This window comes from Scleropages formosus, chromosome 22 (assembly GCF_900964775.1).
Source record: "Scleropages formosus chromosome 22, fSclFor1.1, whole genome shotgun sequence".
Lineage (NCBI taxonomy): Eukaryota > Metazoa > Chordata > Actinopteri > Osteoglossiformes > Osteoglossidae > Scleropages > Scleropages formosus.
The window spans coordinates 13,730,242-13,798,132 of NC_041827.1; the positions used below are offsets into that span (position 1 = coordinate 13,730,242).

Below are 67,891 nucleotides of genomic sequence, written 5' to 3' on the forward strand. Positions count from 1 at the left end.
GTGGTCAAAATGAGATGAATTCGGTTCTAGAGCCTGTACCTACCTACGCATGATATCCGAAAAATTATAAGTGGTAGTGAAGACAGGTCACCTGTAAAGAATCTTGGTCAAACACTTAAACATTAACCCTGGTAGCCAAAATTACCAGAAAAAAATGAGTTTATGGAGTATTTATGTGACTTGCTGTAAATGACACTAAGGTGATTTGGTTATTTTTTCATCATCTGAACACCCGTATGGCTCATTTGCCTCCCTCAGGTATGATATCGCTCTGCTCCGTCTGTCCTTCGATGCCACCCTCAACTCCTACGTGCAGCTGGCTTCTCTGCCCTCATTCGGTCAGATCCTGCCCAACAACAACCCCTGCTACGTCACAGGCTGGGGCTACACCCAGAGTGAGTATAACACTTTACCTGGGTGATTACAGCCTTATTTTTTATTGTCATGTTACCTGTTTACTGCATTCTGTGTGTTTTCGTGTGCTATATGCATGTTTGAAACGAAATTTGTTCTTACTGTGTGACACCTTAGCCATCCCTGACTGTGTCGGCCTTGGTCTCTGCAGGTGGGGGTCAGCTGTCTGCCTCTTTGAAGCAGGCGTACCTGCCTCTGGTGGACTACAGCACCTGCTCCAGGAGTGACTGGTGGGGCAGCACTGTTAAGACCACTATGGTCTGTGCAGGGGGCGGCAGTGACTCTGCCTGCCAGGTGACTCAGCCTTTATTACTACAGTATGAACAAAAGTATAAAACACAACTTTTCTGTTAAATTGAGGGAAATTGTAATGTGTGTAAATATTTCAGAGGTATTTGAATTCTAGTGATACATCTCAAATGGTTTGATTTAGGTTCTGAGGATCAAGACGACGTATCCGAAACTTGCCTTTCGTTAACTTAAGGTCTGTTACTCTTCAGGGTGACGGCGGCGGTCCACTGAACTGTCAGGTCAATGGACGCTACTACGTCCATGGCGTGACCAGCTTTGTGTCCTCCCTCGGCTGCAACACACTGAGGAAACCCACCGTTTTCACCCGAGTCTCGGCGTACACCACCTGGATGGAAGGAGTGAGTACCCGTAGGCTCCTACTAGCCAATCACAGAGGGTCACTGCTCGCGAGAATCAATGAGAACTGTTTTGTCTCAGAACAAGTGCAGTTTTAGAATTGTGGCAGTTGGTGGCACCGTGTTTTTAGTCAGCCTCTACCAAGCTGAAGGTCTCTGGTGTGATTCACCCTCCTCTCCTACCACCTTGATCAAAGTACTAACCCGAAACGGACAAGGCACACAACTGCAAGTGATTTGTTACAGAAAGCTGAATGATCTAAAATAACTTCTATAGTCAATTTTACCATATCTAATTGATACGATCATATCTAACTGATGCAATCTAATTTTTAAAATGTAGTTGGAAGGGAAATATTTTAATTTTATTGAGGTTTTTCGTAGCGCAATATAATGTTCTGAGTTTTAACAAGCGGCCTTTTTCTGTTACAGATTATGAATCAGTAAAAGCAGAAATTTAAGCGGTGTGAAGGACAGTCTACTGGATAGGATCTCAGCATTCCAGATATGAGCCTTCCTTCTTAAATTCCACTCCACTGCAGACACGACGAATCAACTAAAAGAAAATAAAGTCTCTTGATCACTCTGAATACTGTGTCCGTCTGATTTTTAATTCTGGTCTCAAAGTACAGCAAAAGCACATTGTGAAGTAACCCCCGTAAGGGTGTACTGTAATTTCCATGACTGTAGTGAAAAGTACTGAAAACGTTTCAGTCTGGTATTGTTCACTAGCTGAAGGTCAGATTTTTAAGAAGAGTTCCTGTATATTAGAAGAAGCGGCAGAACTGAATAAAAGTAGTCGTGTTACACCTGTTACTGTCACGATTGTAACAAATCAGACTTGAAGACTGTCTCACTTTGAAACATAACCCTGTGTTTGCAATGGGGAGAAAAAGGCCTCGGTGCCTCTACATCGTCAGTCATGGTTTCCAAGCTTTAATGTGCACTACTTGACACAATTTGAGTCTATTTTCTATAGTGATAACTTTAAGAAAGGTTTTTTCTGTGAAAAGTAAATGTTATATTACATTTCAACGGATGTGCGGAAAACAAAAGCTTTAATTCCCATTTAAATTGTAACTCATTTGAGTTGCATAAAAAATCATGTTGCTCATATCATGGATCTGGTTCAGAAACATCGAAAGGAATACTGTGATTTGTATAAATAAAACGCTGTAAGGCACCTTGAACAAAGGCTTCAGCCCAGTAACAGTTTATTGTAATGACTAAATTTCATATTTATATTCATTAGAAACGGTGTACGTGTGTATCACTAACATAGACTGTACACCCTAACAATCTTTGTTTTCTGTACCATACTGCTCTGAAGTGAGTACCTGTAGGCTCCAACTGACACAATAAAGTTGCACTGGGGATAGCTGTTATCTTAGTTAGAGCTACTGCTTTTGGACACAAAGGTCACATGTTCAATTCCACTTTCAGCAATCATACCCTTGAGCAAGGTTTTTGGCCTACAAATTGCTCCAGTAAAGTGACCCGGCTCTATAAATGGTTAAATAATAAGTAGCTCAACACTGTGAGTTGCTTTAGAGAAAGCATCCGCTAAATGAATAATTCTCCATTGGCAGGTAATTGCAAGTGGATTGCTGGTAATGTTTTTCATTGCATATTATAATGTATATGTATGTTAATTAGTGTCCTGTTTCTGTTACAGATCATGGGTATTAAAAGCATGAATTCAAGCGTCACAATGACACTCAACTGGATACGGCCTCAACATTGCAGATACGATCCGTGTTGTTGAAGTGCAACAAAAATACACTCCAGACTAGATCCAGTTAGGGTTACAATGCAATTATCAACACTGCAACTGAAAGTATGAAATATCCATCATCGGGTCTTATTCACCAGGCAAAGGTCGCTGAAAAGATATTTTCAATTACCAGTTTATTAGCACTGATTCAACAAGGGGGCCACACAGCAGTGTGCATCTCCAAAAGCCTCTCATTTCCAAGAATAACATCCACTGATACTTTTTATTTAGAAAATGTGGTCATTACTTTAATGAATCACAGGTAGAAGCCAATTAAGTCCAGTTAAGAGACAACTTGCAGTTACAACTTCAAGAGACAATTTGGATGCACCACGTTTCAGTTTTTCTTTACTACAAGCGTTCTGCTTTATTTTTTTCCAACAATTTTTCCCATGTCATACACATCACATGGATGGCATGAAAACTGCACGGTATTTAAATATTTCGGAAAAGCACATTCTAATGTGGACCACACAAGTGTTGTTAATGTCATGAATATAGAATGCACAAAAACATGCAAACACACACACACACACACACACACACACAACTGGTTCACGGAAAAACTGCATTATTGCTGCTTCTGTAGCTCTCCTGTTTGTATATGTTGTTCAGTACTCTACATCATTCCAGTGAAATGAACGCTCTTCACAATAAAGTGAAACTGAAATTACTCTTGAAAAATATGGTGCTACATAAACAAGAACATACTTGTAGCTTGCCATCATAAAAAACTGAAAATGTAAGAATTCTCAAAGTCTTAGCATACATTTATGTACCATTTTGCGAAACACAACAAGCAAAACTCTGTCATTTGTATGGGGTGGACGAACAAGACTCTTTTCAATTGAACAAGAGCATGCCATTGTTGACATGGTGGGCCCAGAACAACATCATCTGCCTCAAAGATATTCAGCAAAGAATAATACAGGACAACCAAGTATTCCAGAATTTTCAGCAATGCAGTCTTGCTACAACTGATCGTGTTGTAAGGAGAAATGCCGTCCGGATGAAGCAGGTATACAAAGTGCCCTTTGAGAGAAACTCAATTACTGCACTTTTACTCTAAATATAAAGATATTGTTTTCCTGGATCTTATGTGTCTATATACTATTCCACTCTAAGTGGAAAAATTCCGGTGTCTCTGGGCATAGTGCTGTGTCAAAGTGGGAACCCAGACTGTTCCGCAACAGATACAGTATAAACTTTGCAATCAATGCCATTACTTTAAAAAAAAACACTAACTTATTGTACCTTGTGTTCTTTTTACTCTAGAGGATTTTGGAGTTGGATAGCAGTGCTACTCATTTTGAGTACCTTTGTATTGATGAAGCTGGCTTCAATCTCAACAAAAAAAAGGAGAAGAGAGAGGAATGTGATTGGCCATCGTGCCACAGTCAATGTCCTTGGACAACGGGGAGGCAACATCACCATGTCTGCCGCAATTTCAACTACTGGTGGGTGTTGTGGCACACAGTGCTGTCTTGGGGCCATACAACGCCGAAAGGATACAAATTTTTTTGAACTCCCTCAATGAAATCCTCTTCCCGCAGGTTGACCGGAAGCAAATGGATCGAGATTTTGTAGTTGTTTGGGACAATGTGCCATTCCATCGTTCGGTGCTGGTGCGTGAGTGGTTTGAGCATCATCCACATTTCAGGGTGGTGTTCCTTCCGCCATATTCTCCTTTCCTGAATCCAATTGAGGAGTTCTTCTCCTGTTGGAGATGGAAAGTGTATGATCACAACCCTTACAGAATCAGAATCAGCTTTATTGGCCAAGTATACATGAGCATACAAGGAATTTGCTTCCGGTTTAGAGCAAAACTACAGTGCACATTCACACATACAGACTACATAAGCACATACTGAACTAGACATAGACTAATACAAACATGATTACCGATAACGCAGCAGACAAGAACATAGCATAATGCAGACAGAACATAAAACCATGCAGACATCCATCCATCTTCCTCCGCTTATCCGGGACCGGGTCGCGGGGGCAGTAGTCTAAGCAGAGCCCCCCAGACTTCCCTCTCCCCACAAACCTCCTCCAGCTCCTCTGGGGGAACCCCAAGGCGTTCCCAGGCCAGCCGGGAGACGTAGTCTCTCCAACGTGTCCTGGGTCTGCCCCAAGGCCTCCTCCCAGTGGGACATGCCCGGAACACCTCCCCAGGGAGGCGTCCAGGAGGCATCCGGAACAGATGCCCGAGCCATCTCAACTGGCTCCTCTCGATGCGGAGGAGCAGCGGCTCTACTCCGAGCTCCTCCCGGGTGACTGAGCTCCTCGCCCTATCCCTAAGGGTGCGCCCAGCCACCCTGCGGAGGAAACTCATTTCTGCCCCTTGTATCCGCGATCTCATTCTTTCGCTCATGATCCAGAGTTCATGACCATAGGTGAGGGTAGGAAACGTAGATCGACCGGTAAATTGAGAGCTTCGCCTTACGACTCGGCTCCTTCTTCACCACAACAGACCGGTACAATGATCGCATTACTGCGGACGCCGCACCGATCCGTCTGTCAACCTGCCGCTCCATTTTTCCCTCACTCGTGAACAAGTCCCCGAGATACTTAAACTCCTCCACTTGAGGGAGGAGCTCTCCCCTAACCCGGAGGGGGCAATCCACCTTTTTCCGACTGAGGACCACGGCCTCGGATTTGGAGGTGCTGATTCTCATCCCCGCCGCTTCGAACTCGGCTGCAAACCTCTCCAGTGCACGCTGTAAGTCTTGATTCGATGAAGCCAACAGGACCACATCGTCCGCAAAAGCAGAGACGAGATCCTGCGGCCACCAAAACAGACACCCTCCGTTCCCTGGCTGCGCCTAGAAATTCTGTCCATAAAGATAATGAACAGAATGGGTGACAAAGGGCAACCCTGGCGGAGTCCAACATGCACCGGGAAAAGGTCTGAATTACTGCCGGCAATGCGAACCAAGCTCCTGCTCCGGTCATACAGGGAACGAACAGCCCGTAGCAACGAGCCCCGAACCCCATAATCCCGAAGTACCCCCCACAGGATGCCACGAGGGACACGGTCGAATGCCTTCTCCAGGTCCACAAAACACAGATGGACTGGTTGGGCAAACTCCCATGAACCCTCCAACACCCTAGTGAGGGTATAGAGCTGGTCCAGTGTTCCACGGCCAGGGCGAAAACCGCATTGCTCCTCCTGGATCCGAGGTTCGACTATCGGTCGGATTCTCCTCTCCAGTACCCCGGCATAGACTTTCCCAGGGAGGCTAAGGAGTGTGATCCCCCTATAGTTGGAACACAATCTCCGGTCCCCCTTCTTAAAAAGAGGGACCACCACCCCGGTCTGCCAGTCCAGAGGCACCGTCCCCGAACTCCACGCGATGCTGCAGAGGCGTGTCAGCCAAGACAGCCCCACAACATCCAGAGACTTGAGAAACTCGGGGCGGATCTCATCCACCCCCGGAGCCTTGCCACCGAGGAGTTTTTTGACTACCTCAGCAACTTCAGCCAGGGTAATGGACGAGTCCCCCTCCGAGCCCCCGGCCTCAGCTTCCTCTACGGAAGGCGTGTCGGAGGGATTGAGGAGATCCTCAAAGTACTCCTTCCACCGCCCGAGGACATCATCAGTTGAGGTCAGCAGCGCACCACTTCCACTGTAAACAGTGTTGGCGGAACACTGCTTCCCCCCTCTGAGTCGCCGGACGGTTTTGCCAGAATCTCTTTGAGGCTGACCGAAAGTCTTCCTCCATGGCCTCGCCAAACTCCTCCCAGGCCCGAATTTTTGCCGTGGCGACTGCCAGAGCCGCGCTCCGTCTGGCCCGCCGGTACCCGTCAGCTGCTTCAGGAGTCCTATGAGCCAGCCAGGCCCGATAGAACTCCTTCTTCAGCTTGACGGCAGTCCATAGGCCTCTTCAAGCGATGGAAGAGGCCTGTAGAGATGTTGAGGCAGTAGCTTCTTTTATACAACAGAACTCCTCAGTAGAGAACTTCACGATAAACGTGTATTTGCATTCATGTATTTGAGTGTGTACATCAGACTATGATATACAATCAATAGGCGACACCATTGTACGTTTGATGTTAGTATTTAATTTTAGTAAATGCATTAGTAGAAGAAAAGGCAGTACTTCATTATGCAGTGGAACTGAACTGTTTGATCAAGCTAAGAGTATGTTCAGTTGGCTGTGTTAATTGTTTTGAGAGCAATTACATTAATTTGGAGAAATGTGACAAAACGATTGAGAAAAACTATAACACTTGTCCCTGAGGTTATACAATATTCAAAACACAACACCTTACAGCCAAGTAAGTCTTCTTCAAGAAATGGAAGAGCCCTGTGGAGATGTTGAGGCCGAAGCTTGTCAAGCATGGATTCAGTATTCGTGGCGTTTTGCCCAAGATGCATGGCTCGCGAAGGGGGTTGCGGTGGTGCAGTGGGTTGGACCAGGTCCTGCTCTCTAGTGGGTCTGGGGTTCGAGTCCCACTTGGGGTGCCTTGCGATGGACTGGCGTCCCGTCCTGGGTGTGTCCCCTCCCCCTCCGGCCTTACGCCCTGTGTTGCCGGGTTAGGCTCCGGTTCCCCGCGACCCCGTATGGGACAAGCGGTTCAGAAAATGTGTGTGTGTGTGTGTGTGTGCATGGCTTGTGAGAATATATGCTGTGATGTAGATGAAATTCTCTGGCCAGATGTGAATGAGAGGCATAATCAATGAAGTTCAGTGATTGCAGTGCATATATATATGTATATATGTTTTTTTCTTTTGGACAACTCATTGTTACACAGCAGAACTCCTCAGTAAAGAACTTCACGTGTATTTGCATTCCTGTATTTGTACATCAGGCTATATTATACTGTACAATCAACAGAGCACACACTTCTACTGCTGATGGCAGTACTTCAGTATCCAGTGGAATTGAACTGTTTGGTCAAAGTAAGACTGTGCTTAGTTGGCTCTGTTAATTGTTTTGAGAGCAATTACGTTCGCTTGGAGAAATGTGTCAAAACTGAGAAAAACTGCAATATGGATTTTACATGCGCGCGCACACACACACAAAAAAAATACTGTGTTTTGTGCAAATAAAACCATGCTATAGTATGTATGTAAGAAATGTGAGTCCTCTAACATACTTGCACATGGGCAGTAGTTGATTTGACCAGTCGAACCAGTTGCCTTTGAAAAGAGCTAAAAACTAGAACACACATGACAAACATTCCACAGATATTACAAGCTACCCATGTATAGAGTTCCCAGAATCAAACAGATCAGTCAATGAGGAAACCACACCTTGCTGGGTTTGGACTGGCAAAGAGCACACAGGCAGCATTCATCAAAAACATTCATCGGAACACTGGTGCACAGGGAAATGATGCTGTGAGTCAAAAGACACGTCCACAAGAACGTGCAGCTGCAACTAACCCTCCCAGCCTGAAACGAAACAGAAACAAAACATCGTTCCTCCGGGACCACAGTGCTACGTAAAAGAATAATATCTTATAATACACACACACATTTTCTGAACCGCTTGTCCCATACGGGGTCAAGGGGAACCGGAGCCCAACCCAGCAACTCAGGGAATAAGGCTGGAGGGGGAGGGGACACACCCAGGACAGGGCACCAGTCTGTTGCAAAGCACCCCAAGTGGGACTCGAACCCCAGACACTCCAGAGAGCAAGACCCAGTTCAACCCATTGCGCCACCGCGCCCCCCCATCTTATAATACATGCGATAAAAAAAGCATTATTTTACTATATGATAATAAATGCTGTAAAAATGTAAACATGAATGTAAAACAAAAAAATTGCAAAGGGAATGGAATGGTGTTCAGTTGAGTTTGGGTGTGCATGTGTGTGTGCGTGTGTATGTGTGGTTGGGTGGTTGTTTTCTGGTCCAGCAGCCTTCCATGGGTTGACTCTGCATAGCGTTTTCCTCACATCAGCCGTGGCAAGACATAGCATCTGGTTGTTGGGAGGAAGGGTGGTCTTCCTCGCCGCCACGTCATTCTGCGCCTCAGACCGAGCGTAGAAGTTGTTCAGTGCGTCTGGAAGGGAGGCATCACTGTCACAGGCAGGTGAAGTTGTCCTGCGGTTGGTGATGGCCTGGATGCCCTTTTAAACGCGTTGCGTGTCGCCGCCGTTCTTGAAGTAGCTGTGGATTCTCTGGCCGTGTGCGCGCTTTGCCTCTCTGATGGCCCGGGACAGTTTGGCCCTCGCTGTTCTTACGGCCACCTTGTCCCCTGCTTTGAAGGCAGAGCCTCGGGTCCTCGGCAATGCACGCACCTTGGCAGTCATCCACGGCTTCTGGTTGGAGCGTGTAGTGATGGTCTTGGAGGCGGTGACGTGGTCGTTGCACTTGCTGATGTAGCTGGTCACTGATGCCATGCATTCCTCCAAGTTGGTGGAGTCATCATTGGTTGCAGCATCCCTGGACATGTGCCAGTCAGTGCGATCAAAGGAATCCTGAGGAGCAGAGATGGTTCCTGCTGGGCAGGTTTTCATCTGTTTCAGAACCGGTTTGGCGCGTCTGACGAGCGGAGCGGTCCGTATGCTGGGAACAGCATAATAGAGATGTTGTCCGAGTACCCGAGGTGAGGGCGGGGCTCTGCCCGGAAAGCGCCGGGGATGTTTCTATAAAAAACATCCATCTCCTTTGCCGCTCTTGTTGAAAAGTCCACATGTTTATGGAATTTAGTGCGCACCGACTTGAGATTGGCTTGTGCGCATTCTGCAGTTTGCTAATAGCCCCACACAGCTCACACTGCATCTCCTTAACATTTGCACTGGGGGAATGTATACTCTGACTATACGGACAGTGGTGAATTCCTGCAGTAGATAAAATGGTCTGCATGTAACAGTCACAAACTCCAACAGCGATGAGCAGTAACTAGAGACAAGCACCGAGTTCTTGCACCAATTCGTGTTGATGTAAACACACAAGCCACCACCGCGAGCCTTACCGCACAGAGACAGAGCTGCATTTCTGTCGGCACGGAACGAGGCGAGCCCGTCTAGGTGAATGACGGCGTCTGGAACTCTGTCTCTGAGAAATGTCTCCATGAAAAGGAAGATGCGGCAGTCTCTAAACTCACGGCACGTAGTGTGTGGCGGGAGTTAATAATTAGTGTCACAGACTGAGCTGTGACAGGCAAGTTGTTCCAAGGAATCAGCAAGATGCCGGCAAAGTACCATCAATGTAACGCTGAACCTTGTTGCTGTTGCCTGTCACATGCATTTTATCTTGTATTGTTAAAAATTGTTTGTTCTGGTTTTGTATTTCATTTAACACTGTTTGTTTGAACTAGATTGGGTGCCGGGAAAGGCCTACCGGTATCTGTCTGGTTGTCATTAACTAATATTTCTTTTATAAAGATATATGTACTGTTGTGGAGTGAATGTATTTATTGTTTTTAGAAGAACATTTCTGTAGACTTTTCCTTACCCTGTAGCTGTCTGGTGTTCTGCTGTGTTTGGTGCCTTGTGTTGGAAACCCGATGGAGTCAACTATTTGGGGTATATCTAGGGGGGAGTCCTTGGGCACAACCAACTAGGCAGGGGTGTTTTACTGTGTAGTGTGAAATGTTTTTATAAGATGTATGTAGGGATTTTTTATAGTAAAAAGTGTTAGTATTGTTTGTATGTTTTAGTATTTAAGTATTTATTTTAGATGTAATTTTTGGGGGAAATGTATTTTGAAATAAATTGAGGCTGTTACGGTATAATCAGAGGGCGGAGCTATTGCTATATAGGTTTGTATTAGGGCACTAGTGAGGGAGATTGATACAAACTTATGTAGTTACTCTCATGCAGTGAATAGGAGAGTGATGCATTAATGTTGATATAAGGGCTAAGCCCATGGCTCATAGGCCTCATGTTCTTTATAACTTTATGTTTGTTTTGTACTTGGTTGAGGGTTTATGTGTTTGAAGAATACTTTTTAGTAAAGGGAAATAAACCTTTTGGTCCACTACTTCAATTCTCCACTGCTGCTTCCATCCGTCGTCCATACCTTCACAATTAGGATGATAATTAAAAAATAATATTCCTTAATAATAATAAGTAATAAATAGTAAGCTGGGGGATGCGGTGGCGCAGTGGGTTTGGCTGGGTCCTGCTCTCTGGCATGCCTGGGCTTCGAGTCCTGCTTGGGGTGCCTTGTGATAGACTGGCGTCCTGTCCAGGATGCGTACCCTCCCCCTCTGGCCCTGCGCGCTGCCGGGCTAGGCCCCGGAATGCCGTGACCCCGCTTGGGAGAAGCAGCTGTAGACATTGGTTGGTATACTTGTGATTTATTAAAAAAAAATGCCAGATCCCTTGGAGAAAAGCCTCAGCCAAGTAATAAATAATAATAATTCAAGTTCCTAGGTTTATTGGGGGACTACATGTCTGTGCACACAGACCAGTCTGTAAACTGGTGTATTGCTACAAACGCACATTTTAATTTCTGTGCACCACGAAAACGTTTTCAATATGGATTTTGCACACAAACACATACACACACAGAGACAGGAATACTGCGTTTTGTGCAAATTAAGCCATACGATAGTATCTAGTATATATGCAATAAATATGATTGAGTCCTCTAACACACCTGCACATGGGCAATAGTTGACTTGACTGGTTGAACCAGTTGGCTTTGAATTCACTAAAACTATAGCCAAGAACACACATGACATACATTCCACAAATATTACAAGCCACCTGTACATATAGAGCTCCCGGGATCAAATACATCAGTGAGCCAGAAAATCCCAGCTCATCACAGAGTCCAGAAGGTTTGCAGACATGCTGAGGTTTCTACTGCTGAGTGCGCTCATGGCACTGGGTAAGGACCTTCTTTTCTACAGCAAAGATTTTCACTCAATCACATTACCAGTATGCCTTGTTACATACATTGTTACATTGACTGATCTTAGTCAATTTCTTGCAAGGTTCACGATAGTTTTCACATTGTTCTAATGTTGGCTGTCTTTTGGTTTTCCCCAGTGCCTGCTGAGCAAAATGTAAAGCCCCAGTACATGGAAGCATTGCAAGACAGGGTTGTGGGGGGGAGTGTCGCCAAACCTCATGCTTGGCCCTGGCAGGTAAAATACATACCGGTGTTGAATGTTTTTGTCAGTTTCAGAATTCTTTCCTTCTGTTTACCCCCTGTCAGTTTTTTTTTTTGGTCATCACTGGAAATTAATACTTTTGCTCTACTGGCCTCTATAAGTGAGAGTGAGGTTTATGCCCCTTTAAGTGATGGTCATTTAAGTGAATCATTATGGAGATATAATGTACCTGAAGTCTTGTTCTCTCCCAGATCTCCCTTCAGTACCTGTCACGTGGTTCGTACTACCACAACTGTGGAGGTTCTCTGGTCAGGAGAGGCTGGGTGATGACAGCTGCCCACTGTGTGTCTATGTGAGTTCAGTTCCTGTGATTTATTGTTATTTATTTACAAGCTGGGGGGTGTGGTGGTGCAGTGGGTTGAACCAGGTCCTGCTCTCCGGTGGGTCTGGGGTTCGAGTCCTGCTTGGGGTGCCTTGTGACGGACTGGCGTCCCGTCCTGGGTGTGTCCCCTCTCTGGCCTTATGCCCTGTGTTAGTGGGTAGGCTCCGGTTCCCCGTGACAAGCGGTTCAGAAAATGTGTGTGTGTGTGTGTGTCTATTTGCAAACTCAAGCTCTCTACTTTAAACCCCCATTCTGCTGTGGTACTACACACACACACACACACACACACACACACACACACACACATTTTCAGAACCGCTTGTCCCATACGGGGTCACAAGGAACCAGAGCCAACCCGGTAACACAGGGCGTAAGGCCGGAGGGGGAGGAGACACACCCAGGACAGGACGCCAGTCCGTCACAAGGCATCCCAAGCAGGACTCGAACCCCAGACCCACCGGAGAGCAGGACTGTGGTCCAACCCACTGCGCCACCACACAACACTTTGTAAGACACCTTGTACAAAATCTGTATCCAATAATATGTGAAGTTCATTGATTAATTTATTAGAAATTACATACGTTTATGGAAAACAGACTGTAACACATGCCCTAATACCTTCAGTTTTGCATATTGTACTACTTTATAGTTTCGGGGTGTGGCGAGTGGTTCTTGGAGCTCAAAAGATCACTGCCAATGAGCCAACACAGCAGGTGGTCAGGGTGACCAACATCTACATACACCCTAACTGGGACCCCAACAATGCTTCCAGTGGGTGAGTGGACGAGTCAGAACAGTTTTTCTCACTTTATATATGGGAAGTGCTATAGAGCCTCTTTTTTTTTGCCTAATAGTTGTTACTGTATATGCCATCAAGCTCATCATGACTCACCACAACCACTGATGCTGTTTGTGTGGTAAGGGAGGAACAGAATTGGTTTGCAGGTGTCTTCTTTTGTGTGTGTGGGGGGTGCAAACACGGGGAGAAACATGTCAACTGCAGTCTCCCTGAGCAGCTAAAGAGCTTTGACATGCCAATGTCACCCGGTGTGCCACCACGTCCCATTTTTACATCAAATGAAATATACTGAAATTAGCCTACAAAAATACAGTGAAATTTTCCACTGTTGTCTAAATCAATGTGTTACGTTTTGAAATTGAGATGTGGACTTTCTGAGCAGCACAGTGGTACCCCAACAGCATCCAAGCAGCACATTCAAGCATATGTTCAAATCCAGGTCATGGCATGCAGAGTCTGCATGTTCTCCCTGTATTAACAACCCAGGAATGTGCATTGTGAGCTACTTCTGTACTCTGCCTTTCCATGGGAACTGTGACTGTGGCGACTTAAATTCGACTTTACGACGTATGCTTACGGATGTGTCATGATATCTGAAAAACTGAGTGGTGGAAATGTTATGTTACACATGGAGGCTTTTTATTAGAATTTTAAGACAGTGCAAACAACTTAAACACAAATACACCCAAATACAACAATTTGTTTTTACAACAAGTGCACACAGGACAGCTAAAAGTCAACAAAGAATGAGTTTACAAAATACACACACACACACACGGTATATAGACTTTAAAGTCCTGTCACACTAAGGAGAATTTTTGTTATGTGATCACCTGTATGGCTCACTTACCTCCCCTAGGGATGATATTGCTCTGCTTCGTCTTTCCTCCAATGTTACCCTCAACTCCTACGTGCAGCTGGCTTCTCTACCCACACCAGGACAGATCCTGCCCAACAACAACCCCTGCTACATCACAGGCTGGGGCAGCACCCAGAGTGAGAATAATCAAGCAGCCCTTTACCAGTGTTAATCTGGGTCTAATTTATTATTCTTTAACTTGTTTACCTAATAGTGTGTTCTCTGGTGTGCCGGTCTCTTCTGCTGTGAGAGCTGTTCTCTCACTGTCTTAAACTGTCATCCTCTGTGACTCATCTACCTTCATCTCTCCAGCTGGCGGTCCACTATCTGATGTGTTAAAGCAGGCCTACTTACCTGTAAGGAACTATGAAACCTGCTCCAGGAGTGACTGGTGGGGCAGCATAGTCAAGAAAACCATGGTCTGTGCAGGAGGCTCCAGGAACTCTGGATGCAGTGTGAGGGAGCCCTTCTTACTACTGTCACTGCAGTGAACTCACCTGACACTGATTTATTATGAAAAAGTCTGAAACATTTAACTTTTTGATGAAAGTGATTTATGGCTATGTGTTTTTTAAAAGCTGCTTAAATCCAATTAATACTTCTGAAATTGTGTATGAACACTCCATCAGGTATCCATAAACTTGCCTTTTATTTACTCAAAGTCTGTTACTTTTCAGGGTGACTCTGGTGGCCCACTGAACTGTAAGGTCAAAGGACGTTACTATGTCCATGGTGTGACCAGTTTTGGGTCTTCCCTCCGTTGCAACACGCCAAAGAAACCCACCGTTTTCACCCGAGTCTCAGCTTACATCGGCTGGATGGAAGGAGTGAGTACCTGTAGACTCCTACTGGCCAATCACACGGAGTCACTATTCACGAGAACCAATGAGAATTGTTTGTCTTAGAACAAGTGTACTTTTACAACTGGGGCAGTTGGTGGCACTGTGTTTTTGGCCATTGGCTTTCAAGCTGAATTTTTCTGCTTTCAATCCCCTCTTGCTGTACTAACCTGGATTGAGGTAATTGACACAATAAAGTTGAACTGGGGGCAGTTGGTATCTTAGCAGTTAAAGCTGTTGCTTTTGGATCTAAAGGTCACAGATTCAAATTCCACCTTCAGCAATAGTACCCTTGAGCAAGGTATTTGCCCTAAAAATTACCCCAGTAAAATGACCCAACTGTATAAATGGATAAATAAGTAACTTAACGTTGTGAGTCACACCAGAGAAAAGCACCGGCTAAATGAATAATTGTAAGTTAGTAGATAATTGCAAGTGGATTGCTGTTAATGTTTTTCGTTGCGCATTATAATGTATGGTGTGTATGTTAATTTATGTCCTGTTTCTGTTACAGATTATGGGTTATTAAAACCATGAGGTCAAGTGTCATAATGACACTCAACTGGATACTTTCTCATCATTGAAGATATGATCCATCTTTCACAAATTTCTCTCCACTTCAGACATGTCAGATCAACTGACATACTGTAAAGTTTCTTGATCACTGTGAACATTGTGTCCATCTGATTTGTATTCCGCTTTTAGTTCCAGCAGTTAAGTACAACAAAAATACACTCCAAACTAGATGCAGTTAGAGTACAATGCAATTTTCAGTACTCTAGCTAAAAGTATGAAATATCCTTCTTCAGGTCTTATTCATGAGGTAAAGGTCCGATCTTTAGGAAAAAGCCTCCATAGCATTAGAAATTGTGAAATGTTGATCATTGTGTTAAACTTGTTCTAGTTTTAAACACAGCAAACCACTGTCCCAACTTTAACATTAAAGTTAATTTTCAAACAAAACATGGGGTTTGCACTTGAAAGAAAACCACCTGTGCCTACGTATCATGACTTTCATGGGAATCTTAAGTCCAGAAACTGAGGAAAAGAAAGAACCTGTCACACCACTGAATCACCCAACAATGATACCCTCTCTAAGACATGAAGCATAAACAGCTTAAGGTGACTTTTTTTTTTTTTTTTTTTAAATAAGCTAGAACATAACTGTCCATATAACACTGATAAGATATACTCATTTTATTAGCACTGATCCCACAAAAGCACCCATACAGCAGTTTATATCTCCAAGAGCAACACCCACTGATGCTATTTTTATTTAGAAAAGTGGTTGTTACTTTAATGAGTCATGGGTAGAAACCAATTAAGTCCAATTAAGAGACAACTTGGAGTTACAACTTCAAGAGACAATTTGGCCTTGCGATGGACTGGCGTCCCGTCCTGGGTGTGTCCCCTCCCCCTCCGGCCTTACGCCCTGTGTCGCCGGGTAGGCTCCGGTTCCCCGTGACCCCGTATGGGACAAGCGGTTCTGAAAATGTGTGTGTGTGTGTGTGTGTGTGTGTGTGTGTGTGTGTGTGTGTGTGTGTGTGTGAGACAATTTGGATGCACCACATTTCAGTTTTTCTTTTCCTTTAAACTATCAGTAAACAAATAAATTATTTTGACTTTGACAATTTTCACAATAAAAATACTGATTGGAAAAATGTATGTAAGTATAATCTGTAATCCAGGTAATGTTGATTACTCTCAAGAGGTTTGAATATTTCTTCAAGGCCGCTTATGTTGAACATTATAGACTACAGACAGTTTTCAGTTGTATACCTTAAAATGCACCTGGAAACATCATCAGAGATGTAACTTGGGGTCTGGTGTTTCAGGTCTTTCAACATCAGACAGCCTCAAATCAGTAGCCTGACCAGAAATGATGAGGTGTACTTTAGTGTTTTGGGCTGCCAATTTTACTTTACATTAATAATTTATATTTCTGTTATTGACTTTGCACCTACCTCTGGAAATGAAGGTTGGTTAAATGAATAACTATGGAAATGGGAGGTGAATGATTTGGAGAGGTTTTGCAGAGTCTGACAACTGTATGGAGATCAGAAGATCAGTCATCCAATGATGATGATCGCTACGGCAACGAACAGACGTCATACATTCCACAAAGGTCACAAACCATCTAAAAGCACATTCTAATTGTTCTGAACCACACAAATTTTATTAATATGTTAGCACAAACAAAACACATGCAAAAAACACATACATGGACAGAAATACTGTCATGTGTAAATAAAACTGTAGTATTGCACCATACTATAGTTTATGGATAATATGTATGACTGAGTCCTCTTGCACATGGTCAGCGGTTGGCTGGGGTGGTTAGAGACTTTGGTCTTAATCCTGATGACCATTAGAGCAAAGAATTTAAATTTTTTATTAATATGCTCTCACTATAATAACACAACAAGATTGTAGTAAATTATACAGTATTGGAGGTATAACAGATATATATTTCAGAGTAAGCCAGCCACATTAGGAAGAAAAGCAAAAAAACTTCCAATCAACAAAGAAATAGTAGCTGCATACCCATCCTTTGTGTTCTAGTACGGTGACAGCGGCCCTGTGTGGATATGTCCGAACAGAGAAACCAATAAAAAATACTACAAACATTCTGCTTCTGCAACAGTTGCTGAATTTTTTTCCAACAATTTTTTCTATGTCATACACATCACATGGATGGCATGGAAATTGCATAGTGTTTAAATCTTTTGGAAAAGCACATTTTAATGTGGACCACACAAGTGTTGTTAATGTCATGAATATAGAACACACAAAAAACATGGAAACAGACACACACACACACACACACACACACACACACAGAACTGGTTCACACAAAAAAAATGCATTTTTGCTGCTTCTGTAGCTCTCCTGTTTGTACATATTGTTCAGTGCTGTACGTCATTCCAGTGAAGCGAGCGCTCTTCACAATAAATTGAAACTGAAATTACTCTTGAAAAATGTGCTGCTACATAAACAAGAACATACTTAGCTTATGATAATAAAAAACTGAAAATATAAGAATTCTCAAAGGAAAGTCTTAGCTAAGCAATAGTAAACTATCATAACTGAAGTTCATAGTTACATTCATTAGAAATATGTGTGCGTAACACAGCTTGTACACTTGCACTGCTACAAGAACGCATTTTAATTTCTGTGAACCACACAAATATTGTTAATATCATGGATGTAGCTCATGCACATTGAAAGAAATACCATGCTTTGTATAAATAAAACTGTGATTTCACAGTGTAACCATGATACATGTTTAAGAGGGATAACAGTTCTCTTGTAGACTTATACATGGGAAATGGCTGGTTGGACTGCTTGATCCTGATGGTAATTATGACAAAGAACACATAATATACTGTACATTCCACAAATATCTAAATAGTTTGTAAAAGTGCATTCTCAGTGTTGTGGACCACAGAAATGTTATTGATGTCATGGATCCACACACAAAAAAATGAAAACACGCATACAGAAATACTGTGTTCTGTGGTGTTACACTGTAATTATGGTATATGTGTGAGAGATATAACAAGCAGTTGTAGACATTGGTTGGTATACTTATACAAATAAGTTAATTAATTATTACAAGTTACCTATATACAGCTCTCCCAAGATGACATACATCAGTCAGTCAGAAAATCCCAGCTCATCACAGAGTCCAGGATGTCTGCATCAGGATATGTGTGAGAGGTATAACAAAGGCAGTTCAAAATGACAGAAACCAGTTTCATATTTTTGAACTTAACTGCACACACTTTCAAATACCGCACTGTCATCACTGTTTTTCATAGGGTGTAGGTTGCTAGACCCCCGAAATACATAAGTCCATGAATGACTGACCATCACCCATAGAGAAAGCCTGTTTAACCCAAAATTAAAGTTTTGGTGTTCATTTTCTAGTTGAGGAAAACAAAAAGGCATAAATCAATGCATAAATATTTTTTCTAACTGTACATTACTTTAGTATTTTTAAGTTTTTTTTTAGTTTAAGATTCCTTTTGGTATTAAATCCATTTTAGTTATTTAAGAAAATAATGACAAGAATAAGCATTTTATTTTTCATTCACTTCTAATGGCATTGTGCAACTGGTTCGCTTTGGCTATTTGGAATTTCTTGTCTTTTCAGACACATTAATGATCAGCAGATGAACTGGAAACACATTTGGACTCCGCATATAATAAATGTAACATATATGAGACCAAATAAACAAAACACTTAAACAGTGAAACGCAGACAATCATCAGACCTGAAGAGACACAAAGAAAAGACTAGTTTTTAAAAGGCCTCATATTATTTTAAATTGTTGCTGAGCTCCTTAACAGGGAAGGGAAAGCTTAACACAACTCATGCAGGGATTTTTACTATTATCTTCTGGGCAGAACCTGCAAATAAACTAAGCCAAAACGATGAACTGTACAACATCAATCATTTAGAAACTTAGATAGTTATGATTAATAATATATTGAAGAAGTGAGTACTGCAATTAGATAAAAAGGTGATTATTCTGATGCTGCAGCTTTAAATGTGCAATGTTTATGTATAAACTGCTGGAAACCGCACATATCACTGAGGCATAATGAATGAGGTCGGTGTTCAACATGTCATCGAACTGCAGAAAGTGGAAAAAACTGTATGATCACAGCACACACACTGACCACACAGATCCTCATATCGCTCACTGATATGAATTGCTGTCTGTTGGACACCAGTGTTTCACACACCTGCTCAGTTATACAGTAGTTGACTGAATACATCCTCAGAAGACTATTTTAAAGACTTTTTTATTGGTTCATGATATGCAAAGGATCTGATCAGAAAATGATACATTCGTCAAAAAATACTGCAAATTATCATGCAAACATGATCTATCCTCTCATATGTTACTGCAAGCTACCGTAAAATCGATAGCTGAACAAACTGTGCAAGATAATAGCAAGCAAATAAAGACTGCAGTTTTCTCACATTCAGTCATATCTTATAGTTTTAACTCTTCTCTTTCCTGAGCCAACCACTACTTTCTTCCAGAATAAACTTGTCTGTAGCCAATAACTCCCATATAACCCTTTTTTCACTTTCTCTTTTCTCTTCACCCATCGTTCTCTTCTTTCCTCCTCCTTCGCTGCTGACGATTTTGCCTCATTCTGTTGAGGCAAAGAGAATTCCATCACTGCCAAGTTCTTGGCACCTGCCTTTTCAAACCATGGTAGAATTTCCAGCAAAGTCTCATTCTCTGCATTTCAACCTTTATCAGAAGGTGAAATCACAGACATTCTACTCTTATCCAGACCTAGCATCTTTTCTCTTGATCGCATCTCTTCACCTGCCCTATAGATAATTTCTCTGCAACTTTTTTCTTTGATCTCTCCTATTAATAATTCCTCGCTCTTTGGTTGCTTCCCAGGTGCCTTCAAAACTGCCCACATCTCTCTCTTGTTAAAGAAACCCTCTCTGGATCTAGACTCAGTCCAGAATTACAGGCAGGTCTCTCTTCTCCCTATTCTGTCAATAACTCTGGAACATGCACTTATAACCAGATACCTTTATTCTTATTCTCCTTGGCCTTCTGTAGCAGCGGATACTGTCAGCTACCAGATTCTACCTTTTTCTCTGGGGCAGCTAGCCATCAAAGGAACAGCACTGAAATGGTTAGAGTTCTGCCTACTGGGTAGATCATACCAGTTGGTCTGAGGTGGCTCCCTGTCTTCTCCACAGCCCTTTTCAACTGGTGCTCTACAAGACACCCTAATCTTAATCTCTGCCTCTTTCCTTGGCTCAGTAACTGCCTTCATTGCCTACTAATTGCCTATTCTTTTCCCCCCAGCAGGTACAGACATGTCCTTATGTATCACAGCTTGAACCTCAGACATCTCTACTTGGATGTCTTTTCAGCATCTCCAAAATGGCAAATCCCTTCTGGGAACTCTCTCAAACTGGAAAACTTTCTTATTTCACCTGCACCATTGGAGCATCCGCAGCATCCACCCTTATCTCACAACACACGCAATGCCACCTCTGCTCCAGGCCATGGTGATATCCCCCGAACTACTGCAACTTCCTCCTGTCTGGCCTTCCAGCTTCCACCATCAGACCTCTCCAGTTGACTCAGAATGCTACTGCACAAGGTGTGTTCAACCTACCAACGCATTCCTATGTATCTCCTTGTTTTATGTCTGTCCATTGACTACCTGTAGTTCACAACTCTAGTTACGGCCTTCAAAACCATCAACGGATCTGCTCCCTGATTCCTGCAGTCTTATCACTGGCTACACCACAGTCAGGCTGCTGTGCTCAATGTAGTGGAATGATCTCCCTCTTAGACTCAGAACTGCTGAATGCATCTCAATATTCAAGAGGGGTCTCAAAACAAAGCTCTGTCCGACCCACTCCTCTTTAGGTCTCCCATCTACTTCATAAACTTGTACTACAATATCAGTTTAAATTGGATTCTCTGTTAACTCTATACACTGCTAGTTGTGTAATGTATGCTGATTAAATGGTGGTGTTTGACTAAGTGGCTGTACTTTCAGAAGCATGTGTCTGCGTCTTTATCTTTTCATCTGTCGGTGAATTGCACTTTTGTTTTCTTTCAATTCTGCATCAGTTTGAAAAAATGTAGCTACAGAGAAAAACTGCCCCAAAATGTCACTGCTTGTCATGTGCGCATTTTTTGATTATCTTGCAAGGTAAGAGACTTAACACTACAAAACACCAGTGAAATGAGTCATAGAGAGGTCAGGCAAACTCTGTGTCATCTTTTAGATACAGGAGAAATGACTGGTTAGCTTTGAATCGGATGAAAACAAAGGGAATTAACACACTAGGCATACATTCAACAAATTTTATTTTTCTCTGAGATGTACATCGCTTTGAAGAAAAGCATCTGCTAAATGAATAAATATAAATTTCAATGTAAATTTATTTTTTTCAGTTGATATCATACATCTTGTGATGCACGTGGACACATCATCAGTCATGCAACCAGGGGTCACCAGGCGTTTTGGGCCTTTCTGCATCAGACACCCCTCCCCAGGCAACCTGATCAGGGTTGATTAGGTCCCAGCCTTTGTCCAGGCAGTGCTACCCTGAACCCACAGCTCACCTTTCTTGATCCACAGCCATCTAGATGCCCTGTCCACAGCTGTAACAGCAGCTTTCATAGCCTTCCTCTTAACATATAAATACGGTAGTAGTTCATGTCCCTTGCTTTTCTGCAGTGTTCGCTGAGTCCAAGCCACAGCTGTATTACTTTGATGCAGTGGAGGAAGGGGTCATAGGTAAATTTGGCCCACCCAGTGCCTGACCCTGACAGTTATAACACACACCAGTGATCCATGTTTTAGTCAGTTTCAGTATTTTCACCTTCAGTTTTCCTCTGTCACTTTTTGTTGATATTTGAAATTTGCATTTATTTTATATTGTACTGTACTTGACTTTGGAGGTTAAGTCAAATGAATAATTATGGAAATGTAATATACCTGAGACCTCCGTCTGCTCTCTCACTCAGGTATTCTGTCAGTACCTGTTTATATTTTCGTACTACCACACCTGTGAAGGTTTTCTGGTCTAGAGAGGCTTCGTGATGGTAGCTGCCAGCTGTGTGAACAAGTGAGTTCGGAGCTTATGATGGCATGTGAATGAATGAATGAATGAATGAATGAATGAATGAAATTACTCTTTTAATAAAATGTGCTGCCACATAAATTGAAATATACTTTCATGTGAAAAAATAAAAAGCTTGTCAGATAAAAAAATGTCAGATACCTTGGAAAAAGCCCTGGCCAAGTAACAGGTAATAATAATAATTCATGTTCATGGATTTATTAGGGACAACATGTCTGTGCACAAAACACAGTCTGTGAACTGGTGTATTCCTACAAACGCACATTTTAACTTTTGTGAACCACAAAAATGTTATTAATATGGATTTTGCACACACACAGACTTTGCACAATACTGTGTTTTGTGCAAGGAAAACCATACTATAGTGTAGTATATAGTATACAGTATATGTTATAGTAAATACAGTAGTATATAAGGGGGCGCAGTGGCATGGCATGATGGACTTGGACGGGTCTGGAGTTCCAGTCCTGATTGGGGTGCCTTGGGACGGACTGGCATCCCGTCCTGGGTGTGTCCCCTTCTCCTCTAACCCTGCGCCCTGTGTTGCCGGGTTAGGCTCTGGCTTGCTGTGACCCCGCTTGGAACAAGTGGTTTCAGGCTATGTGTGTGTGTGTGTGTGTGTGTGTGTGTGTGTGTGTGTGTGTGTGTATTATGTAGCATATATGTTAGAAAAATGACTGAGTCCTCTAACACACTTGCACATAGGCAATAGTTGACTTGACCGGTTGAACCAGTTGGCTTTGACATAACTAAAAACAAGAACACGCATTCCACAAATATTATAAGCAACCTATATAAATGGAGCTCCCAGGATCAGATACATCAGCGAGTCAGAAAATCCCAGCTCATCACGAAGTCCAGAAGGCCTGCAGCCATGCTGAAGTTTCTACTGCTGAGTGCTCTCATAGCACTGGGTAAGAACCATCTTTTCTACAGCAAAGTTTTTCTCTCAGTCACATTATCAGTACACATAGTTACATCCATTGGACTAATCTTGGTCAATTTTTTTCAAGTTCACAATAGTTTTCAGATTGTTCCAGTGATGACTGTCTTTTGGTTTCCCCCAGTGCTTGCTGAGCAAAATGTAAAGCCCCAATACATGGAAGCATTCCAAGATAGGGTTGTGGGGGGGAGTGTCGCCAAACCTCATGCTTGGCCCTGGCAGGTAAAATACATACCGGTGTTGAATGTTTTTGTCAGTTTCAACGTTCTTTCCTTCTGTTTACCCCCTCTCAGTTTCTTTTTTTTTCTGTCATTAGCAATTAATGCTTTTGCTATACTGTCCTCTTTTAAGTGATGGTGAGGTTTATGCCCCTTTAAGTGAGGGTCATTTAAGTGAATAATTATGATTAAATTATGGTTAATATGTTAATTATAATGTACCTGAGGTCTTTTTCTGCTTTGTGTCTCAGATCTCCCTTCAGTACCAGTTTATATTTTGGTACTACCACACCTGTGGAGGTTCTCTGGTCAGGAGAGGCTGGGTAATGACAGCCGCCCACTGCGTTACTACGTGAGTTTGGTTCCTGTGAAGGCACTTGTGTGTTTTGTGACGTAATGTTTATGGTTGTTTACTTGCAAGCTCACGATATCTAGTTTAAACACCCCTTCTACTGTAGTGCTACATAAACAGGAAAACAAAAGTCAAACTCCAAAAAACTCCAAAGTCAATTCCTCCTTGTAATTATACAATGCCTAATTTTGTAAGACACCTTGGACAGAAGCATTAGTCAAGTCACATCTGATAATAATAGGTGAAGTTCATACATGCATTCATTAGAAATTACAAATGTTTATGGAAAACAGACTGTAACACATGCCCTAACAGCTTCAATTTTGCATATTGTACTACTTTGTAGTCCAAAGGTGTGGCGAGTGGTTCTTGGAGCTCAAGACATCACTGTCAATGAGCCAACACAGCAAGTGGTCGGTGTGACCAACACCTACATACACCCTAATTGGGACCCCAACAATGTTACCAATGGGTGAGTGGATGAGTCAGAACAGTTTTTCTCACTTTATATATGGGAATGATTTATAGCCTCTTTTTTGCCTAATAGTTGTTACTGTATATGCCATCAATTCCATCCTGACTCATCGCAACCACTGATGCTGTTTGTGTGGTAAGGGAGGAACAGAAGTGGTTTGCAGGTGTCTTCTTCTGTGTGTGTGTGGGGGGGGTGCAAACATGGGGAGAAACATGTCAACTGCAGACTCCCCGAGCAGTTCAGGAGCTTTGACATACCAGCTTTACCTGATGTGCCACCGCGTCTCATTTTTGCACCAAATGAAATATGGTGAAATTAGCCTACAGAAATATAGTGAAATTTTCCAGAATTGTCTAAAGCTGTCTGTTCTGAACTGAGATGTGGTAGGAACTTTCTGAGCAGCACAGTGGTACTCCAACAGCATCCAAGCTGCACATTCAAGCATATCTTCAAATCCACCTCATGGTATGCAGAGTCTACATGTTCTCCCTGTATTAACAACCCAGGAATTTGCATTGTAATATGGTTCTGTACCATGATTTTCCATGGGAACTGTGACTGTGGCGACCCTAAATTTGAATTTATAGAGTATACTTACTTATGTGTCCAGGTATCTGAAAAACTGAGTGGTGGACATGTTATTTCACCCCATGCAGATTTTTTTATTAAAAGACAGTGGAAACAACTTAAATACAAATACAGTTAAGTACAAGAACTTTAAATGCAAACAAGGTAGCTAATAGTTAACAAAGAATGAGTTTAGAGAAATTTATATATATATATATATAGAGAGCGTGTATAAGCGGGTGTGGTGGCACAGTGGGTTGGACCGGGTCCTGCTCTCCAGTGGGTCCGGGGTTCGAGTCGCGCTTGGGGTGCCTTGTGATGGACTGGCGTCCCGTCCTGGGTGTGTCCCCTCCCCCTCCGGCCTTACTCCCTGTGTTGCCGGGTAGGCTCTGGTTCCCCGTGACCCCGTATGGGACAAGCGGTTCAGAAAATGTGTGTGTATAGTGTGTGTATATGTATGTATATATATATATATATATATATACATACATACACACACACACGATATATATACTTGTCATACAGAAGGGACTGGAGGTAAGGTGGTGGACCCAAGTGTGGGTTGGCTTTACTTCAGGATGGGTTTTCTAGGAGAGGGGGCGCGGGGGTGCAGTGGTGCAGTGGGTTGGACCGGGTCCTGCTCTTCACTGGGTCTGCGGTTCGAGTCCTGCTTGGGGTGCCTTGCGACGGACTGGCATCCCATCCTGGGTGTGTCCCCTCCCCCTCTGGCCTTACGCCCTGTGTTGCTGGGTAGGCTCCGGTTCCCTGTGACCCCGTGTGGGACGAGTGGTTCTGAGAACGTGTGTGTGTGTGTGGGTTTTCTAGGACAGATGAAAACAATGGTCAGGGACAGGTGAGGGTCATACAAGGCTCAGATGTTGTTATATGGGCGAAGCAAGACTTAGCAGTCAGATAAACAGATGAGGGTCAGAAACCAGGAGATCAGAACACGAAGCATAAACAAAACAAGGAGTAATGCTGATTCTGCACAATCCACACAAGGAGGCATTTCCAAGAATCCGCCATGTTGTGTGGTCACGGAGCTCTGTTTATACCGGGCCTCATCAATTACCCGCAGGTGTTGCCGCTCTGCTTATTCCCGGGGATGTGACAATACTTTAATGTGCTGTCATACTACTGTGAATTTTTAATAGCATGTGATCACCTGTAAGGCTCATTTACCTCTCCTCAGGTATGATATTGCTCTGCTTCGTCTGTCCTCCGATGTCACCCTCAACTCCTACGTGCAGCTGGCTTCTCTGCCCAAACCAGGACAGATCCTGCCCAACAACAACCCCTGCTACATCACAGGCTGGGGCAGCACCCAGAGTGAGAATAATCAAGCAGCCCTTTACCAGTGTTAATCTGGGTCTAATTCATTATTCTTTAACTTGTTTACCTAATAGTGTGTTCTCTGGTGTGCCGGTCTCTTCTGCTGTGAGAGCTGTTCTCTCACTGTCTTAAACGGTCATCCTCTGTGACTCATCTACCTTCATCTCTCCAGCTGGCGGTCCACTATCTGACGTGTTAAAGCAGGCCTACCTGCCTGTAAAGAACTATGAAACCTGCTCCAGGGGTGACTGGTGGGGCAGCATAGTCAAGAAAACCATGGTCTGTGCAGGAGGTGCCAGTAACTCCGGATGCAATGTGAGGGAGCCCTTCTTACTACTGTCACTCCAGTGAACTCAGTTGACATTGATTTATTATAAAAAAGTCTGAAACATTTTAACTTTGTGATGAACGTGATTTATTTAATCATGTGTTTTTTTAAAAGCTGGTTAAATCCAATTAATACTTCTGAAATAGTAACTGAACACTGCATCAAGGGCAGGTATCCATAAACTTGCCTTTTGTTTACTCAAAGTCTGTTACTTTTCAGGGTGACTCTGGTGGCCCACTGAACTGTCAGGTCAAAGGACGTTACTACGTCCATGGTGTGACCAGTTTTGGGTCTTCCCTCGGCTGCAACACACAGAACAAACCCACCGTTTTCACCCGAGTCTCGGCTTACATCGGTTGGATGGAAGGAGTGAGTACCTGTAGGCTCCTACTGGCCAATCACAGAGAGTCACTGTTTGCGAGAACCAATGAAAATTGTTTGTCTCAGAACAAATGCACTTTTAGAACTGGGGGAGTTGGGGGCACAGTGTTTTTAGTCAGTGTTTACCAAGCTGAAGGTCTCTGGTGTGATTCTCCCTCCTCCCCTACCACCTTGATCAAGGTATGAACCCTAAACTGACGGGGCACATAACTGCAAGTTATTTGTTACAAAAGTTAACATTGTGTTGTCCTGAACAAAGGCTAAAGGAATGTTAACTTCTAGGACTTGTTCTATGAACAAAATAATTTGACAAAAGCACTTTCATCAGGAAACATTCTTTTTTTTCTTTGAATGATCTAAAATACACACACACACACACACACTTTCTGAACCGCTTGTCCCATTCGGGGAGCCAGAGCCTAACCTGGCAACACAGGGCGTAAGGCCAGAGGGGGAGGGGACACACCCCAGACAGGACGCCAGTCTGTCACAAGGCCCCCCAAGCGGGACTCGAACCCCACACCCACCAGAGAGCAGGACCTGGTCCAACCCACTGCGCCACCGCGCCCCCAGCTGTAAAATAATTTCTATATAAATAATCATATCTAACTGATACAATCTAATTTTAAAAATGTAGTTGGGAGGGAAATATTTTAATTTTATTGAGGTTTTTCATACCACATTAAAATGTTTCTGTGTTTTAACAAGTGGTCTTTTTCTGTTACAGATTATGAATCAGTAAAAACATAAATTTAAGTGGTGTGAAGGACAGTCTACTGGATAGAATCTCAGCATTCCAGATATGAGCCTTCCTTCCTAAATTCTACTCCACTGCAGACATGATGGATCAGCTAAAATAAAATAAAGTCTCTTTATCACTCTAAATACTGTGTCTATCTGATTTTTAATCCATTTTTAATTCTGGTCTCAAAGTATAGCAAAAGCACTGTCACAGTTGTAGCAAATCAGACTTGAAGACTGTCTCACTTTAAAACATAACCGCGTGTTTGCAATGGGGGAGATAAGGCCTTGATGCCTCTACATCATAAATCATGGGTTCCAAGCTTTAATGTACACTGCTTGACACAATTTGAGTCTATTTTCTATAGTGATAACTTTAAGAAAGGTTTTTTTTGTGTGAAAAGCAAATGTTATATACATTTCAATGGATGTGCGGAAAACACAATTAATTTTTAATTTTCATTTAAATTGCATAAAAAAATCATGTTGCTCATATCATAGATCTAGTTCATAAACATCAAAAGGAATACTGTGATTTGTATAAATAAAAGTGTATTTTTACACCATACCATGGTATATGTCATATGACTGAGTCTTCTTACAGGCTTTCACATGAGATATGGTTAGCAGGACTGCTGGGACTGCTTGGTCTAGTTGGTCTTAATCCTGACAATAACTGCAGCAAAGAATTCAATTTTTCAATTCAATTTATTTTATTTTTTAAAGAGCGCTCTTCTCAGCAGAGAGACACAATGTGCTGAACAAGATTGCTGTAAACGAGACATTATTACAGGCATAATGCATATGACAATAGAGTCACTCAGCTCACCATAAAGGAGAGGGAAACAAATAACTCCTAATTTACAAAGAAAGGGGGCAAAATCCTTGGGGGTCCAAGCATCAATAGCTGCCCACCCCTCCTGGGCATTCTACTGTGCTGACAGGCGATCTGTGTGCGTATGTCTGAAACAGAAAAGGCCAGTACAACCATGCTGCTCTCTATAGAGACTGTAGTTCACTATCCAAGCCAAAGGTTGCTGTTCCTGTCAGTCATGTTACACTGTTCATAGCTCCCAGCAGTGAAGTACATCAAGTATTTTTGGTCAGTGGTGGCTCAAATGCTACTACAGGATACTTGTAAAATACATAAAAGAAAAAAGTAGGAGGTATAAAGTAAAAGATAGCAACTAACAAAATATTATGGATACCAATTACACTACACACATACACTTTCTGAACCGCTTGTCGCATAGAACGGGAGCCTAACCCGGCAACTCAGGGCGTAAGGCCGGAGGGGGAGGGAACACACCCAGGACGGGACGCCAGTCTGTCACAAGGCACCCCCACTGGGACTCAAACTCCAGACCCACTGGAGAGCAGGACCCGGTCCAACCCACTGCGCCACTGCGCCCCCCACAATTACACTAGTAAAGAGTAATACATTTCCCAGAGTTCACTTTAGTACTCCACCCTCTGTGACTCAAAAACCTTGGTCTGTCTAGCTGTCAGTCTATCATCTGACGAGTCCAGACCAGTAACTCCGGATGCTATGTGAGGGAGCCCTTATTACAACTATCACTGCAGTGAACTCACTTGACACTGATTTTTTATGAAAAAAATATAAAGAATTTGAACTTTGATAATTTAAGGAAATGTGATTTTTGGCTGTGTTTTTTTAAGCCATTTAACAGACCCGTTGGCCAGGCAAGAAGGAGAGCAGATGTCGGTGGCGGTTGGCCTGGAATTTGGTCCTCTGGGTGCTCTGTTGGAGGTGGTCTCGCACCGCGTGCCAGGTCTCCATGCTCTCCTTGTACCAGATGTCCACAGCAGGTACATCGCTCAGGCTAGGGTGCCATGAAAACAATGGGAGCTGATATCCTAGGATGCACTAGAATGGTGACAGACCTGTGGATGTGTGGGACAGTGAATTGTGGGCATATTCTGCCCATGGTAGATAGTGAGCCCACTGGTGCTGCTGGTTTGCGCAATAACTGCGTAGGAACCTGCTGATGTTCTGTTGCAATCTCTCAACCTGCCCATTAGCCTGCGGATGGTAGCCAGATGTGAGACTCACCGATACCCCCAATTGCTGCCAGAAGGCCTTCCATACCCTGCAGGTGAACTGCGGCCTCCGGTCTGAGACGATGTCCTCTGGCAGTCACGAAATATGGAAAATGTGGTTAAATAGCAACTTGGCCGTATCCAGTGCTTTAGGGAGTTTGGGAAAGGGGACAAGGCAGTAGGCCTTGGAAAATCTGTCCAGAATCATGAGAACAGTGGTCTTACCCTCAGAAGGCGGGAGGTCAACCAGGAAGTCCAGAGCAATGTGGCACCAAGGATGGCTCGGAACACGCAAAGGTTCGAGGAGCCCAGCTGACTTCTGGGTCAGGGTCTTTGCTTAGGCACATGTGGGGCATGCCGGGATGTAGTCCCAGGCATCGTCTAGGAGCGAGGGCCACCAGAATTGCTTCTGTAGGAGGTCAAGGGTCTTACAGAACCTAGGGTGACCCGCTGCCAGGGAGTCATGGGCCCACTGCAGGAGGGTCAGTCTCATGGAAGTGTACACATACTGCTTCCCTTCCAGTGTTTCAGGGACCCTGGTTCCGTCTGTTAAGCGTCCTGGAGCTCCTAGGAGAATTGCCACTGCACCGGGGCCACCACACAGTGTTCTGGTAAGATTAGGTCTGGGATTTCTGAGGTGCTCGTGCATCCGGGACAGGGCATCAGCCTTGGTATTTTTACTACCCACCGGTAGGTCACAGTGAAATGAAAGCAGGTAAAGAAAAGGGCCCACCTAGTTGCCGAGGGTTGAAACATCGTGCTGTCTGCAGGTATTCCAGATTTTTGTGATCCGTCAGAACGAGGAATGTATGTATGGCCCCCTCCAGCCAGTGTCGCCACTCTTCTAGGGCCAGCTTTACGGCTAGCAACTCTTGGTTGACAATATCATAGTTTTGCTCAGCCCTGGACAGTTTATGGGAAAAGTAGGCAAACAGGTGCAGTTTTGGGGGGTCTCCTTGACATTGAAACAGGACCATACCCAACCCTACTACTGACGCATCTACCTCCACTACAAATGGCAGGGTAGGGTCTGAGTGCCGGAGAATGGGTGCTGACGTACACCGTTGCTGCAGGGATTCAGAAACCATCTGAGTTGCATTGGTCCAGGAAAGACGAGGACCCTTACCAGCCATGAACAGTGCAGCGATGGTATTGTAGTACCTGATGAAACGCCGGTAAAAGTTAGTGAACCTGAGGTATTTTTGTAAGGCTTTCAGGGTCTTGGGACGGGGCCAGTTAATCGCGGCTTGGACTTTCCCGGGGTCCATGGCTAAATCCTCTTTGCTCAGAATGAAACTCAGGAAGGCTACCTGCTCCTGGTGGAACAGGCACTTTTCGGCCTTGACAAATAAACGGTGAGCCAGCAGATGTCTCAATACCTCCCTTATTTGTTGTGTGTGTTGTTCCTTGAACTGGGAGTAGATCAGAATGTCGTCCAAGTACACGAGAACCCCATGGTTCACCAGGTCCTCCAAAATGTGGTTATCTAATGCCTGGAATACACTGGGAGTGTAGCCAACCTGAACAGCATGACCAGGTACTCATAGTGACCGAGGGTTGTGCTGAAGGCCGTCTTCCACTCATCCCCCTCCCTGATCTGGATCAGGCTGTAGGCACTACAGAAATAGAGTTTGGTGCAGATCCGGGCCCCGTGTACCTCTTCGAGAGCTGCTGTAATCAGGGGCAGAGGGTGTGGATATTTGATGGTTATACTGTTCAAACCTTGGTAATCGATACACGGGTGAAGGTCTCCATCTTTTTTCCCAATAAAGATGAACCCTGCAGTGGCCAGAGATGCAGAGGGCCGAATGATTCCTCCCGCCAAGGCCTTGGAGACATACCTCCATATCGCCTCCTGTTCCGGCAAGGAGAGGGGATACACTCAACCTCTAGGAGGTGTCGTGCCTGGAAAGAAGTCAATGGCACAATCCCACGGTCTATGGGGTGGTAGGACTGCGGCCTGCTCCTTGCTGAAGACATCCTGGAGGTCTTCGTAGAACCTTGGGATTTTTACTAGTGGTGGTGCATTGGAGCCTTCCACGGATGTGGCTCGACATAGCCATGACAGGCACCCATGACTACACTGTGTACCCCAGGCCACCAATTCTCCCATGCTCCTATAGAATACAGGTTCGTGCAGAGACAGCCACAGGAAACCCAGAATGACAGGGACCTCGGGGGAAACGATGAGGTAAAATCCCAGACTTTCTTGTTGACATTCCCCCACACGTATGTTTAACAGTTTGGTTTGAGATTCCACCACCCCTTTTTCAAGCGGCTGTCCCTCAAGGGCACTTACCCGGAATATTACATCCCACACCCGTTGGGGCACACTGTGTGCCTTGGCAAACATCCCATCCATGAAACAGCCCACACCACCGGAATCCACAAATGCATGTATGCAGACCTGTTGCTCCCCCCGAACAGGACAATTGGCAGAGTTAATTGGTTACCTGAACAGCAACAGCCCCTCACCTGGGATCCTGGGTGCACTGGACAGGCTGCTCGGAAATGACTGGGGTGGCTGCAGTACAGACACAGACCGTCCTGTATCCGGCACTGTCTCTCCTCCTGGGTCAGATGTCCTTGCCCAAACTGCCTCTGCTAACTCCTCCTCCCAGTTGGAGGTCGCTCAAGAGAGCTGTGTGAGTCGTGGGGCCCAATCTCAGGCCAGGTTATCTATTGCAACCCCTGTCTCAATGAACTGATCCACTGTCCAGTCCTCCCTCTGGTAGGTGAGTTCTGCCTGTAGCCAGGGATTCAGTCCCTTCCTGAAACTAGCCAGAATGGAAGTTTTGTTCCAGCCACTCTGTTCAGCCAGTGTATGGAACTCAATGGAGTACTCCGTTACGGAGCGGTTCCCCTGCGGGAGCTCCATCAGGCACACACTAGCCACGTGGGCCAACCCTAGACATCCAAAAACGGCCTGAAAGCGTCTCTTGAACTCCTCATAAGTTGCCTGCATGCTACTTTCCCAGGCCAGCATCGCCTACTGTAATACCAGGCTGGTTAGCAGCGTGAGGAGGTAGGTGATCTTGGTCTCACCGGTGCAATACACCCATGGGAGACTAGCAAAGACAAGTTCACATTGCATGAGGAAGCCTTGACATTTCGTGGAGGAACCATCATAGTGCAGTAGGGTTATTCCATAACTGAGACACTATTAGGTGTGTATGCGGCTGGGGCTGTCCCTTCACCTTCGTGCACAGGGGGTTCTACAAGCCTCTTTCCATTGAGTTCCCAGACAAGCTCTTGGAAAGCACCCGTAAGCTTGGTCAAGGTCATTTCATGTCCTTTCAAAAGCCGATCTTGGTACAGTACCATGCAGTGTGCACATTCTAGCTCCGCTGGGTCTGATGTGTGGGCAGAACCTTCTGTCATGTTCGCCACGGTGTGATGGACCCATGTGCAGTTTTACAAGCTCACCAAATGTGGAAACAGAGTAAGGACAGACTGAAACAAGAACCGTGGGGCAGGCAGGAGGTCTTTGATGAGCGAACGTTGTTTCCTGGAGGATCCAATAGTCATGGTCAGGAGACAGGCGAGAGTCAAGGAGCCAGGGAAACACAGAGATGAGGTAGGCAAACACAGGACCAGGGAAAGCAAGGTAAATGTAGGAAGCACTGGGCATGGAAGCAGCAGTGTGCTCTAAGAGGTTCCACAACTGGAGGTGGTTGGGTGCTGTGCTTTTATGCTCCTGTGCCCTGATCCGCTGCAGGTGCGACCACTCCATCCGGGGGTGTGACAGAAGGATGCTGCATGTATAAAGCAGCACGTGATGATGACACGCAATAATGTTGAAAGGTGGGGAATTTGACATGCAACTTTTGACTTACATAAAGGATTGAAGAACGGTCTATTTGTGTAAGTTGAGGGTGTCTGCAGTTTGTTGTATGTACTGTATATCAAGGCCTTGTACCAATATCATTGCCCTTTATTAATAGGGTCAATGGACACCCCTATGTTCATGATGTGACTACACAGACGAAACCCATCATTTTCACTCGTGTCTCATCTTGCATCAGCTGGACCAAAGCAGTAAGTACCTGTAGGCTCCTACTGGCCGATCACACGAAGTCACCGTTCACAGGTGCCAGTGACATCATTTCTAAGAGACAGAACTTGTGCCATCAAAGAATTTCAGAACAGAAGCATGTATTAGCCTATTTCTTTGCATATTATAAGGATGCTTCGAAACATTTCTCCTTTCTCATTTTTAAAATCTTTTTAATTACCTTTATTAAATAACAATTTAATACCTCATCTTTACGTCACTTTACAACACTACTCTTTTAATGAAAACTGTTTCTTCTACAGATCATAAGTTAAGAAAAAAACTAAAGAATGACAGTCACCTGGACACAATTTTCCCATTCTGCATCAACCACCCATCTTCAGATTTAATTAATAGTCTAAAACAGAATGAAATTGCACAGTTTCGAAATTGTGCTTTTCATTTACAAGTTACTTTTGGTGCTATTTTTGGTATGGATTGTTAACACAAAATTTCACACCAAATGGTCATCCAACATTTATTGCATATAACATTGATCTTGAAGCTTTTTAAACATAATTAATCAGACTGAGGGGGGCGCGGTGGTGCAGTGGGTTGGACCGGGTCCTGCTCTCTGGTGGGTCTGGGGTTCGAGTCCTGCTTGGGGTGCCTTGTGATGGACTGGCGTCCTGTCCTGGGTGTGTCCTCTCCCCCTCTGGCCTTACGCCCTTTGTTGCCGGGTTAGGCTCCGGCTCCCCGTGACCCTGTATAGGACAAGTGGTTCAGATGGTGTGTGTGTGTGTGTGTGTGTGTGTGTGTGTGTGTGTGTGTGTGTGTGTGTGTAATCAGACTGAACAATCGGTCTTTCAACCCAAAGATCACAGGTTAGAATGCCACCTCTGGCTAATAGTAGCCTTGAGCAAGGTACTGACCCTAAACTGTGCCAGTGAAATTACCAGCTGTAGTAAATGGGTAAATAATGAAAAGTAGCTTGATGTTTTAAGTCACTTTGGAGAAAAGCTTCAGCTAAATGAAGAAATGTAAATAATTGGGCTTAACTGTACAAAAGAACAAAGACACCAACTGCAGGCAGAGCAATGTGATCACTTTGTACAGAAGACTTTGACATGTCACAATTCTGCAGCTCCAGTGCAGTTCCCCTCAGCACCAATATGGAAGCCTCCATACAGCACAAGGTTAATCATTTAAAGCAAATGACACAGTAAAATGTGTGGGCCTATTGAAAGACACAGCACAAAAATCTGAGGCATTATTAAAATCGGAAAATTCTCTTTATTTACATTTACAAAATAAATACATCATGACTTTACTGCCTTCCAAATCAAAGTGAACGGTTTAACAACCAGTGAATAGACACACTGACGTGATTTCAGTCTCTACCACAGGAAAAAATGTGGATGGCAACAGTTAATTACAATTTACATTTCATTAATGTATTTGCTAATATTCACAGAAATTTTTATTTACACTTTTACAGTGTTCACAGTAATTTACCACAAAATTTCCCTGATAATACATTTTACATTAAACAAAGCACACACACACACACATTTTCAGAACCGCTTGTCCCAAACGGGGTCACGGGGAACCGGAGCCTACCCGGCAACACAGGGCGTAAGGCCAGAGGGGGAAGGGGACACACCCAGGACGGGACGCCAGTCCGCCGCAAGGCACCCCAAGCGGGACTTGAACCCCAGACCCACCGGAGAGCAGGACTGCGGTCTAACCCACTGCGCCACTGCACCCCCTTTCTAAACAAAGCATTTTCTTCAAATAATCATATAAGACATGAAAACATTTCTCTGTTCAACCACCCCTGACAAATTGATTTGAATTTTTTAAATTTGTCATCTACTGTACAGATCATAAATACATCATAATATTTCGCTCCATTACTTTAAACTTAAAGGCTGATAGGACACACGATGCAAGGTCGGTCAAAAAAAAAAAAAAAAAAAAAAAAAAAACCTGAAATACTTCAGAAGAGTGCACTTGATGTATCTTGTGTGTGTTTGTGAGTGTACAGATATTTCTAAGTAGGCCAGAACATTCACCATTTCCACTGTTTTGAAAAATTTACTTAGGTGTCCTTGGTCACCTTACAATGAGTAATGTACACTGGAAACCACATTTTTGTAGAAAAATACATATATGTATTCTCACACACACACACACACACACACACACACACACACACACACACACACACACACACTCTCTTGAACCTACTTCCACTAGCTATTTCATGAGAGGAGAAGAGGGGCCTTTCTTTTAGATGACTTGAAAGAACAAAAATGTACTTGTGAGGAAAACGAAGGAGAGCAAAGGTCCCACAAAGTACTCTGACATTGCACTATGTTAGGGTCCACATATAGGCAGCCAGATCAGGCAACACCTTTCATGGTTTCCAGTTTCTGGTTGTCCTCCATGCGAGGCATGGACTCCGGTGCACTGTAAAGATGGTGGTACTGCTGCAAAATCTTCACCACGTTCTCATGGCCAAACTGCACAGCATCGTCCAGAGGAATGTTCCCCCACCTGACGCAGGGGTGGGAATCATTTGATGGCAATGACACCTGAGACACATTTATTAAAGAGGGAGCAGAACAAGCAGAGGAGACTCTGATGCAAGAAGTCCAAATCTTGAGAATAAGTAGGGGTGGAAATGATAGAGGACAGAGTCGGAGCAAAGCAACAGAAAGAAGCAGCTGCCTAATAACATACCCTTACCTGTCCTTGACAAAGGGGTTAACTTTGCAAACCTCTGTCAGGAACAGCACCACATCCACATGACCTAAGTGTACAAAGTAAGTCCAGAGCTGAGTGTCATTAAATGGCCTGATGGGTTTCAGTGCATTACTGTTAACTGTTATTGAACAGAGTCCATGCATATGAACGAAAAAAGACTTGAAAGCCCACCTTCAGCTGCTGCCACATGGAGGGCTGTGCGCGAGTCATAGTCTTTGAGCTCCATGTTCATGGAAGACAGCGCAAACCTGCACGGCAGGAGGCCAGCAGGGAAGCTTATCTCAATAGAAGCACTGCACAGAACTCACAGACATGAATACACACCGTTATCTTCCTACCTTCTCAAAGCTGACACATCCCCGCTGTAGGCTGCAAACATCAGGTTCACCACAGACTTGTTCTGAATAGACAGGAGACACCCAAGTGACCCGGGAGGCTGAACCACTAGACATTACACAGCTATTAAAATCTGGTGGAACCTCTGAAAGGCCAAATGTTGAAAGGATGCGCACTTTCTGCCACGTCTCCGACTCAAATAAAAGGAATTTCTCGGCATGTACCATATGAGCATAAAATACTGTTTAGGAACTGTCATTTGTCAAAGTAGAGAGAAGCAGAACTGGCACTTCCATTTAGAAGGAGGTCGTGCTCACCCTCTCGTCGTCTGACTGTCGCCGGGGGTCCAGCTTCTTCATAAAGTGTCTCAGGTTGTCGTAATTGTGGAAGTTGAACACAGACACCAGCTCCTGATGGGCGGACCATGTTAGTGAGTCATCTGTGAACACGCTTCAGGGACAGTAAGCAAACTGATGCTGTTTTGCGCAGGTCATCAACTTTACTAAACAGGTACAGCCCTTAAACACACAGCACTGGTATCATCATGAGGGGTGGACCCAGATGACTGACTGTGAACCCTGACTCGTGCAATCAACAAGCTCACTTTAATTTGAATTGAAAACAAAGTCTTTTTAAACTTGTTTGCATGTTGATGCTGCTTTGGTGTGTCTATAATTAACCTGAGTAAAGTGAATTCATTGTATCTCTTTCAGACAATCCTCAGCATTTGTGCTGCATTCCCTACAATATGTCTTGGACAATTAATTCAACACATTTCACTAACAAACACTGTAAGCTAACTTGTGTAGGCATTGCTGTATTACTGCCTTTACAGTCTACAGTGAGCAAAAAGTTCATACACAGTTACCCTAAGGAGCATTTACTTTTGAGCTGGAGTGTCAGTGTTTGTCAGAGTTGAGCTCTATGGTAATTCCTGGTCACTGAGCCAGTCAAAGTGGATCAAGTCATTCATGGCAAAACTGTTAAGAGATGCTTGACAGCAGCATGTCTCAGAGAAATACATCCCTTTGTTTTCAGTCCTGTGTTTTCCTTATTTTACATTTCCAGTGTTTTCCTAAGATTGTGTCCCTCACCTGTATTTTTTTTTTTTTTTTTTACAATAATCCTTTGTTTGAATCAAACATAACATCCCTTGTGTGTTTCACAAAGGATGTAGTTTTCAGATTGAGTATGACTTAAAATATCTACAGGAGCTTATTAGCTGCCCAGGCTACTGCTGATATTTTAAATCAAGGCTGAAAACTTGCATACTTGTGTAAGGTTTGCATTTTTTTCCTTTCAGTCAAGGCCTGCTTTACCTGGCAGAAGTGAATTCCGCGAACACTGTTTCCAACCTTGTCTAAAGGGGGAGACCAACACATGACCCCCATGATGTTGGGCACTACCAGCAGCACGGCTCCCGACACCCCTGACTTTGCAGGCAAGCCCACCTGGGGAAGAGGAGATAGTACAGGGACTGCAAAGTGTGTGTAGTTCTTTTTAACAAGCTTTCACATATGTCTCCCATGTGTACACATTCATGTGTGCATTTCTGTGTGAGATCATCTTTGTATGTATATATGTCAGTCCATGTGTTTGTTGTCAGAGCAGGTGTGTATATCAATTTTGTAATTTTATCCATCGATACAGGGGGGTGCGGTGGCGCAGTGGGTTGGACCGCAGTCCTACTCTCCGGTGGGTCTGGGGTTCGAGTCCCGCTTGGGGTGCCTTGTGACGGACTGGCGTCCCGTCCTGGGTGCGTCCCCTTCCCCCCTCTGGCCTTACGCCCTGTGTTGCCGGGTAGGCTCCGGTTCCCCGTGACCCCGTAAGGGACGAGCGGTTCTGAAAATGTGTGTGTGTGTGTGTGTGTGTGTGTGTATCCATCAATACATGTATATCAGCCTTATCTGTGCGCCTGTGCCTGACTACGTGTCTCTGTCCGACAACATATTTGTTTATATTAGCAGGAATGTGTGCCAGATTATGAATGTGTTCCAGGGAGGGTTGGACTTACATGGAAGGCAAACTGGCCCGAGAAGTCGTACATGCCACAGGAGTGCATGAGGCTGAGTGTGTTGCGCACGGCCTCAGTGCTCAACACCCGCTCACCCGTGATGGGACAGATGCCACCATTGGCAAGCGTGGCGGCCATCACGCTACCGGATTCACAGGTCACCTCGATGGAGCACAGCTGAGGGGTCCGAGGGAGGAATCCAAGATCGGAACAGGTGCACATGAAAACAGGCAGGTTTTTTTCAGAGTATAATTCTCTACAAAGGAGGAATCTTGCCGAGCACAATGGAAATACACTCAACTCTACATAACAGCCTTCCGTACAATGAAAAATAGGTAAAACTGCTTGTGGTATTATATACACCTTCTTTCACATAAATTCAGTACAGTGGCATTTTTGTCTGATATGCGGTCATTATACTTCCATAAATAGAAATGTGTGGAATACTGAGAAAGATGCAACAAGCAATACAACTGCAATACAACTACACACACAGACAAACCCCTTCAGATGACTGCCGACAACACAACTCCCATTCCCGGTTATTGGTTCAGTGCAAACATTCAACACAACAGCAACAAGGTAAATGTGAGACAACCACTCATGATGGGATTATTTAAGAAAATCATAGAAAAACTAAACTATGTTCAGAAACTTAATTATGTTTACCATCAGGCAGCATGGGACAACTGTCATGTTGACAATCTCAATCAATCACAGATATCAACTAATGTCAATCTAATATCACAAACTAGAAAAGCTAATTCATTATCACTGATATTAATGTTATTATTATTACAAATAACTTGTGCTTTTTGCCAAAAGTTACTCCCAGTGTTAGGTTACTAATAATTATTTACCAGTTTATAGCTAAGCAATTTTTTACAGCATCAGCCCAGTGCAAGTACCTTGATCAAGGGCTCTAGAGCAGGGATTGGGATTCTAACCTGGATTCTTAAGGCCCTATAGAAATAAACTATAAAAGTGAAATTATTAATTGGGTCACTGAAATCAATGTGTTCATTCTGGGAGCAGAGTTAAAGACTGAGTCAAGCTGTATGATATGCACAGAAACAGGGACTGGTGAGGGACGAGGCATAAGGAAACTCCGTGAAGCAGCTTCTATCTGTCAGGACACCTCTCTGTTGTCCGTTGGGTGGTGTTGCCTGCTACTGCCGAGGGGTATAAATGAACTGTGATGAGAACACTGCTCCTCCTCCCTTTGTGTCTTCACTGCCATGAACACTTTCAATATTAAACCAATAATATTGCATGCTATTAACCATTCAAATAGCTTTAACAACAAATACCCTTAGACTACAGCAAATAAAGCCTTAATCTCTGTTAGTAACATTACACGTGCCTCTGACAGCACGGTGTCAGCATGCCTCACAGACTGACACAGAAGGTGTGCTTGGGAACTTTACTTCTTTATACCAAGAAGTTCTGTGAGCTAAATTATGAAAATGTGTCTCTCCAGTGTACTGTGTACTCTGTCTCATATCCTGTGCCTGTGAGGTAGACTCTGGAGCACTGCAACCCTGCACTGGACAAGCAGTTACTGATAACAAATGAATGAATGAATGAATGAATGAATGAATGAAAGTGTAACATTAAAAGACAAGCTACAAATAATAATTTTGTTACAAATATTGTACAAATGACAGGGGTGCAGTGGCGCAGTAGGTTGGACCGGGTCCTGCTCTCCAGTGGGTCTGGGGTTCGGGTCCCGCTTGGGATGCCTTGTGATGGACTGGCGTCCCGTCCTGGGTGCGTCCCCTCCCCCTCCGGCCTTACTCCCTGTGTTGCCGGGTAGGCTCCGGTTCCCCGCGACCCCGTATGGGACAAGCGGTTCTGAAAATGTGTGTGTGTGTATTGTATAAATGTATTGGTGTTATAATTGCAGTGGAAAAAATACCTTTCATTTTGTTTTTTAATGAATTTTAGGTGACACATTTTTCACCTAGGGACGAATTTTTTGCTTTTTTCCCCATTTTTAATTTTTCCCACAATACACACACACACACACACACACACACACACACACACACACACACACTTTCGGAACTGCTTGTCCCATACGGGGTCGCGGGGAACCGGAGCCTACCCGGTAACACAGGGCGTATGGCCAGAAGGGGAGGGGACGCACCCAGGACGAGACGCCAGTCCGCCGCAAGGCACCCCAAGCGGGACTAGAACTCCAGACCCACCGGAGAGCAGGACCCGGTCCAACCCACTGCGCCACCGCACCCCCCTTTCCCACAATATGTAATGATATTTCGATCATCTCATGGAAATTTGCCTAATGGGCTGGTTTCAAGGAACAAACGAGCCCAGTTCAGTGAGGGGCAAAAGCACACAAACACACACACAGTGGCTGAAACCGCTTGCCCCAAGCGGGGTCACGGGGAACCGGAGCCTAACCCGGCAACACAGGGTGCAAGGTTGGAGGGGGAGGGGACACACCCAGGACGGGACGCCAGTCCGTTGCAAGGCACTCCAAACAGGACTCAAACCCCAGACCCACCAGAGAGCAGGACTCAGCCAAGCCCGCTGCGCCACTGCAGCCCCCGCCGAAAGAACTGCATCTACTCAAGCGATGAACACCCGTGGATCCAGTGGAAAGTAACAGACTAAGTTTATTTAAGAATCACATGTCTGCAGCTATGTCTCTTTCTCTAATGTAATGCACAAATTTGTATTTTTGCTGAGATGTACAGTATGTCTTTTTGGAGAAAAGCATCTGCTAAATGAATAAATGTAAATAAATGTCAATGTAAGTACTGTAGATAACAATGGGAGTTGTAAAGGTGCCCCCTGCTGGTCACAAGCACAAACACATAAACGTAGGTCTTACTGCTGCAGTGTAAGCAGGCATTTCAAGAAACTGAAGCTACTTATTGTTGATATATATGTTATTGTTTCTTAATACATTTTGCTTATTTGTTTAAATTAATATATTGTGTACCTACTACAAATGCTACGAAATCAACTGAAATCGCATTATACTACACTTATATACACACTCTCAAATACATACCACATCTGAATAAAACACAAAAATTTTTCAGTCTGGACATTTAAGATTCAGTATGTCACACATGGCCCTTGGACCAGTTCACAAAAAATTATTTTTTCCTTCATCAGATCAGAGCTGAATGTGCCACATACAGGTTCTCACAATGACACCAACATTGAAAGCACACAAGCTCAGGATCAGAATGTGAATGTAAATGTTAGTCATCACATGCTGAAACCCACCTGGAAGTAGAAGTCCAGAGCATCAATCATGTCGGCCCCTGGGGGAAAGCACTGGGAGTGTAAATGGAGAAAGATCAGTACACTCGCACGGACATTTTTCCTCACATTTCCAGCAGGCCACTTAATATGCATAAGCATCACATCAATATCATGAGCATATTTTGTTTCTGATGTACACTTGTTTATACTGAGATGACAATAAACATAATCATAACATTTCATTCTTAACTGTTTCACTTCCTTAAACCATCTAGTCTTAATTTACAAGTTCTGCTTACTTTTTTCTCTTTCAGGTAGTATCCAATCGCATAATTCCTGTCTCCCGTCTCTTTCTCTGATTGAAACCTGTAAATCACATCAGTTATATCATTTAACGGCAAAGTTTTCCCAAAGTACCTGTCAGCTGTCACCTTATTCAGTATTTACACACACACACACACACACACACACTTTCAGAACCGCTTGTCCCATACGGGGTCACGGGGAACCGGAGCCAACCCGGTAACACAGGGCGTAAGGCCGGAGGGGGAGGGGACACACCCAGGACGGGACGCCAGTCCGTCGCAAGGCACCCCAAGCGGGACTCGAACCCCAGACCCACCGGACAGCAGGACTGTGGTCCAACCCACTGCGCCACTGCACCCCCCTATTCAGTATTTAATGGTAGTTAAATCAAAGAATCTTACGTGGCATTACTGAAGCCCACAAACTCTCTGCCTGCCATCTTAGTGATGAAATCCATCACCTAGGAGACAGGAATGCCCATATTAACAAGTCATTCACTTTCTAAAAGTACTTTGTCCTGACAGGTTGCAAAATCAAAAAAGTTAATGCAAAAAAGAAAAAAGGTGAGTGCTGAGGGAAAAATAAATTAGAGGACAGGTCAGGTCACTGAGCTTGTATAAAGAAGAGAAACCAGATGTGCAGACTGCAGCACGGATGCTCAGTATGGACAGGAGGGCTACAGGCACTGGGATGCGCTGCCACTTCTGTGCAGGAAGACATACTCACATAGTCGAACTTTGATGCCTTGTTTGCGCCAGGCTTTGGAAAAAGAAAGAGGAGAAATATTGTAACATCCCAAAGTTTATTTTTAAATATAATGAAAACAATTAACTATTTAGTCATGATTGCTGATGTGAATATAAGTCAATTATTCATCCGAGTGTAGAGATGATAGATCTTTTTCAAAGGCTCTAGAGCCCTACTGCAGACCAAGTAGATGGTTTAGCTCTGCTGCTACTGGAGTGTATAGACAGTGTATGGAGCATGTGTTAAAGTGGCAAAGTACAGAAGAAAGATGCTCATGTCCAGATACAGTTTCAGCATCGGGTTAAAAATCACAGCCAGGTCATAAGCTTCTTTTAATTTAGAGCCACGTCAAGAAACTGAAGCCAAGCAATTAATCTTCCAGCAAAGTGTGAGGGCCTGTGTTGGCATGTGTGACGGTGGAGCGTCTGAGAAGGGGGACACAAAATATATTCACATGGCATGCATTCTAACAATCTGCTCCTGTGCTCCACAGCTCCAAGTCTAAAATCACTGAACGATGTGAAACACAGTTAGCATCTGTTTCCAAACACTGGACTCACTGACTGATATATTTCAGTTAGCCGGATACTTTTTTCCCTTAACATAATCTGCCACCTCCCCCTTCAAACTCAGTCCTATCTTTACCACTTAATGCTTTTTCAGATACAGTATCTGCTATCTGTCACTATTTGAGAGACATCACCAAAATTAAACATACACACCCTCTCTAAAGAGTCTTTTCATTGGTTAAGCTGACACGACACACCTCCCTGCTCCAGGCCCCTCAGTGTGAGGGAAAAAGACAGCATGAGAAGGCACCTGGCTGTCACCAACCGGGGTCAAGGTCAAGATATGAGAAAAAAGTCTAAAGGACTATATGTGACACAATACAGGTCTGTTTGTACACATGTCACGACCAGATTGGCTCTCTCAGTCAGTGGGTCAAACACTATCAGGTGACGTGGTTTCTGATCATCAGACCCTTTATTTTGAAATGTTGTTAGAGATACTATGCCTCGAAGAGTGTGTGGGTGTGTGTGCATGTCCGTGCACCTTTATTTGCTTTTGCACTTTGCCACTTTGTGGGCAAATGGGTCAGCAAGAAATGCAAATCAAGTCAAACTAAACTGCAAGCAATAAATACACTTTCCCATGTATAAAGACAACATCTAAATGTATAAGACCAAAGAAGAAGTGCGTTATATTATCTGCTAGCAAACAGTTGCACCTCTGACACCCTCTATTATACTGGTAGTGTGTCAGAGGGCACGAGGGATGACTGTCTTAAGTCTAGGACTACTACAGTACAGTGAACAACAGAACAGAACACAGGAAGAACAGGGCTGTGCTGTGAAGCTGTACATGTAGTGGTGTAGGATCAGTTATTATAGAGACAAGAGAATTTGATATTTACTTAGTTGCTCCAAAAACATGTAGACTCAGACCCTCTGAAAGATCTCAGTATTTCAACCTACATGGATGTCATCAAAATAATGTTGGCTTTCCAAATCCACAGTTAATCTCACACACACACACACACACACACACACACACACACACACACACACACACACACACACACAGAGTCTGAAATCGCTTGTCCCAAGCAGGGTCGTGGCGAACCGGAGCCTAACCTGGCAACACAGAGCGCAGGGCTGATAGGGGAGTGGACACACCCAGGACAGACACAGTTAATGAATAGCATAAATTATATTTTAACTATGTTCAGCATGTATGTTATTACATTTACAGTGATGCATGTGGGAGACACTTTTCTTCATAGAAGTGTACAACTTAAACAGTAGTGTCTCCCACAGCAAATCAACAGACACACAGCTTAGTTGTTCTTATTTGTAGTAATGTTCAGAACATTTGGAAGAGCATGAGAAAATGCTTCAGAAAAAGAACTCTGTTTTACATTGTGTGAAAAGTACAACAGTACTAGTTACCAATACTTAAGAACATTTTTCTATGGGCTATATTAAGTAAATTAAACTGTTTTTTATGAACCTAAATTTTAATGTGACAAATGGAGGCAGGGGGTAGATTTGACTTGGTTGTGATTTATAGATTTTTAAACAGGTATCTCCTGATACACTTTTAAAGTGACTGTGTACAATCATATGACACACATAACATTTACCTTGATGAGGGAGCTGATGACAATTGCCCCGGCGTTGACCATAGGGTTATGGGGCTTGTCTGCAGAAAAAACGCAAAACTGTAAACACTAAACTAACCTCTACTAGTAAACACCTTGAACCTTCTGATGCTAAGACAAACATGACAAGGTCAGTCATGACAGAGATCAAATTCATGGCATGAAAGTAAGCAACCTCACAAACTTTTTCAGAAAACTGGCATTAATTTACTAAGAATAACTCATTCAATTTGTTGATTTGATATTCATCTGAATGTACAACAGAGATAATGTATCACCACACCATTGACTGCAACTGACTGATGCAAAACCTCCAAATTTGTGGGAAATCCCACACACCCCTCCCATAGTCTCTTCAGCCTCCTGCCGTCTGGGAGGAGATACAGGAGCATACGAGCCGGCTCCACCAGAGTGTGCAACAGCTTTTTCCCTCAAGCTGTCAGGATCCTGAACTCTCTGTACCACCCATAACCACCCATTACATACCAGAATCCTGAACTCTGACCACTGGAACCAAACCCACCCCATCCAGAAGGACGGCAGCCATTTTCATACGGTCAGCAGAGATTGTCCTCTCAGGTCCCTGATAGTCTCTGCTGAAAGCTCACTAACATTTACATTTACATTTATTTACACTTAAATTGGTATCCACCCAAAATATAGCTGCTGTATTTCTTGAATACATTCCACATCGACCTACATTAGGCCACACTACCCCTCTTGTCCAAATAATTATTGCACAAAAATACTCACTTTTTTTGCACTACCACTTTAAAATCTATTTACATTTCAATTTATTGAACTAACCACACCACTGCACTTTATTCCATTGTGTTTTTAGTTTAGTAGTTAGTAATTGTGAATTGTACTGTAGTAGCAATAGTATATGTTGTACATGTCTTGTGTCACACCGTGGTCCAGGAGAAACGCTGTTTCAGTCCAATGTATGTTATAAAAATATTGTAGAAGTGACAATAAAGTTGACTTTGACTACTCTGATTCATGGGTGTAACTGCTAGCACTGTATGATATTTTACACGCATGTTTTTCTGTTGCTTAATTCTGCCTTCACACAGTTAAGGTCATTACCCACCAACAAACTCAGGAAATGGGAGAGACATGGGGAATGGGAGTCACCCACCTTCTTCATCCAGGGACAGCTTGTTGAACTTGAGCCCACTTGGTTCCTTGCCTACATAGCGGTGCACGCGCTCCGTTCCAGCTTCGTGAACCGCAATGGCGTACTCCAGTGGCTTCACACACGATTGCAGGCAGAACGGCACCCTGGTGTCGCCCATAGAGTACCTGTGCAGGAGACATAGTCCCATGGACTTTGACAGTGACTCAAGCCTCTTTCTGAAATTAGGATCACAACTGCAAGTTCCTGTAAGGACCCTGCTGATGCACTCTTGAAAAAGGTTATTGAGTTTGTAAGAAAATAAGAAATGCAGTGAAATATTTAAGTGCACAAGAGACTGAGCTGGAAGCACCTACAGGAGTAGTTATAGAGAGGAACACACACATAGCTTGGTGCACACTCAGCAAGAAGATTTTCTCTTTACCTCTGGCCATCCACAGTGCACAGAGACACACCCCACAGGTCTGGGCTAAACTTGGCCAGGTGGGGAATGTAGTCTGCTACCTGCACACCGAGAATGAGACATCACATCAGTGTTGATCAACAGAAACAAATGTAGACTCCTTATGGTGTGTGTGTGTGTGTGTGGGAGTGAAAAACAGAGAGCAATAATAATTTAAAATATAAGAACGTTGACTGAAATACCCACACGTCCGTCCTCCTGCCTCTGGACTTTGTGGTAGATTTGATTGATGTTCGCAACAAAAGTCTCAAAGTCCGGGATGATGAATTTCTTCCTGAAGGCCTGGGTCAGCAGGACAATATTGCTGCCCACACACCTGAGGTGCAGGGAAACATTGCATCAGAGGAAAGCTAACAATGAGCAAGGCAACCAACTGCAACATTTATATCTATTAACGTCATATGGCAGCTGTGGACATCAGACTTTTCACAGATTGTGTAAACTGTTAAACACCCAATACACAGCAAAAGTCCCCTCCTTGGATATTCTGAGTTTGCAATTCCATCAGAATAGGAGCAAGAATGTGTCCTATGAACCTGCCAAAAAAAGTATGTTGTGTTAAAAAAAAAAAACAGATGGATAGAAAGTTGGGCCATGTGAATCCTGTAGGATCTAACATGCTTTTAGATGAACCAAAACACGTCACTCATACTAAGAGTAGGTGACACCATGCGACCATCATTTACAGTATAACTCAATGGAACTCACTGGAAAATATTGTGGTTTCCACACTAAAACTATTCAAACTGCAATTCAAACTATTCAGATACTGGGTCTGATACTGACCTGCTGCAAGTGGAATGCAATGTCAAGGAAGAGTAATATACAGACCCTGTCAAAAATTTGACACACCTAGACAATCTTGGCAATACTAGTATGGAAAAACAGGACAGAAGAGTGAAGGCAAAGCAACACACAAGTGTCCATGTGCTGATTTCCTGCTCAAAGCTGGTAAGTGAACGTTTTGTGGAAAAATGACTTTGCAGCAAGAAGAGGCTCAGGCTCTAGCCAAGTTCATACCACATTGTACAGGTGCCTTTTTAGCTGCATACTGAGGTTCCACACACCAGTAAATGACAGGTGACAATGACAAATTACAAATGAGTGTCCACTATTTTCACTCATCGACTGTAGAAAAGCATGGGGTGGTGCACTTGGACCAAAACATGTGCTTCACACTATGCAGCCTACAATATGGCAACATGTGAAGAAAGTGATACTAAACTCAGGTTGTTTTTATTTTATACTTTTTCACTCCAGGCCACACTTGTGCCTTGCATGTGCTCCTGGGAGAGCTACCCGCAGCTGTTGGCCATCAATCCACTTTCTGGCCCTGCTGTCATTCTCCTGTGCTGTCAGAGTACCAGCCACGTCTCCCAACAGACATTCAAAGGAACTGACAAAGTCACACTGACAGTTGAGTGTAAACAGTGTGTATGGGTCAACACTGTTTATACACTACTAGTCATCCATAATCTAAGAAGTACAAGCCCAAGCAGATAGAGGTACATTACCTTCTGACCCTGTCCACTGAGTAGCTCCTAAAGGTCACAGTAAAAATAGCCCATTTCCATCAGGAGATTCTCCAGTGATGGCTGTGCATGAGAGGGGATACGGCAGATATATGGGACTCACTTTCGGAAGAGCTCACTGTCCATCATGACATCACCGTTTGACTCCCGTACAGCAGATCGCAGTTCCCTCATGCAGTCACGAAGCCGGGGGTCAGAGGTCAGCAGACCTGTGCTCTTCACAGCCTGTAAAGCATATCAGCAATCTGTATGAAAAAATGTGACCTGACTTCCTTTGAAAAAGCTGTTCCATTTCAAATACTTTAAGATGAACCCCCTTAAATGAGAAAATGCTTACCAAAAAATCCAGCCAATACTAGAGTGCTGTGGCATATAGTAACACTTGATATTGGACCATACTGTAGATGTGAAGGCTTCTTTACATAATGGAATTTCCAAATCCTGCACATCTTTACCGTACCCTCATGTAGGCTCATGTTTACTTTACCAACTTAAATCTTAATTAAGAACTTTCACTGACCAAATCTTTGAAACCTAAATGAATCAAGACAAAGTGATCCATTCCACAAGACAGCTCAGCCTTCAACTTTTAAAGAGCACACTGATTTAAAAATAAGTACTTCTGAATCCTTGTTGGACTTTCTAATTGGCTCGAGTCCCAGAAACCAATGACAAATTACTTTTCATTGTTTCAAGAGAGATGCATCCTATGCAGTGGTAAAACTGGCATCACACATCTTCACTTTCAGACTAACAACCTCGTGATAAAACATGTGACAAATAAACTACTACCCCCAGTGGAGAGTAGTTCAGATCACTGGATGAGGTGCTGAAAGATCTGGGTATGCTGACAATGTTTCCCGTGGGTGGTGAGGAGCACATGTGTGGAAACAGCAGGGGAAAAGTTCTGATGTGCTTCTCCTTGTAGACTTAGGGGTGAGGTTTTAGCAGCTGGAGTGAGCACACTGACAGAAAAACTTCATTAATCTTTGCATCTGGAGGAGAAGGTTGAGCTTTGATCTCATGAAAAACAAATACCACAGCACATAGTTCTTTTAATAGAGCCACGCTCTGCTAATATGAGCACATGCCCAAGTGTACGTGTCCAGTATGATGCAATCTTACAGGAGGATGTAAAGAGCAGGACAGTTTTGCAAGTCCCAAAAAAGTGAGAGAGCAGCACCACTGAGAAAGATACTTAAAATTCATTGAGCCTATAAAGATATTCTATGATTTTACAAATCAGTCAGTCACTTTGAAACTATAATTTTGAAGTAATAATAATAATAATAAGAAGAATAATAATAATATGATGATGGTGACAATGATGATTTGATCTATTTTGCTACAGCCTTGCATGTTTGCAATGTGAATACAGATCAGCGACAATTACTGGGAAATACCATATTTAGTTGCACTGCTCCTTCTCATAAACCCACATGCTGGATGAACTCGCAGAAGGGGGCTTTTACAACCGGCTGCAGCTGGCTGTGGATGATACCATTCCAGGGACTGATAACACGGTCGGCCAAGTTTGTGTCTCAGTTACTCAGTTATTTATTGACTTACTTGCTGCATTTTTTTTCCGACACGCAGCTCATAAGAAGAGAGATTAATAAGTGGCAGAGTTAATAATCCAGCTTCTGTGCACTGCCTCCTCCAAACTGTCTGTTTATCAATAAAAACGGTAAATGGTGTTTGTGCATGTGTGTGTGAGAGAGAGAGAGAGAGAGAGAGAGAGAGAGTATGAAATATACACTCCATGCCTTACTTCAGAATTTATTGATAATTTGTCTTAAAGCTGTTGCTGTTTGTGCCCAAAATCCATTCCTGGTAATCTGACTGCAGTGCTGTTGGAAAGACTCACGGAGATGAAGCGAGAAATAGAGATCCTGTCCTCTCCATCTGTGATGGTGTAGAAGAGCATATCTTCCAGTCCGGAGAAGATGCCCTTCCTTGACACGTTCCTGCCGCACACATGGACACCAAAGTCTCGGTGAACGACGGGGACATGAGCAAAAACACAGACAACACAGTAAAGAGCTACAGAGACAGTTTTTTGCCAAGAAACTTTCTGACAAGATCATGTGCCACACAAGAAGAGGACTGGAGAAATGCTAAAAGTTGCTTCAATAAAGGTTGTTCCTTTAAATAAAAGCTCAGCCTGTGTATGTGTTTTTTTTTTTCCAGAAAATTTTAAATGGTAACAGTAACTCATTACAGAAAACCTGTAATGCTCTTAATAACTTTGTTTTCTCACAGTTCAGTTTGTCTGCACTCACTGCTGCTGGCTACGGTTGGAATTACCATGGTAAAGCCCGGTGCTGCATGATCATGCATGCAGGTGACGTTTGTCTTTTTTCTACTTCAAGTCAAGTGTCAATTATTCGACCCGTACTTCACACTTGTACTTGTCATTTAACGTGTGTGAAACACCACCCACCCGTGCGGGTCTCTGCCCTCCGCCTCCGCGGCTCCCTGCACCGGGGCGCTCGAGCTCAGCAACCGGTCAGCCCTCCTCGGGAGCGCGAACCCCGGCGCGTCCCCGCGGCACAGAGCCCTGCGCGCGACGTCCTTCAGCAGCGCCTCGGCGGCGCCTTTTCTGACCCCGCGCAGTGCCTTCAAGCAGTACATTTGCGATACTTTTTTTTTATAAGGTGTGAGAGCGATGAGGCCAAGTGGAGAATGGACGGCGGAGACGGCAAAAGGTCCGGCGAGCCGCGACTGTAAGTAACCGACCAGCGTGGTCAGACTCACTCACTGTGTGTGAGGCGAGGCGAGCGCTGTAGCGGGCAGTGCACGTGCCCACCCGAGGCTCTGTCATCCCCTGCGGCCAATGAGTGAAGGCGCCGGGACTCTGCCAAACTGCCAAGGACTTTTATGGCGAAACAAAAAACCTTCTGCTAAGGGCAGGGCTACAGCAGATGACGTGCCGTCCTGTGTTTATTTATTCCTTTAGCAGACGCTTTTCTCCAAAGCGACGTACGTCTTTCACAGGAAATGCAATGTATGCATTACGTTAGCAGAAAGAGACTTAGATGACGTGTGAGTCTAAATCAGTTTATTTGTTACTTTCCACCATATGAACTAATGTACATCACACAACTAACTGAATAAATCATGTTTATTATTATTATCATTATTATTATTATTGTTGTTGTTGTTGTTGTTGTTGTTGTTGCAACGACCCACGTTCCTGTGGGTTTGAGCGGGAAAACGCATGCATTGTAATTGGTTGAATTTGCGTGACGTACGGGGAAAGCGGGGGGGCGGGGAGGTTGCGCTAAGCAGGCTGGGAAAGCTGGCTTCTGTTGCAGGTCCTTGAGGAAAAGAGGTTGTCGGACGGAGAGCGTTATTTTCCTGTGTGCCGGTGTTCTAATAAACGTTCGTCGTGAACGCTTTCTGTGCGTCATTCTTCATCCCATCCGAACCCGGAGGGCTGCGCACCACATTATTTATTATAGTTAAGCATTTATTGCACACGAGGTGCAGCAGGTTTGGCCAGGCCTGCGTTTGTGGTGGGTCTGGGATTCGAGCCCTGCTTGGGGTGCCTTGCGGCGGACTGGCGTCCCGTCCAGGGTGTGTCCCTCCCCCTTCGGCCTGGCACCCTGCGTTGCCAGGTTGGGCTCCGGCTCGCCGCAACCCCGCTCGGGACAAGCGGTTATAGCTGGTGTGTGTGTGTATATGAGTAGCTGCGTGAAAGTGTATCCGATATTCAACAGTTATGATCTCAGAGTTAGAGAATGTCAACATTTACATATCACATGAAGCTAAGAGATCATTCATGCAGTATGTTAATATGTACTGGAGCAATTTAGGGTAGAGGTGATGGGATTCAAACCTGTAACCTTTGCTTCAAAGGCTGCAGTGCCAACCACTGCAGCACCAAATGTTCCACATAAACAAAAATGGATTACACACACACAGTCTGAAACCGCTTGTCCCGAGCAGGGTCCCAGCGAGCCGCAGCCTCACCCAGCAACACCGGGCACAAGGCTGGAGGGGGAGGGGACACACCCAGGATGGGACGCCAGTCCATCACAAGGCACCCCAAGTGGGACTCAAACCCCAGACCCACCAGAGAGCAGGACCCGGCCAAACCTGCTGTGCCACCGCATGCCCCTCAAAAATGGATTATCAACATATAATTTGATGTAATATTTAATGTATGGCAACATCCATTGATTGACTTCTTACAAGTTGTGTCGTGAGAAAATGTACGTTTCTTTATAACACGCGCTTTTTCAAACCATATTAGTGTTTTAGTCCTGGTGTCACCTGAATGATTTCATCAGACTCACTTCATCAAACTAGGGCTCCATCTTAATTCGTAGTTTCTTTGTTCAAGCCGAGAAATGAAAGACAAGTACAGCATTTGTATGAGTTTGAAGAGAGGTAAGTCCTTGTGTAGTGCCCTGTAGAAACTGGCCATTACTCTATAATGACTGTGAAATGGTGACACTGTTTAGAGAAGAACTTGTGATATTAATTTTCATTTCTTTGCAGATAACTTTAAATTCATTTTTTTCCTTGAAAGTAATGTCTGGAGGGGGGCACAGTGGCGCAGTGGGTTGGACGGGGTCCTGCTCTCCGGTGGGTCTGGGGTTCGTGTCCCGCTTGGGGTGCCTTGTGATGGACTGGCGTCCCGTCCTGGGTGTGTCCCCTCCCCCCTCCAACCTTGCACCCTGTGTTGCCGGGTTAGGCTCTGGCTCCCCGCGACCCTGTATGGGACAAGCGGTTCAGATGATGATGTGAGTAATGTCTGGTATCTTAATTATTTAAAATCATTCATTGTGAAAGTAGAGCAACTGATTTAAAAATCAATACAATACAAAAGAAACATCTGTAGTTTTACCTTTTTATTGTTACAAAAATAATGATTTAGAAACAAATCTCTCTGAACAGACTTATTATGTGTCGCTGCCATGAAATGTGAGTCAAGAGCAAGACTCACAACCATTTTGGAAAGACACAGATGGTTACTGACACCAGTAACGGCAGGTTTCCCCAGCAATTCCAAAGGTTTGTGAGATAATCATTATCCTTATAGAGACATATCAGAGCATATACAGGAATATGGGTTAAAATAATAAAACAATAATGACATTCGACATATGGGTAGTGAACATTGTTTCTTTGTGGTCAGACAGGAGTTTTCACAAAACAACAGAAGCGAAACAATGGCACTGTTCATTTTGGACATTGATGAAAACAAATAAAACATCTGACATATCTATTTGTTCTGCCCGCAGATCTGTTTAGTTCATGTGATTAATTGCTTTGTTGAGCGGAACCTTTATTTCCGTAAGTTATACGCAATTTGTGCACATGCGCTATTTCCATGATGCGCTACTGTTGCGATAGGCATAGTGGAAGCGTCTTGAGTTCTGTGTGCTTTCCTACGTCCGTGGAAGCAATAACTTTTCACTCGCATTTTCACATTTGGAGACAATAAAGGAGCAAGACGCTCATAATCCTGGCTCGTGAGAATCGAGTTTGGCTTGCTGTTAAACTGCGTTAACGTACTGGGTGTGCACAACACGCAGGGAGAACAGTACAGTGAAAAGTTATACCAGCGGTGGGTGCAAGGAAAAAATACAAGAACGCAAGCATGCAGCGTCCATCTTCACCTAACTCTTCAGTCCATGCAGCATCAAGAGCGAGCTCTAAGCGCTCATCTTCTTCCGAGTCATCTATCATGGAGGCTGCTGCCAAGGCTAGAGCCTCAGCTGAAGCAGCTCTTACCAAGGTGGCTTATGCTAAAAGACAGCTAGAAATAAAAAAGCAGAGAGCTAGGCTAGATCTAGAATTAGAAGCATTGGAGATTGAAAAGGAAGCGGAAGCTGCGCGAGTAAACGCTGAAATCTTAGAAGCAGCCGCAGCTATGGGAAATGATGACATGCAAAGTGTGAGGAGCGCTGTCTCGCCACAAGTGATTCAGCAGCGCACGGAAGAATATGTGCGGCACCGGTCACAGGTCAGTACTCAGACTCCTGCTTTATCGCATCACGATGAAATCCGGCACGCTGCGAACAATGATACTCAGCAAACAACACCTGTAGCTGCAGAGGAGAAGCCTCCGCTCAATCTCTTCAGACCCTCAGCAGATCAGCACGCATGTGCAACTGAACGCATACTTACTTCACGACCATCGGATTACCCACGCAGAGAACATGGTCAGCATCCTTCTCATGCTAACACTTCAACCATGTTAGACTTTGCCAAGTTCCTAGCACGCAGAGAATTAGTGACCACTGGTCTCTCCAAATTCGATGACACGCCAGAGAACTTCAGAGCATGGCAGTCCTCATTCCTCAACGCGACACAGGGCTTGGGGCTCACATATAGTGAAGAGTTGGACCTTCTCGTGAAATGGCTGGGTAAAGAGTCATCTGAGCACGTGAAAAGGATCCGCGCCGTTTACGTTACTGACCCCAGAGCTGCTCTCCATCTGTGCTGGGAAAGACTTCAGGAATGCTATGCTACACCAGAAATAGTGGAAAATGCCCTATTTAAAAGATTGGATAGCTTCCCCCGTCTGTCGGCTAAGGACAACACAAAACTGAGAGAGCTCAGCGATCTTCTCATGGAGCTGCTCGCAGCTAAAAATGATGGCTATCTTCCTGGCCTGGCCTACCTCGATACTCCTCGTGGGATAAAGCCCATAGTGGAAAAGTTGCCTCCAGCCCTGCAGGACAAATGGCTCTTCACCGGCTCACTATACAAGGAACAGCACAGAGTAACTTTTCCTCCTTTTTCATTTTTTGTTGACTTTGTCTATGACCAGGCTAAGGCCAGAAATGACCCAAGTTTCACCTTGTCTGGCAGCGGTCAGTCTTATAACAAAGGTGAGAGAACTCAGTCAAAGCACAGCGGATTCAAGGCTGCTATATCTGTGCAAAAGACAGACGTGTCTGCCACAGTTGATGCAGACTCCACAAGCACTACAGAGGCTGAGAGAAGAGACAATGATCTAGCCCGATACTGTCCTGTGCACAAGAAAACTCATCCTTTGGAAAAATGTAGGTTATTCAGAATGAAAACATTGCAGGAACGAAAAAGCATCCTAAAGGAACACAAACGCTGTTTTAAGTGCTGCTCTCCAAGGCACCAGGCCAAGGATTGTCAAGCGACTTTGAAATGCGGCGAGTGTGAGAGCGAAAGACACTGCTCTGCAATGCACCCTCTCACCTCCCAACCTCCTGCTTCACTGACCACTCTAGAACCAGACGCAGAAGCACGAGGCAGTCCTCCACTCGAGGTGACATCACGATGCACCAAGGTCTGTGGAAAGGGCAGCCTCACGCGGTCCTGCTCAAAGGTGTGCCTGGTGCGTGTCTTCCCCCGGGGTCAACCGGAGCACTCCATCAAAATGTATGTCATCATTGACGATCAGAGTAACCGCTCACTGGCCTGCTCTGAATTTTTCCACCTGTTCCGGGTTGAGAGCAACCTGTCACCATACCTGATGAAGACATGCGCAGGCACCACGGAGATGACTGGAAGAAAGGCGGTAGGCTTTCAAATTGAAGCAGTGAATGGAGGTGTGTGCATGGACCTTCCACCACTCATTGAGTGCAATGAGATAATGACCAATAGATCTGAGATTCCAACTCCAGAGGTCGCTCTCGCGCACGCTCACCTAAGGCACATTGCTCCCCACATTCCCAAGCTAGATCCTGACGCGCAGATGATGATCCTGCTAGGGAGAGACATGATACGTGTGCACAAGGTGCGAGAGCAACTCAATGGACCACATAATGCACCCTTTGCTCAGCGTCTAGACTTAGGCTGGGTAATTGTAGGTGACGTGTGTATTGACAATGCTCATAAACCAACTCTGAGTGTCTTCAGAACCCACATCCTACAGAACGGACGCCCGTCTCTCCTCACTCCTTGCCATAACAGCATCAGGGTAAAGGAAAAACCGTGCTACGGCGGGGAGCGCAGGTATGGTCTCTCTACATCCACGTCAAAACCTATGCAACCTGAAGACAAGCTCGGGCTTAGGGTCTTTCAGCGTACAGACAATGACAACAAATGTGCCATGTCCTTCGAGGATGAGATCTTTCTAAAGATTATGGAGAAAGAAGTCCATCAGGATGAAAAGAACAATTGGGTAGCTCCCTTACCGTTCAAGTCACCTCGTCCCCCACTCCCGAACAACAGAGAGCAAGCACTGTCCCGCCTTAGGTCTTTAAGACGCACTCTGAGCAAAAACGCGGAGATGAAGCAACAGTTTTCCTCCTTCATGGAAAAGCTCTTCGAGAACAAACATGCAGAAAAGGCACCACCCATCCATGAGAAGCAAGAATGTTGGTACCTGCCCATTTTTGGGGTGTACCATCCGCAGAAGCCAGGGCAGATACGAGTCGTGTTTGACTCAAGCGCCCAACAACACGGTGTCTCCCTCAACTCAGTGCTGCTTACAGGCCCCGATCTGAACAATACTCTCCTGGGTGTGCTGTTACGGTTTAGGAAGGATCTCATCGCAGTCACTGCTGATATCCAACAGATGTTTTATGGATTCCTGGTAAAGCACGACCACAGAGACTACCTGAGATTCCTGTGGCATAAAGACAATGACCTATCCAAAGAGATAGAAGAATATCGCATGCGAGTGCATGTCTTTGGCAATAGCCCATCCCCGGCGGTTGCTATCTACGGTCTGCGGCGAGCTGCTCAGAAAGGAGAACCAAAGTATGGAGCTGACACAAGGCACTTTGTTGAAAGACACTTCTATGTGGACGATGGGCTCATATCCCTTCCTACAGAGTCTACAGCTATAGACCTACTGAAGCGTACTTGTGCATCACTTGCAGAGTCTAACCTGAAGCTGCACAAAATCGCATCAAACAGCATCACTGTGATGAAAGCCTTCAAGCCAGAAGAACTGGCCTCAGGCATCCAAGACCTGGGTCTAGATGATGAGACTCTGCCGGCCCAAAGGAGCCTAGGCCTATGCTGGGACATCAGCACAGATATGTTCACCTTTAATGTAGCTGTCACTGACAAGCCTTACACCCGTCGTGGGGTGCTATCAGTCGTCAACAGCATCTTTGACCCCTTGGGTCTGGCAGCACCAGTGACGATCAGAGGCAGATTGCTGTTGCGGGAGCTGTCCAGTGGAGTTCAGGATTGGGATGCTCCTCTGCCAGATGAAAAGATGAGCAAATGGGAAGTGTGGAAATCGTCACTCGAGGAGCTAAGCAGCCTCCACGTGCCTCGCTGCTATATACCCAAGTCACTCTCAAGACCTATGTACACGGAACTGTGTCTTTTCTCCGATGCCTCAAACTGGGCCATAGGGGCAGTAGCTTATCTAAGAGCTGTCACTGAAGATGGCCGTTGTGAAGTTGGATTTGTCCTGGGAAAGGCAAAACTATCACCGCAGCCGGAGCCCACAATCCCACGCCTTGAGCTTTGTGGGGCCGTCCTGGCGGTTGAGATAGCGGAGCTGATCTTAGATGAACTGGACCACAAGCCGGACGCTGTACAATTCTATTGCGACAGCAGGGTGGTCCTCGGATACATCTGTAATGACTCAAAGCGATTCTTTGTCTACGTACACAATCGCGTGAATCGCATACGCCAGACAACGTCCCCTGAGCAGTGGCATTACGTCCCTTCAGAAGAGAACCCAGCCGACTTAGCCACCAGATCTGTGGCTGCATCACAGCTCATGAACACAATGTGGTTCAAGGGACCTGACTTCCTCTATAAGCCTCCAAAGCCAGAGAAGCACGAGCACTTTGAACTGATAGACCCTGAAATGGACGTGGACGTCAGACCGCAAGTAACGGCTCTCGCTACCCACATCGAAGCTAAGCGACTTGGCTCTGAAAGATTCCAGCATTTTTCCACATGGAACTCCTTGTTGAGAGCTGTTTCCCTCTTGATACATCAGGCACGTTCCCACAAGTCAGGCTCCACCGACACATCGCAGCACATGTGTAAAGGATGGCATCAATGTAGCAGGCCTCGCACTCCTGGAGAACTCGAAGCAGCCAGGAGGCTCATACTAGAGTCTGTTCAAAGAGACACATATCCGAACGAATATGCTGCTCTTCAAGCAAACACAGAAGTCCCTAATTCAAGTCCAATCCTGACCCTTGACCCCTACATCAGTGATGGCCTCCTGAGGGTCGGAGGGCGTCTCAGACATGCTTCCCTTGAATCAGAGGTAAAAAACCCAATCATCCTCTCAAAGAATAGCCATGTTACCAAGCTGCTTGTGAAACACCATCACATGGAAGTGAAACACCAGGGGCGTCAGTTCACAGAAGGGGCCATCAGAGCGGCTGGACTGTGGATTGTTGCTGGCAAGAGGCTGGTGAGTTCTATCCTTCATCGCTGTGTAATATGCCGAAAGCTCAGGGGGAAGGTAGAAGTGCAAAAGATGGCTGACCTCCCTCCGGAGCGGCTCAACACATCTCCACCCTTCACGTACGTGGGGCTGGACATATTTGGACCATGGTCGGTGGTCACTCGACGCACTCGTGGAGGTGCAGCGCAAAGCAAAAGGTGGGCCATTCTGTTCACATGTATGAGTACCAGGGGAGTACACATCGAAGTTATAGAGTCTATGGATGCCACCAGCTGTATCAATGCATTGCGGAGATTCTTTGCAGTTAGAGGCCCCGCAAAGCAGCTTAGGTCAGACAGGGGGACTAACTTCGTCGCTGCCAGTGCGGAACTGGGCATGGGGTGTCTTGATGAGAGGCAGACCAGCATCCTGAAGTATCTCCACAGCAACGGCTGCACATGGAAGTTCAATCCCCCGCACGCCTCCCACATGGGGGGAGTGTGGGAGCGTATGATTGGGGTGACACGCAGAATATTAGACTCTATGCTTTTACAAAACAAACGCACTCACCTGACACATGAGGTTCTGTGTACCTTGATGGCAGAGACCTCAGCAATAATCAACGCAAGGCCGCTGGTCCCCATCTGATCGGATCCCTCCTCACCAATTCTGCTATCCCCTGCCATGCTCCTAACTCAAAAGCCAGGCCTACATGCTCCACCAGGAATCTTCACTGGAAAAGATCTCCTGAAAGGCCAGTGGAGACAAGTGCAAGCACTTGCGAATGAATTCTGGGGCCGTTGGAGAAACGAATACCTAAGCACGCTCCATTCAAGACGCAAGTGGCACAGAACGCATCGGAACCTGCAACCTGGGGACATTGTGCTGTTACACCAAAGTCAAGCGCCTAGGAATGAGTGGCCAATGGCTCTGGTCACGTCAACCTCTCCAAGCAGCGATGGAAAGGTCCGCACAGTTGAAGTACGGACGTCATCTCAGGGCACCTCGAAGACTTACCTGCGGCCCATCTCCGACGTCGTCCTTCTGCTGGAAAATGACTGGGAAGGACGGGATTGAAAAGGACAGAGAGAAAACAGCTTAAATTTAGTGGCATTAGTTATGCCAGACGGGGAGTGTTCTGCCCGCAGATCTGTTTAGTTCATGTGATTAATTGCTTTGTTGAGCGGAACCTTTATTTCCGTAAGTTATACGCAATTTGTGCACATGCGCTATTTCCATGATGCGCTACTGTTGCGATAGGCATAGTGGAAGCGTCTTGAGTTCTGTGTGCTTTCCTACGCCCGTGGAAGCAATAACTGTAAGTTGTGAAGTTCTTGCAGACATTGGCTAAAATGTTTACGTGCTTTTAAGTTTGACCTTTGTAATGTAAACTCTGTTTATTCAGCCGTAACTCCACGTTACTGTCTTGTAAAACGCGTGTGTGAGTTCGCGCTGTGTCATGCTAAGTGTGCTATCGGCAAACGATTTAACTAGTTATTATGACGATTGTTGTAATTAGACTAAGTTTCCTTTACTGTTTCTGTTTATTATAGTTTCACTCGCATTTTCACATTTGGAGACAATAAAGGAGCAAGACGCTCATAATCCTGGCTCGTGAGAATCGAGTTTGGCTTGCTGTTAAACTGCGTTAACGTACTGGGTGTGCACAACACGCAGGGAGAACAGTACACTATTTATAGCTATCCATAGTTGCCTGTCTGCTGTTTGTATAGTGTTTTGAATGCTAGTGCTCAGTCCATTGGCCCATTCATATAGCTTCAGCGTTAATGCCACTGCATAATGAATATACATAAACAGAAAAAAAGACAATTTATAAGTACTACTCATGATTGCACGGGGGCGCGGTGGTGCGGTGGGTTTGGCCTGTGCCTGCTCTCTGGTGGGTCTGGGGTTTGAGTCCCCCTTGGGGTGCCTTGTGATGGACTGGTGTCCCATCCTGGGTGTGTCCCCTCCCCCTCCAGCCTTCTGCCCTGTGTTGCCGGGTTAGGCTTCGGCTCGCCGCGACCCCACTTTGGACGAGCAGTTTCAGACGGTGTGTGTGTGTGTGTGTGTGTGTGTGTGTGTGTACTCATGATTGCTGAATTCTTAACACGCTGATTGTTCATTTAAAGACAGTTACTCAGCTGGTAGTGTAGCAGCATAGCAGCAGTAGGATAGAAGGTATAGAAGGTAGTAAGTGGTTCAGGACAAGGACTTGTGCAACCTGATGGTTACTGGCTGAAACTGCAGTGTCCACTAGCGCTGCGGTGCTTTTACCCTGATCTGATCTAGTGAAAGAAGGAGCCGCACAGATGGGTCAAACAAAATTATCAGCTATGGAATTCATTAACAATAATATGTGATTCAGTCATTAAAGAGAGGAAGAAAAACAATGTCAGCAAGTAGTTGTGCAACTTGCGACAGGAAAGTCGAAAGTTCAAATGTAAGGAGGGATAGTGTACTATGTACCTGTGTTGGGGCAAAACAGAATAACTAACTTAAATCTCGTTAATAAGAATTTAGCACGCTGAAAAAAGGAAATCTTCTACAAGTGTTTGCTATTCCGTTGTTTACTAGCCCCTTCTGAAACTGACCACAGAAGCAAGGATGTAAGACACGCATAAACATGGTTTATGATCAACAAAATAGAACACAACACATGGGCCAGTCTGCCCACTGCAGCATATGCACCTACTCGAAGTATTTAGCAGCATAACTTACTTTAAATATCATGATTGGGTACAGTCATTTCAAAGAAAATATTTGTCTTTGTGTTTAATGTCAGCTCAGTTCAAAGGTAGTTTTGTCACTTTTTAAAGGGAGAGATTATTTATTGGCTGTGCGTAGCTTGCGTTCAAAGAAATTAATTATGTGACACTGAAATAAAATAGAAATGCACTGTAAAATAAAAATAATAATTTACAGATTTTGCATTTGTATGTGGTGGAGCTTTGAAACACGAGCAGAATTTACCTAACATTATGTCAGTATGACAGAGCTCGCTTCCATATTTCCTGGTGTTTGTTTCTCTAGACGCTCTGCGCCGGACGCGGTAGCACAGTCCTAAGGAAGAAGTCCAGCAGACAGGCAGGGGCGTAGGACAGGGGAATCCATGCGAACTTTGCGTCCCAGCCAGCGCTGTAACGCGTTCGGGGGTACTGTGCTGTCAAAGCGTGCTCCATGCAGTTTGTCACCTTGCTCAGGTCCGGGTCACACAACATGTTCATGATCAACCGCTGGACCTTGATATCTGAAGATGCCAGACAGAGAAAAGAGGGGAAGGAGGCATGTTTGGTGGCACAGTCGATGTAGGGTGAAACTAGTAGGAATTGTGGGACACGAGTACCTCAAATACTTACACCTGTCAAAGTACTTCTCCCCATAGCTGTCCCGCACCTCTGGGCTCAGCTGGTTCCACAGGCGGTGCAGCTCCCTCTCGATTGGCTCCAGGCTGGTCACCGCTGTCTTGAAGAAGCCCGGCTCGATGATGCTCACCTTGATGCCAAAGTAGTGTATGTCCCTCCTGGGAAGGGGGATGGATTTAATTTCAGTCTCATACAGCCACGTGCAACAAACTGTCAACCGTCACTGTCCACCATGCGCAACTATGTCAACTTGCCTGTCTGATACATTTATTAATTTCTTTTATGTCCGTCTGTCCATTATCAGTAAACACTTGTTCAGTCCTGGGTCACTGTTGTCTGGAGCCTATCCTGGAACCCTACAGTGTGAGGCTGGACACATCCTGGACGGAACACCAGTCCACACACACACACACACACACACACACACTACAGACAATTTAGAGTCACCAGTTCCCTAGAAAACAAGGTCTATGGCCTGTGGGAGGAAACCAGAGCACCAAAAGGAAACACACAAAAATGTGGGGAGACATAGAACTGCCACACAGATTGTGCTAGATTTGAAATCCACATCCAAACCCGCATCCCAGGAGTTGTGAGGCACCAGCACTATTTCTTTCAAAAAGATAATTAATAGTAATAGAAGTAGTTCAGAGGTGGGAGTATCACATCACCTGAGGCAGTCAGAGAAGGACTCCACTGCAAATTTCGAGATGCAATACCCGCCACCGTTAGCGGCCACACGGCCCAGGACGGACGCCACGTTGACCACCCGCCCCCGGCCTTTCTTCAGCAGTGGCAGGAAGGTCATCGTCATCTCAATGACGCCCATCATGTTGACTCGCAGCGTGCTGTGGAAGTCCTCCATCCGCATCCACTCCGTGGGGCCCATGGGAAGGGACCGGCCCGCGTTGTTCACGAGGCCCCACAGACCTGGAGTCGGTCGAAAGAGAACAGGGTCAAATCCTCTCTCTCTCAAGAGGATATGAGTTGATAAATACAACATATCTGAACCAACTATGTTTATGTTACTTAGCAGATACTTTTCTCCAAAGCGACTTCCAATGAACTCTATGTAGTGTTATGAACCCACACACCTTATTCACAAAGGTAACTTACACTGCTAGATATGCTACTTATAATGGGCCACTCATCCATACATCAGTGGAACACACTCTCTCTGTCTCTCACACTATGAGTGAACCTGAGCAGGATGTCTTTGGACTGTGGGAGGAAACCAGAGTACCCAGAGGAAACCCACTCAGACACAGGGAAAAGATGCAAACTCCACACAGACTGAGTGGGGATCAAACCCACATCCTCTCGCACCAGCCAGGCACTGTAAGGCAGCAGCGCTACTCGCTGTACCACCGTGCCACCCAACTAAACCCATTAAAACTTCAACCACACTTCGGTTCCACCGTGCTCACTCTCTGCCTCTCTCACCTCTGTCACCCACTTCCTTCTTTGTCCACTCCATGGCCCGACGGATACTGCTGCTGTCCGTCACATCCAGCAGGATGGTCTTCAGCTTGGGCCCTGTCGCCCGGCGTAGGTTGTCCGCGCCCTTCTCCGTCAAACAGCCGGCCAGCACGCGGAAGCCGCGGCGGTCCAGCCGCTTGCACAGCAGGTTCCCAAAGCCCGAGTCACAGCCAGTCACAAAGACATAGTTTTCACCGATGTCTGAGATGACCAGGCTATCTCTCCACAGCCACACCAGCAGCCAGAGCAGCAGCAGCACAGCCGCTGCATACATCCACAGGTGCTCCATGCTGCACACAGGAGAGCACATGGTGTCAGTGTGTGTGGTGGAGGTTGGGGGTGGTGGGCTGGGGGTCTGTGTAGTAAAGACTCACACCCATATCAGGGTTTTCAGAAACAAATAACAGATGCAAAGTCTGGAAAGAATGGAAGAGTACTTGACTTTGACTTTAATGTAACACATGCACTGCGAAAACAGTATTATGTGCACATGTGGTTATCCCTGTAAGCATTCCCTAAACCACATTTATCTGGACAGTGTAAAACGCGGTTTCAGACAATGTGTGTGTGTGCGTGTGTGTGTGTGTGTGTGTGTGTGTGTGTGTGTGTAAAACGCAGTAAGACACTTTTGCAATACTACCTACTGCCACATGATGGAGCCTCCAATTATACAAAGACTTGTCCTTGGCCCTTTTCCCCCACAATCCTTTTTACTCACATAGCAAGTGTGTAGGAAAAGGATACATAATGAGTGTATTCACGAGCTAAAATACACAACAAAGAAGTATTATTCATTTAGCAGACGTTTTTCTCCAAAGCGACTTCCAATGAACTCAACATGGTGTTATGAGCCCGCACACCTTATTCACCAAGGTGACTTACACTGCTAGATACACTACGTCACTCATCCATACATCAGTGGAACACACACACTATGGGAGAACCTTAACAGCATGTCTGTGGAGTGTGGGAGGAAACCAGAGCACCCAGAGGAAACCCACGCAGACAATGGGAGAACATGCAAACTCCACACAGACTGAGCGAGGATCAAACCCAGGTTCTCTCACACCACTTAGGTGCTGTGAGACAGCAGTGCGACTCACTATGCCACCCATTCTCCCACCCCTATAGATTCTCAAAAACTGCTTCTAAGTGCCAGAGTGGTCTGGAGCCTATCCGGGAAGCGTAACGTGTGAGGCAGGGTACAGGCTAGATGGAGTGCCAGTACATTATGGAGAAATCACACACATTCAGACACACATACCATCACTAATTGTGATTTTGAGTCACCAGTTCACCTGAAACTCATCTTTGGCCTGCGGGAGGTCAAAATACAGTATCATAAAAGGTATAAATAAAGTGATGCTTCGTGATGTGGCAGAGACTACCGGACTACAGACTTCTGGACTACACATTTTCTTGTACTTGGGTTTTATTCTGTTTTTATTTGCTGATGCTTTAGCAGTCAGTATGTTGGATAGTTACAGCAAGGCCATAGGACTGGTGCGAGTACACGATAATGTAGCACGTGGGAAATCTTGGGACAAGCGTCTTATGAAACAACAAGAGGCTCTGGAGCTCCGGAGCTCAGATTCCTGTTGCACAGAGTCATTATTACCGAGCAGCATGTCTTAGAAGTCTCAGTTCTAAGGACGTAAGCCTCTTGTAGTTCAAAACCTATTATCCCGTTGTCCAGGATTATGAGCGAGTACGATGACGAGTGCCTCGCCGGGGCAACACTTGCTTTCGCGTGTTCAGGGGTTGGCGAAGGTGAGCATTTTGTTCAAAATATAAACAAACAGAAGGGTTCTGGAACAACAACAAGCACAGAAAAGGAAAAAAAAAATATTTCAAGCAGTGGATGACAAGCCAACACCTCAGTAGCAGAACCACATGTGCTACACACGATCATCCTTACCTATGATATTTTCATTCTTTTAAATCTGTGAAAGTAGTGGAGGAACATATGAAACATAAGCACTGCAAGAACGCAGCAATGCGTTTTTCGTTACTGCCAAAAGCGTTTGAAAGAGCGCTTTCATAACCGGTTTCCATAATTGTATTTGGTTAATATCTATTAAAAAAATGATACCAATGCATACAAATTGTCATGCAATACGTATTCTTAAAATATTTTATATTTCCTGAACGATCGTAACACAAATATCTTGTAAATATTTCAAACTACACTAATAGCATACATTTGTAATATATATAATAAAGTAATTTTGTGTGGCATTTCTGTGCTAAATTGACATCTATGTATGACAAAACAGTGGGATGTACACTTACTAGCCAGGGAGCTGTAAAATATCTTGAGATTAATTTTTGTTACTTTGAGTAAGAACTGAAATATCTGTACAGATCTTACATTGAAATATTTCATTCAAAATATGTTCTTGGGTATACAAACGTATAGTGAAATACTCAAATAAAACTAACTAAAATGTGAAAAACAAGGAAAAGTAAAATTAACAAGGAGATGAATTAAAACAATTAAATTTCTGTTAAAAAACAAAAAAGAACATACCTTTTTTTCCTTTTGATCAAGATTTTTGTTAAAAATGATAAACTCGCCTTCCTTCACTGCCTCCGTCTTCTGCGTGGAGTTTCACTCCCTGATGCTTTGACTGGGTAAACTTTATCCTTTAAGACAAGTCTGTAATTTATAATCCGTCATTTGTGCGTGTGTGAGTATGTGTGTGTGCGTGAACACACAAACTGATGACAAAAATATAACTGGCACAAGGGGTGGAGGGAAGAGAAAAAAACAATGCGGGCTTTATGCTTTGAGCAAATCATTTGATTGTGGAGTTCATTAAGCCATTGCCTTTCTGAATTCCCAAGTGTGTGGGACTTTCCTAAAATGATCCTTCATGACTATTAGAGAACTGCTGCCCAGGCCATTTATAGAACATGCAGTCACACAGATTGTTACACAGATGTTTTCACATGCCATACCGCTTCAGGAGGCCGAAGCATTTTGTCGCTCCGGAACGAGACTAACAGCTCTCACTTCCACAGAATGCAGGGTTGTGTACGTTTTGCATCTTTTGTGTATTTGGTATCAAGTTTGTGCCATGCGCACAGTATGCCATGCTGACTACATTGTGTCACAAATGGAAAACATACCATCTGATGTGTAGAAATAGAGCGAGCTGTTGGTGCCTCATGGTTTTAGGGCTGTGGGTATGGATGTGGGTTTGAATCTGGCTCAACCTCTATGGCGTGTGCATGTTTCCCTCCTATTCATGCAAGTTTCCTATCACAGTCCAAGATGTGCGTTTCAGGTGAACTGGTAACTCTAAATTGCCGTAAGTGTGTGCGATTGAAAATGTTCGTACGTGTGTGTGATTGCCTTGCAGTGGACCGCTATCATGTGCGGGGTGTACCCTGCTTCATACAGTATGCATCTCAAATGAGCTCCAAACCAACACTGGACAAGCACTTATTGATGAGGGATGAAGTAATATCTATAAGTAGACAGAAATAATCACAAGAAAAAGCTTAACCATAGAGCACAGTTTGTTTCTCTCTAATTTCTGGAAAGGAAAATATGCAGTTTACCTCAAGCACTGAGGTTAATCATATAAAGACGTCACTTGGATCATGTCTGTAACCAGGTCCCACTGCAGAGCCAAGCTAAAGCTATAGCTGGGAGCCTGGGACTGGGGGGCGTTACCATACACCCTGGGGGGTGGGGTGGGGGGAAGGGGGTGTTGTTAAATAAATCCTATTTCTCCATGGTGCACATTTGTTAAAAGGCCCTTTTGTTCCAGAACAGTACAACTGTAGAGGAAAGCAAGGCAAATCCAAACAGTAAAGTCTTCTTCATCCTTAGAGGAATTACACGTTCGCATAGCTTTTTATTATGTCAGCTACCCGCTGGGATTTCTGCATGAAATACCCACATGAAAGCTATTTTGTAACCAGACCCTCACCCGAAGGCAACTGTGATGCACAACAATCTCCCATTTGTTTCAAGTGATCAGAGTAGCCTTTACTTCTTAATGAATGTATCTTTGTAAAATCACATTGGTAAGGTGCTAAAGAATGATAAAGCAGTATGATTTATTAAAAACAAAAAAAAGTGTACCTCCACATTAAAGCAAAACATCACACCTTTTATTTCGGACACTTGATGTGTAAAAACGGTATTTATACCTGGCGCACAAATCAGGGTCTATCAAGTTACCTCTCACACATATATTGAACTTCTAAACAAAGACTCAAGGAGGACATTTTTACACATATA

General features: G+C 44.5%; 5 protein-coding genes across 5 annotated transcripts in view; 3 read left to right on the top strand and 2 right to left on the bottom strand.

Annotated features, from left to right (window-relative positions):
- LOC114909327 (elastase-1-like) overlaps positions 1 to 1,651 on the top strand; it is a 13,841-nt gene extending 12,190 nt beyond the window's left edge. Inside the window, exons 6-9 of the mRNA XM_029247709.1 lie at positions 259 to 395; positions 566 to 708; positions 915 to 1,064; positions 1,494 to 1,651. Of these exons, the coding sequence (XP_029103542.1) occupies positions 259 to 395; positions 566 to 708; positions 915 to 1,064; positions 1,494 to 1,508 (445 nt within the window). The 3' untranslated portion in view covers positions 1,509 to 1,651. The remainder of the gene's footprint in view (positions 1 to 258; positions 396 to 565; positions 709 to 914; positions 1,065 to 1,493) is intronic.
- Positions 1,652 to 11,557: 9,906 nt separating this feature from the next.
- Positions 11,558 to 15,664, top strand: LOC114909329 (elastase-1-like). The gene is made up of 8 exons (XM_029247711.1): positions 11,558 to 11,632; positions 11,794 to 11,891; positions 12,110 to 12,210; positions 12,890 to 13,015; positions 13,899 to 14,035; positions 14,211 to 14,353; positions 14,576 to 14,725; positions 15,252 to 15,664. The coding sequence occupies exons 1-8, from the start codon at positions 11,593 to 11,595 to the stop codon at positions 15,264 to 15,266; spliced, it is 810 nt and encodes a 269-aa protein (XP_029103544.1). The 5' UTR covers positions 11,558 to 11,592; the 3' UTR covers positions 15,267 to 15,664.
- Positions 15,665 to 23,225: 7,561 nt separating this feature from the next.
- On the top strand, positions 23,226 to 27,869 carry LOC114909328 (elastase-1-like). The gene is made up of 8 exons (XM_029247710.1): positions 23,226 to 23,302; positions 23,456 to 23,553; positions 23,801 to 23,901; positions 24,248 to 24,373; positions 26,136 to 26,272; positions 26,448 to 26,590; positions 26,823 to 26,972; positions 27,712 to 27,869. Exons 1-8 carry the CDS (start codon positions 23,263 to 23,265, stop codon positions 27,724 to 27,726), a joined length of 810 nt encoding a protein of 269 aa, XP_029103543.1. The 5' UTR covers positions 23,226 to 23,262; the 3' UTR covers positions 27,727 to 27,869.
- An 8,108-nt stretch (positions 27,870 to 35,977) lies between these two features.
- On the bottom strand, positions 35,978 to 51,212 carry LOC108928429 (glutaminase kidney isoform, mitochondrial-like). The gene is made up of 18 exons (XM_018742351.2): positions 50,930 to 51,212; positions 50,354 to 50,453; positions 48,590 to 48,711; positions 47,141 to 47,270; positions 46,916 to 46,995; positions 46,495 to 46,658; positions 45,336 to 45,394; positions 43,172 to 43,204; positions 42,847 to 42,905; positions 42,439 to 42,505; positions 42,161 to 42,211; positions 38,900 to 39,076; positions 38,205 to 38,336; positions 37,203 to 37,295; positions 36,888 to 36,949; positions 36,721 to 36,797; positions 36,532 to 36,595; positions 35,978 to 36,339 (listed from the first exon to the last, which is right to left on the bottom strand). The coding sequence occupies exons 1-18, from the start codon at positions 51,118 to 51,120 to the stop codon at positions 36,186 to 36,188; spliced, it is 1,815 nt and encodes a 604-aa protein (XP_018597867.2). The 5' UTR covers positions 51,121 to 51,212; the 3' UTR covers positions 35,978 to 36,185.
- A 10,378-nt stretch (positions 51,213 to 61,590) lies between these two features.
- On the bottom strand, positions 61,591 to 63,946 carry LOC114909360 (retinol dehydrogenase 7-like). The gene is made up of 4 exons (XM_029247968.1): positions 63,601 to 63,946; positions 62,829 to 63,087; positions 62,152 to 62,315; positions 61,591 to 62,042 (listed from the first exon to the last, which is right to left on the bottom strand). Exons 1-4 carry the CDS (start codon positions 63,944 to 63,946, stop codon positions 61,822 to 61,824), a joined length of 990 nt encoding a protein of 329 aa, XP_029103801.1. The 3' UTR covers positions 61,591 to 61,821.
- Between the last annotated feature and the right edge of the window lie 3,945 nt (positions 63,947 to 67,891).

What these genes read in the sequence shown, in the direction of transcription:
- LOC114909360 (XM_029247968.1), bottom strand. Translation starts at nt 63,946, where the DNA reads ATGTGCTCTCCTGTGTGCAGCATGGAGCACCTGTGGATGTATGCAGCG. An exon ending in GAAGGAAGTGGGTGACAGAG is followed by an intron (nt 63,088 to 63,600) that starts GTGAGAGAGGCA and finishes GACCGACTCCAG; the next exon opens with GTCTGTGGGGCCTCGTGAAC. An exon ending in GGAGAAGTACTTTGACAGGT is followed by an intron (nt 62,043 to 62,151) that starts GTAAGTATTTGA and finishes TGGCATCTTCAG; the next exon opens with ATATCAAGGTCCAGCGGTTG.
- LOC114909328 (XM_029247710.1), top strand. Translation starts at nt 23,263, where the DNA reads ATGCTGAAGTTTCTACTGCTGAGTGCTCTCATAGCACTGG. An exon ending in GCCGCCCACTGCGTTACTAC is followed by an intron (nt 23,902 to 24,247) that starts GTGAGTTTGGTT and finishes ACTACTTTGTAG; the next exon opens with TCCAAAGGTGTGGCGAGTGG. An exon ending in CCCAACAATGTTACCAATGG is followed by an intron (nt 24,374 to 26,135) that starts GTGAGTGGATGA and finishes ACCTCTCCTCAG; the next exon opens with GTATGATATTGCTCTGCTTC.
- LOC108928429 (XM_018742351.2), bottom strand. Translation starts at nt 51,120, where the DNA reads ATGTACTGCTTGAAGGCACTGCGCGGGGTCAGAAAAGGCGCCGCCGAG. An exon ending in GCGGAATTCACTTCTGCCAG is followed by an intron (nt 37,296 to 38,204) that starts GTAAAGCAGGCC and finishes TCCGCCCATCAG; the next exon opens with GAGCTGGTGTCTGTGTTCAA. An exon ending in GATGTGTCAGCTTTGAGAAG is followed by an intron (nt 36,798 to 36,887) that starts GTAGGAAGATAA and finishes CCTGCCGTGCAG; the next exon opens with GTTTGCGCTGTCTTCCATGA.
- LOC114909329 (XM_029247711.1), top strand. Translation starts at nt 11,593, where the DNA reads ATGCTGAGGTTTCTACTGCTGAGTGCGCTCATGGCACTGG. An exon ending in GCTGCCCACTGTGTGTCTAT is followed by an intron (nt 12,211 to 12,889) that starts GTGAGTTCAGTT and finishes ACTACTTTATAG; the next exon opens with TTTCGGGGTGTGGCGAGTGG. An exon ending in AGGCTGGGGCAGCACCCAGA is followed by an intron (nt 14,036 to 14,210) that starts GTGAGAATAATC and finishes TCATCTCTCCAG; the next exon opens with CTGGCGGTCCACTATCTGAT.